The sequence below is a fragment of the Girardinichthys multiradiatus genome, chromosome 21 (genome assembly GCF_021462225.1).
Source record: "Girardinichthys multiradiatus isolate DD_20200921_A chromosome 21, DD_fGirMul_XY1, whole genome shotgun sequence".
Lineage (NCBI taxonomy): Eukaryota > Metazoa > Chordata > Actinopteri > Cyprinodontiformes > Goodeidae > Girardinichthys > Girardinichthys multiradiatus.
The window spans coordinates 35,010,999-35,083,087 of NC_061813.1; the positions used below are offsets into that span (position 1 = coordinate 35,010,999).

A 72,089-nucleotide genomic window follows, 5' to 3' on the forward strand; every position below is an offset into this window, starting at 1 on the left:
TATTCAGACGACTTCAGTTATCACCCTGAATAGCATATGAGAAAAAAAACAAGCTTCATTCAGATCTGCTGTGAAAATCAGTCTGTAATCAGGAACTATGCACCTGGTTAAGGCCCACCATGCACACTGCGAGGTGGGCCAGCTGACCCACTGACGAGTGATGAGACTGAAACAGGCAGGGAGCGCTGCAGAGGGATGAAATGAAAGGGATGAAAGTGAAAAAGTTGAAGCAATTACTGCCGATAGTGCTGAGCATCAGCAGGGAGCTTGATCTGTTTCATGCATCTTCCTTCACTCCCGCAGAATTAACCAGGATGTTTGGAAGCTAAACTTTAAAAATGGACTTTTATTGAATACTGGAGCCGCCAAAGGCAAGATAAATACAGAAATGTATTCTACAAAATAGTCACAGATACTTTCATAGATTCTGTCTAACAATGTAGTAAGTGTAGAAACACACTGGCCTTTAAATTAATTCTTAATTTTTTAAGACAATATTGATGTAGATTTGCTATTTGGTGTACTGGTTCTGTTATACGGCCCAGTCTGGTTCAAGTTTCAGCTGTTTGAGCATTTGACAAGTTTATGATTGACTTCAGGTTCGGATTCTCTGACAGCAAAATAGACCCATGTACACATTTTTGTTCATGTGTGTTAAATGCTACAGCACTCCACACCAAGGCATTGCAGGAATGAATGCTAAGGATGGTACAAAATAGTTTGAAGTACCACCTGCTGGTTTTTAACCGGCACAGTGAAATAATTTCCTTTCCAGATTATTGAGCAGCTACTTGAAACCTAACAGCATAATGGTAAATAAAGTCGGCAAACTTCAAACCATTCTTCTTGTTCAAAGTTTCAAAAGGCAGATACAAACCTTTTTTCTTTGTAGCACTGAAGCCAAGCGAATTGTCCTGAACTTGCTGCGAGGTGCATTCCTTTTAAATCCTTCTAAAACTAAAGCAATTGTGATTGCTGAGGTTTTTCTTCCAGAAATTTGAATATTTGTTAAAAACCTTACTTTTTCAAATTATTACCGATATGTCAAATACAGCATCTCTATAAATGATTGTATTTTGGCCTGTTTTTGTGTTAAACTAGTTTGAGTGCTGTCGACAGCACATTTAGAGAAGCTATTAACACAGCCACACTTTTTCCAGGAAGGAATCAGAAATGATGTGCTAAGACATCTCTACAAGGAACAGTTGGCCACAGTGGCAGAAAAGACTCAAGTCAGTGCAGTTTATCTCAAAAACTTGATTGTAGCTGCTAGCCTAACCCTCATTACATTCAGGGGGAAATTACTTTTTAAAACAAGTTGATTTATATATTTTTCCCCTCAAACAAAAATCTCAAAAATGCTTTTTGCATGTTTTTTGATCTGAAAGAAGTTCTTCCGGAACCTCTGGAGATGATTGGGCCAAGAAGAATTCTCCATAAAATGAAGAACATTACAGACAACCCTGAGGATCCTCTTCATCAGGCTGTCGTACTCCTTCAGATCTGCCGTAAAACAGACCGCTACAGCAGATCGTTCCTGCCCACAGCCGTCAGAATAAACGTGTACATCTACTTTCCCCTTTCGGATTAATAAAAGTGTGTTTAAAGTAAATGTGACCTAAGAAAAACAATCAGAACAAATCTGTTTGGGAGGGACACAATTTTCCACAACACCAGAGAAGAGGCACAAAACAGGAGTCCAAACAGTTCACATTTAATGCCCTGGGCTTTATTTTCTTATTTTAGTGAGAGTTCTGTCACATTTTTTAAAGTCTTTTCAGCCTCCAGGTGGGACAAGTAAACCTCAAAGATATATTTTGCCATTGGATTGGGCATTCAGGTTCTGACAAAGACAAGAAGCACTACTAAGTAATGCTGCCTTTGTGCCTCTAACTCTTCATGGAAGAGACAACATACATTTCCCCAAAAAAGGAAGGCACCAAATACTTGTGGTTTTTGGCCTCGCAGCCATCTGGAGATTCTTTTTACCAAGAAGAGATAAAAACAAAAGAGGAAGTGAGAAAAGAAATTCTCTCAGCACCCCTCATTGGGAATTTTTTATCTTTCCGATATTAACTGAAATGACGAAACAGCGATTACTGCCCGTTCAAATCCCTTTTCACCTATGCATGAACAAGTAACAAATGAACAAAAGAATGAAGTCTTAAAAAAAAAAAAAAACCTTACAATCAATTTAACCACAAGGAGAAACACAAAATACAAAAATAGCTTTTTTTGTTTGTTTTGTAAAAAAAAAAGTCCGATAAAACAAGTGAAGGAGACCCCGCTTGCATGAAAATGATGGATGACTCCTTTAAAAACCAAAAAATACAAAAGCAGCATTGATATTTATATAAAACAAGAAAAAAAAAATCACAAAACAATAGTGCTTAAATCAGAAGCAGAGGCTTCTGGGAAGAGACTTCATCCCTGTTTTGTTACTTGTGTTTGGGACATTATCTGAAGAGGCGCTGAACTCCTCAACTCCATCTCCTGATCTGCATCAATATCACAGCTCACTTTAACGTGATCCACACAGAAACGAAATAAAAAAATAAATGATATGAGGGTGGGGGGTGGGGTAGGCCTGCTTTGTGTTCACAAAATACAAAAATACCCAGGAGTCCGTAGCTATCAAACATATACTACAGCACAGGAACCAACGAAGGTACAGTGTACAAATAAAAACAAAATAAACTGAAAGCAAACAAACAAAAAAAAAAAAAATTGTAAACACGGCACAATAAATAGATAAAAACAGCAGGCTCCGCACCATGCACATGTGATAAAACTCTTCTCTGTACATCTCTCACTCGCCACAACTCAACTTGGCTTATTCTTTTTTCCTTTAAAGTTTGACTCCCAAGTGCAAAACATCACAAATGGACAGTTCTGTATTCAAGTAATATATATACAGGGGGATATTACAAATATGTAGTTGCTGTACAGATACTAATTTATGTCATATTTATAGTTTACATGAGTTAATATTTTCATTAACAAAAAAAAAAAAAAGTGTAAAAAGAGATGAGAATGGCCGTTCCGCCTGTTTTGAGTCCTGCTGTCCCCGATGCTACGATGCACAGCACCTACAGAGTGGACCCGCCGCCGCGCCGCGTCACGCCGCTACTACGTAACCTCCATGGCCACCGTTTTGTCTGCTATACTGTTCAGCGCTGGCTTGTCTTCGTCGTGATTGTCCCTGTGAGAGAGGAGGACAGACGACGGTTGGCAGGCGTTAGTCAGCGGATCAACCTGAGGAGTTCAGGCATAATTTCTGCTCACTGAAAAACATGCAGTCAGCTTGAGTTGTCGATCTCTGCAGCACCTCCAGAGTTATGATTCTGAATATAAATCAAGGTGGAAGTCAAATCGGATGGCCTATTTGGAAAATGAAAAACTAAGAATGAAAACTAAACCATCATCTTCCTAAACACATCATCTCCATCATGAAAAATGGTGGTGGCAGTGTCATAACGTGGGGATGCTTTTTGTCATTAGTGACAGCAAGGTTGTCACTTCTGACTGGTGCGGCGGTCCACCTCCCAGCAGGACGACGACCAGAAGGGGGAGAACATGAACACCTGCCACTCCACTTTGGTTTGTTTAATTTTGCACAAAAAAAAGAAAATCATTAAAATACTTTGTGTTGGTCCATCACCAGGGCTCTGATCACCATAGAAGATCTACAACCTGCAGGCAACACCAGCTTGGCCCCTGGTTTGCTGCATAAAAATCTGGAAAAAGTTCTGATCTGAATTTTGTTTATTCAAGGATGAGTAGAAAGCTACGCCTGCAGCTTCAAATCAGAGGCGTGAGAACCAAGTCTGAGCTACAGATCCCTGGCTCCATCGGGGGATGTTCATTTGTGCTGCAGTCGCAGTAGATCTGGAGGCGTGGCTTCTTAGGACTGATTTGTGCTGACGAGAGCGATTTCACTAGTTCAGAAAATATGACTTCTGAAAAACCTCCCCAGAACATCCACATCTTTTTCTCTTGTTTTCAAAGTACCGTGAAAGTTTCTGCTAAAGAAACTTTATTTCAGGTTAATAAAGAACAAAACAAGCCCTATGACAGTTTTTTATCAATATTAATAATAATAATACAGATGATGCATGCTATTCTGTGACAGCAGCCAGCCAGCAGCTAGGAAAGAATGTCAAACAAAAGATGGTGTGAAAAAGAATTCCCAAGACAATGATCAATCTGTTGAAGGACAGATGCTCAGCCTCACCTGGAGCTCATGTCCATAGACGAAGCTCCAGAGACTTTGGGCATCTGCAGACTGGTGGACAGCTTTAAGGCAGAGGGCGGCACGTTGCCGAGGGTCCGGGGGATGTGACGTCCGGCGAGGCTGGCGGCCGACTGCATGCTCAGACAGATGTTGTTCCCGATGAGGACCTGAGTGGTTGTGGGGGCGGCCCCGGCAGCGCCGCATCCCAGCAGCCCCAGAGCCGCTGCGGTGGAGGCCGTGTGGGTGCCTGGGGTGGCGTTGATGGAGGCAGGGACGACGTTGGTAGGCGCTGGGATGGGCGCGTTAATAGAGGGCTGCAGGAAGGTGGGGGCTGCGACCGTGGTAGTGTGTGTTGACTGGTTGGTCGTGTGAAGGGTGGAGGCGGCGCTGCTGAGGTGCAGGTTTTTGTAAACGCCTGGTGAACAAAACGCAGAAGAAAATGGTTGAATGGTTACTGAACTGAACCTAACAGAATTGGAGGCAACCATACATAATCTAATGCAACTCAACTCCAACAGTGCTGCAATACTTCCAGAGTTTATCAGGCTGATTATTCAGTCTGGTTGACAGGAAATGCTGATGTAACTTCTTTAACTGATGGCAGGCGGCATGGTAGAGCCAGAAGGTATTAACACACATTTCTGGTGTAAATTCATCTCCTCAAACATTCCTCATTTTCCATTTAAATACATTTACCGTATTTTCCGCACTATAAGGCGCACCGGATTATAAGGCGCATAGAATAGAAGCTACTGCAGTCAAACCTTTGACTGGGGTTGCGTTATGCATCCACTAGATGGAGCTGTGCTAAAGAGAATGTCAACAAAACAGTCAAACTTTATTAATACACTACAAACCAGCGTTCTGATAACTCCATTCACTCTCATGTTAAGGTCTCCTCTACATAGAATTCTATTGAATAGAACCAACCGCACGTTAGGAATGCATTGGAGTCTATGAAGTTGAAGTTGAAATCAAACGTTAGTTAAAACGTGAAAGGGAACTTTTCCCTGATTCAGTAAACACGTAAAAGAAACAGTTTGATGAACTAAATCAAACGTTAGTACATTCACAATATAGTAGTGTTAACTGTTAAATTCTCTCGCTGCTGCTCTATTCCCATGTTCGACTGACAGCCTTGAGTTTGAACTCAGCATCGTAAGCGTGTCTCTTGAAAGGTGCAATTTTGGGGTCGTTATACACACACAAGTGGTGTTGGACTAGGATTAAGCACAGTACAGGTGTTTACCGCTATTACTTCGGCGACGCCCCTGACTACGGTAGCCGTAATGCCGCAAGCGGTGCGGCTTTGTAGTTTACCAGTCGTACTGAAACATTTTGACAGAGCGCCGTGTACAACCAGTATGGATCAACCAATTAACCAATTGATCCATATATAAGGTGCTCCGGATTACAAGGCGCACTGTCATTTTTTGAGAAAATTAATGGTTTTTAAGTGCGCCTTATAGTGCGGAAAATACGGTATTTCAGGTTTCACTTATATTCCCAGAGTTCTTTGTCCTTTTAAAGCATGAAGTTTATTATAAATATACTGCAATGGATTGGTTGAGTGGATGAACCGATGGTCCGTTCGGTGGCTGCAGTGATGCATAAATTCTTGGTTTAATGGATCCTTTAATGGTCGGGTGGCTGGTTCTGTGGTTAAATGGATGAGTTGGTGGATAAATATGTGGATGGATCATTGGTTGGATGGCTGGATGGTTGCTTTGATGGATGGATTAATTAATAAATGGATGGTTGGCTGGATCAGTGTCGTATACGCTACCAGCCAAAGGTTTTAGATACACTTTCTCATTTAGTGGTTTTCTTTATGTTTTATGAGTATTTACATTGTATGTAGATTCTTACTGAAGGCATCAAAACTGTGAATGAACACAAATGGAGTTATGTAGTAAACAAAAATGTAACAGAACTTTAAATATGTTTTATATTTTAGATTCCTTAAAGTAGTCACCCTTTACTGTGATGACTGAAATATACACTGCTCAAAAAAAATAAACACTTAAACACAATATAACTCAAAGTAAATCAAACTTCTGTGAAATCAAACAGTCCACTTAGGAAGCATTCTTTCAAGACTCTTTGGAAAACCATTTCAGGCGCACACTTCACGAAGATCATGGAGAGCAAAGCAGTAATCAGAGCAAAGGGTGGCTATTTTGAACAATCTTAAATAAACTTATTTCACACTTTGTTTACGACATAACTGCACTTGTTTGCATTCACAGCTTCATTGCCTCTGGTGAGAATCTACAATGTGAATAGTCATGAAAATAAAGAGACCCAGTAAGTGAAAACTTTTGACCAGTAGTGTACATGGATAGACTGGATAAAGAGATTCTGGAAATACGAGAACGTTTTCCAGACTGAAGGAACCTTGAGAACCATATTAAACAGACGGAAAACTCACCAGCACCTGTCAGGACCCCGTTGACTCCGTGCACCAACTCCTCTTTGGATTTGAAGCCGAGCAGTTGATCGGTGGTGATGAGGGCCGAGGCGGCAAACTGGGCGCTTGCCTGGTCCAGCGTTTTAGATACGAGTGTCTAAGTGGAAACCAGTGACATGCAGAGAGGAAACATGTGGTTGATCTGTTAAACTGAATCAAACTACAGAAACAGGTGAGCTCAGCACCTCTGCTGCCAAACAGGAACTGAGCCTGGAGGAAATGAATGTTTACTACTTCCTAAGAACAGCTAGAAGTGATTCCCACTCCACGCACCAGTTTAATTCAGTTTGCTCTGATGAGCCCATGGCGGCAGAATTGGACTCCCGCACCAGTACGGGTGTGGTGAAAGACTTCATACTGACCTGTGTGTTTGTGGTGGTGGTTGTAGGATTGTTGACATGTTGTTGCCGTTTCTGCTGCTGTTGGCTCTGCTCCAGCTGCTGTTTCTGCATCAGAGCCAGCTGCTCCTGGTGCTTCTGGTACTGCTCGGCAGTGAACGCTGCAGACAGGTCAGAGACGGTGGTTAGCACCAGAGGCTGCCAAAACAATGGCTTTGTGGCACGTTTCGACAATGTTTTTATCTCCAGAACCCAGCTTTCCAGAACCTTTAATCTACCCAGGCTGGTTCTATGCGTGTTTCCATTGTGGGGATCTCATAGCCAAACCTATGTAGATTACATTGCCTGATGCTGAGCAGGTCCAAACGCTGCTGCAATCTGGGAACACAGATCCCACCGCCACAGAACGTGATTAAAAATGTTTAGACTACTCGTACTCGTCGTCTTCCTCTTATCGACCGGGTCGCGGGGGCAGCAGACTCAGCAGAGACACCCAGACGTCCCTCTCTCCAGACACCTCCTCCAGCTCCTCCGGGGGGAGCCCAAGGCGTTCCCAGGCCAGCCGAGAGACATAGTCCCTCCAGCGTGTCCTGGGCCGTCCCCTGGGCCTCCTCCTGGTGGGACGTGCCTGGAACACCTCCCGAGGAAGGCGTCCAGGAGGCATCTGGTATAGATGCCCGAGCCACCTCAACTGGCTCCTCTCGATGTGGAGGAGCAGCGGCTCTACTCCGAGCTCCTCACCCTATCTCTAAGGGAGTGCTCAGCCACCCTACGGAGGAAGCTCATTTCAGCTGCTTGTATCCGGGATCTCGTTCTTTCGGTCATGACCCAAAGTTCATGGCCATAGGTGAGGGTAGGAACGTAGACCGACCGGTAAATCGAGAGCTTCGCTTTATGGCTCAGCTCTCTCTTCACCACAATGGACCGGCACAGCGCCCCCATTACTGCGGCAGCCGCACCGATCCGTCTGTCGATCTCCCGCTCCATTTTTCCCCCACTTGTGAACAAGACCCCGAGATGCTTAAGCTCCTCCACTTGAGGCAGGAACTCCCCTCCAACCTGAACCTGTTTAGACTAAAGCATTAATGTTTGATTGCTTCACATCGTTGTGGTTTCACTTCCACAGCCTGCCGCTCCAAACTGATGCAAATGCGTAAGTAGAATAGATTTTAAAATAAACAGCAACTATTCTTACTCTCAGACAGAAAAGAAAAATAGCTGCTCCATCCAAACAAACTCAGTGAATGATCAACAATCCTGGGCAGCTCTGATCACTCATCTGTAGCTCAGAACAGAAATGCTGAAAAATATTCTAACTTTCTGGGTTAAAGTGTCATAAAAAAAGGTCAGAGTGCTACTCTCGCCTTGATACTGAAAACCAAGGTTCGCCCTTCCTTTAATCAAACATGTCCACCGAAGGAGGGTGGGTTTCATCAATGTGTCTGAGTGCAAACTGTAAAACAACGATGTCAACAGAGTTGCGTGTTTGACAGCAGCTGCACAGAGTCCTGGCCTCAACCTTCTTGAACACCATCAGGATGAATTAGAGCGGAGGCTGCAACTATGAACACACTCCTAGACTTTTTGGAAGATGTTTACAGTAGTTAACGTTGCTATTGCTGGGAACGGTGTGTCCATCGACAAATTGGACCTTATAGATCGAGAATAGGATGTCTAAGTTCATGTACATGTAAAAGTAGATAGATATTTGGGAATATAGTGTAGTTGGCTGAACAGAAGCAACTTTTAGGCAAAGAGGAAGAGAATCAGAACAGGAAAGTATGGATTTTTATATCACATTCAACAATATCAAATTTCAGTATTTCTATCAAGTTCTTTTCAACTTGCGAGAATTGTGCTTCTGTATAAGCTGGCAAGCAGATGACAAGTTATTCAGCTATTCTATTATGTTGAGCCCTAGCTGAGCCATGTCTGAAGAGAGAGAGCCACCTGAACAAGCAGACTGCTTTGAAGACGTGTGTTTTTCAGAGCTGGTGGCAGACTGCTGGTCTGTCTCACAGATGGTTTGGATTCCAGAGGGAGAATGTCAGGCAAACTATGTGGAAAAGGGTTTACTGTAAAAGCTGCCGCCACAACAAAGCGGTTTCACCTGCAGACACCCTCATGTCTGGACAGAAACAGGTGAGGTTAATGCGCTGGGTCTGAAAGACGAAGTGCTGATCAGATGGTCGCTGCAGAAAGACAGCATGGTTTCCATGACAACAGACAGCGGTGCCAATATCTGTGCACTCGGGAATAACTGTCAATAGGTATGATGCAGGGCTGGGCAATAAATCGGTTTTATCGATATAATTCAAATTTGCCATTTATGAAGAATTTTATTTTAGGAAAATATGGATTTTTATTTCACCAACAGACTCCTTGGGCTTCCGTAGTTTAGAGCGTCAGTCTGCCTGTCTCCCATAGAAAGACATAAAATGGCAACTAGCAAAGAGCCTTCCGAAAAACAGCAGTTTCATCGATTATATGCAACCGGTTGGGTTTCCCGACCACAGACTTGGAGCAACAAACGGTACATCGCACAATCTGTTAAAAGGTTGTTGCTACCAAAGGTGGGAATTTATTTCCACACCGGAAGCAGAAGCACTCCGTGGAGTGGGAGAAATGCTGCCTTCTACGACTTGCTCAAGTCAGCAACAGATCCTGAATCCCAGCTGGAAGACAAGCCACCTTAGCGAAATCATTTTCACACTGCTTCTCCTACGATAAGACGGAGGCCCGGTTGAAAATGATCACAGATGTTAACGAAACAGTGGAAAAGCCAGACTTTATTCACCCGCTGAAAACACCAGGCATGTGCCACCTAGCCGGAAGTACTTGTTTAAAGAGGAGGCAGTAGAAGTTAGTTTGAAGTTAAATCTGTTCTTAGATGTATACTCGAAACGGAGAAACTAGCTGACTGCGTAACACCATTAGCTGTAAACAGTGTGTGTGTGTTGCATCTTCATCGTTTACAAAGGCATGGCCTGCCATCTTGTTTGACCAGCATGTTTCTCAGCTTAGTATTTAGTTGCACTTCGAATGCAGGTGAACTTCACTGGAGGGATGACTGAAATAAAAGCAAGTTCTCAAAAACAATTTCCGTCATTTGTCTTTATGAAATAAAAAAGGGAGAAAAAAAAAAAAAACCAGGTTAATTGAATTTGATATAAAAAACAAATCAGCGATTTTATTTATAACCCACAGCGCCCAGTACTTGTATGCGACTGTGTGAGCTCCAATCTCTGCATTACTGATTACGCTCCTGGGAAAAGCAGCTTTATGGTTTCGGTTGTAGTTTGCCGTTGCCTGAAGGTCAGTGGCCTTTTGGCTGAATAAAAGGAATGTTACAAGCCAACGAACAGGCATTTATTCTAATTACTGGAAAAAACAGCTTTAAAAGATCATTTGTTTATGGCAATATTTACAGAAGCCTCTGAAACTGAGCCTTTTTCTGATTTGGGGTCTCAATAAAAATATCGACAAGCTATCATCGGAACAATGTTCTGTGATATTTTATTTGCTGGCTATATTAAAATACCTGAAAGAGAAATGCAAATAATTTGGCATAGTCCATTTCCTTTTAACATACTTTTTGTGATCTGGAAACCATGTGGTTGGTAAAACACTGTTTACTAGATACACTTTTGTAAAGAAGAATACTCTTACTCTGCTCCCAAAAACAAGTAGCAAACAAACAGACACTTTTTAAAGGGTTTGGACGTGTACCCCTAAAGTCAGTAGTCAATGATAGCATTAATACGTTCTAAGCCCTTTAAACTGTTTTCTACAGCTATGTTAGGCCTTTGCATTTCGCCAAATACGTCACTAATGGTCCTTTCAGCTCAATTGAAACAGCTGTAAAAATGACAAACCAAACCAAGGTCCTGTTATTATTAAGAACGAATAAATGCCTGTTCTTGATAATTAGTAGCTCCATTATTTGATAGTGTCTTATGGTATTAATACTTCTAAATACACGCATTAAAACAACCTCACCAGCTGCTGCCTTTTGTGCTCATCTGTTTATCCAACTCCAGCAGATCAGAGCTGTGCTCCTTGGAAAATATTATTTATGTGCTGAAGGGCTGAATGCAATAACTCAGCCATAACACTACACATAACAATATAAACACTATTTGTGAGAACTTAAGATGTGATTTTACTGCTACCTCTGCCATTAGGACCACCTTAGATAGAGTAGAACCTGAATGATTCTACACAGAAACCAGATAACAGGTTGTGATCTAGGACGCATTGGCTCTGGTTATAACAAAAATATTGTTCAAATCTCTTGTATTCATGAACATGGGATTGCAAGAGTTGAAAGCATCGTTACATCTAGGGATGGGAACCTTTCACATTTGAACCGATGCGGTACCGATACTTGATATAAATTAAGTATCTTACATACTTATACACACACGTATACATTTACTTCAATGAATGTATCAAAGCGACATCCAGCTGCTTCAAACATTTCTTCTCCCATGTTGCTGGCTGCAGATGACGAGTCGCTAGCAGATGCAGGTGTGCTAACAGTGCCGAATGCAGGAGTTGTAGCCGTAGGTCTGAGGCTGATTAAACGGTGCACTCTTTAGCCTTGAGAAAAATCTTGTGCTTAATCAGGTGCTTTTCATATCAGAAGTATTCCCACCACTGGTCACAAATACTGCAGTGAGCGTAAACTGCACCGGATTCTGAGAAGTGGAGCCATACTTTCGAGTCCTTTCTATTAACCATGCTTGCTTTGCTGACGGAACCAGCGGCTACTGACGTCAGAACGCTCTAGTGTGTGCAATGCTGTGTTCATGGAACATTGACCACTCCTCCACTCCCTCAGTCTCACAATGATGCGTTTAAGTACCAAAATACGATACCGTTTGATTTTACGTGAATCTGTACTCTGATGAAAAGATGAAATTTGGTCGGTACCTATAACAAATTCAGTACGCACCCATCCCTAGTTACAGCCCTAATATGCATGATATCAGGGATCTCGCTAGTGTTCATCACATCAGACATGGCGGATGAAAGTGCCCTGCAGGAAGCCCAGTTTGGCTACAATTCCCCACAGTGGTGAATTATTGTTAGGGAAATAATTTCATTTGAGAATATTGGCAGGTTTCATGTGTGATGAACCGCTGCCGGGCCAGTAACATCCATTACAGAAACTGTTAGAGGTGTGGGTTGGAGTTCTAACAAACTGAGCTACATCGTCGAATTTTCCTACTGTGGTGCATCTCTCCATCGGTCCGGTGGAATGTTTCAGTAGAACACCTGTAACCTATGCAGGTACAATACAATACAATTTAAAATTTCAATTCATCTTTCCTGGTCAAAAAAGTATGAAAAAAGCATACTTACACCCTGATCTAAAGAGAAGTCATGGACATCCATCAGAGTGGAGAAAGTTACAAGGCCATTTTTAATCCTTGGAGACTCCAGTGAACCACAGTGAGATATAATCCACAAGTGGAGAAACATGGAACAGTGATAAACCTTCCCAGGAGTGGCTGGCCTAACAAAATTACCCCCAGAGAGCATCAACAACTCATCCAGGAGGTCTCAAAGGAACCCAGAAGAACATCCAACACTTGCCTCAGTTTAGGTCTTTGTTCATGACTCGACAATAAGAGAGAGAGAGAGAGAGGCTGAGCATAAAATCATATGTGAAAGAGTTCTGAAGCCAAAATCACTTCTGAGCAAAAATAAAGTCCTGTCTCACATTTCCTCGAAAAAAAAACCGGATGATTCAAGACTGTTGGGAAAATATTTGGCAGGCTGATGGGAGAAAAGTTGAACTTTTAGGAAGGTGTGCATCCTGCTACATATGGTTCAAAAGAGCACTTCAAAAAAAGAGCATCATACATGGAGCTGCTTTGTTGCCTCTGGACCTGGACAACAATCAGTAACTGATAGAACTACACAACCCTTTCTGGTCCAGAAAAGAGGATCTACACAAATAAAGAAATGAACTGCAATATGAAGGCAGAATGTTATCATAAGACTAAATTAAAGAAGCAGGAGACCAAATTATGTTCAATGCATCATCACATAAAGAGGTAGCAGAACAGCAGCGAATCTCAAATCAATCCACAACAAAACATGCTCCCACAACACATCCAGAAAAAAGAACAGAACTTCTTGACATGTATCTGATACGTACAGCAACAATGGTTGAAATATGTACCAACAAAATTCAAAGTATAAATAAACAAAAGATTCTCTAATGTCTTCAGGCTGCAGAAATAACAATGAACGTCCAAATAAAGCTGACCCCAGATAAACCAAGTGGTAAATTATCTCTTAATGATCCTGAGACTAAACTCAGTCTTTAATTATCCCAGAAGGCACAAAAGCATTCACACACCATCAGCAGCCTGTCAGGAATGACATGTTTCCTGAATCAGATTAAAAGCTTCTTGTGAGGCCAAGAAAACTTTCTCTCCAAAACTAACATCATAAAGCAACACAATGAACAGCTGCAGTCCGATAAAACAAACTAAGCAGCACAGAGGGGAAAAGAACGACTCACCATTAACAGGAGTGGTGGTAGGTCCGGTGCGGTTCTGGGAGATTGAACCTCCAGACAGGGTCCGAGTTAATCCCGAAACAGTTCGGCCAAAATCCCTAAATCCACTATGAGAAATATCTCCTCCCCCCGCAGGGTGCTGGGATAGCGTCCGTGGTCTGAAATGCCTCCAGCGGCACGCTTTAATGTTCAAAAGGATCCGGCTGAGGTTCAAAGGTGTTGATGACGAGGGGGGCGATGACGAAGGCTGGGGAAAGCTGAAGGAGCCATCGGGGTCCGAGGTATTGGTTTCTGAGGTACTGGTGTTGGAGCTGCGAAGCGGAGAGCTTAGAAGTGTTGAGGCGAGCGGTTCAGGCTCCGGGTCGGAGTCCATACTCTGGATGATGGCCAGATCTGTGTGTGCTCTGTCCATCAAAGCCCTAAAACAAAACCAAGAAAAATCACTGGGTCAAGTCCAAAAATGCTGGATTAGAACCACTGGTTGAGTCCAAAAAACTGGAAACCTTTTTAAGTAGCACTGTTTTCATTTACAGTTATATGTTAACCTCACGAGACCAAAATAAAAAATAAAAAATCCCCAGAAAACGTTGTCTCTCATTAATAGTGGGGACAAAACGTTATTCTAAACCACCGCTATTTTCACATGAAGTGCTACAGTGCCTTTAAAAAGTATTCACACCTGCCAACTATGGCAAAAGGGAGCCATAGTCCATTTAAAAAGGTCACCACTAGGCATGTGGGGGGAGCTAACAGTGAAATAGTTTTTTGGACGATGAAACCAAAAATGAACTTAACATAAACCCACAGGGTAAAACATGGTGGTGGCAGCATCCTGCTGTAAGAAACGTTTCACTAAATGATTAATTAGTTAAGTTTTCAGTTTGCACAGGTGGATCTACAACCTGCACTGAATGCTTAGGACTACTTAGATTTTAATTAGTAAAACAAATCTGTAAAAAAACATGCAGAATTTTCCTTCTGCAGTTAAGCTTTTCTTTTCTTTGTCTAACATAAAATTCAAATTCTACACATTATAATTAAAAGATTGAATGTGACAAAATGTGGGACAGCCAAGGGAAGGAACTTTGTTTCTATCACCAGTTACAGTATAAAAATATGCGCCATAAATGTCCGGTTAAAATATTCTAAACCTTGATTGAGACATTAGGCAGCGAAACAAAGAAAAGCTATAATTTAATTTTAACTGGACGTAAATACCACCCACGTGAAGATGATGGTTTTTCAAATAAATCAAGTTAAAATATCTAATTTTTAAATAGAACATTTTAATTCAGAGACGGATCATTCAGACCCCCCTGGGGGACGTCCAATAAGGTCGCTGTAAACACAAACAGAACCCTGCCTGTGAACAAGATGATAAATAACCCAGATGCTCTCATTTACAACACCTGGCACTGAGAAGCATCTCGCTAAAGCCTTCTAGTTTCTGTGGTTTACTAGATGGGAGAGCTATCAGACAAAGCTGCAGGACATGTCTCAGCTGCAGCTACGTTTTGGGATCAGCCTATTAGCTACAGAGATGGGCGATCCTCACATTAGGATTGTCACCTTCATTATATAAACAGCCAGCTGGGTATTTATAGTCAAATATGGCTGCCAAATGGGTGCTGGGAGGCAGCTAAAGAGCTGGTGTGCTAAAACACCTCAGCACATCCAGGCTAGTTCTGGCAGAAGACAACAGAAACTGACTGCATCGGGTCATAGTTTACATTTTATCAGAATACTGCCAGTGCACCGTCTGAACCTTTTCACATGATGTCCTTTTACAAACAATCTTCAGTGTATTTTATTGGGTCTCTATGAGATGACACAAAGCAGTGCATTAATTATGAAATGGTACAATAATCATAAATTTAAACAAACTGAAGAAGCGTGCTGTGGATTTGCATTAAGTCTCCCTGGGACAATACTTTGTAGAACCACCTTTTTCACCGCAATTACAGCTGTGAGTATTTTTCTCTACCAACTTATATATAAAAGGTTGAAACAGCTGAAACTCAGACAGGATAGGGAATGTTTGTGAGCACCAGCGTTTCCACAGATTCAAGCCATTCTGACACTTATATGTGTACAGCAAGGGTTTGCCTCCAATAAGTTTTCTTCCAGTCTTGCCTTGTTTTTAAGCTCCTTCAACTCTGAGCAGCTTCCTTGTCCATGCCAAAAAAAGCATCCCCACAGCATGATTTCACCACCACCATGCTCACCAAGGGAGAGGTGTATTCAGTGTGAGGTGCAGTGTTAGTTTTAACTGGGCAGCATTTTGTATGTTGAACGTTAGTACCAGAGCAACTTTTCAAGAGGTATGAAAACATTTTCATGGCAATGAAGGTTCTACATATAACAGCCGCAGGTTAGAACACTAAAATTAGCCACAAAAAAACCAAACGCTAATCCTACTTGCATATTTCTTTAAAACCATTCCGTGACGGAGCAGTAAACAGCGAGGACAGACTCACCTGCCCCCTCTGCCCACGCGGCGTCGTGCCAAACCGATGCATCGCCATGGCATGTTGAGTGAGGTCAGACAGTAGCGGTAGCGCGGGTCACCGAGCCCGCCCTCTGACGGGCTTACCCAGGGCCAGTTGCCAGTCTTGTCTGGACGACACTGTAAAATGAAGACTATTGTTACCAGGGTCCGTTGATATGACCGGTACTGATAGGTGACCGGTTATTTGGTAGCTAAAAAGCAAATCTTTTTATACAGTTATGCTGAAGAACAGCAACATGACTTTTTTGGAATCATTTTATCTTTGAAAAGTTTGAAAATAGAAGCTAAACTTCTGATTTAAATCAAGACTTTTTACGACTTTACAGAAACCCTGATTCTCAACTGTAGAGGACTAAAATAGATGGGGAATCATCTGTAACCTGGTCTTGTTTTGAGAAAAATCTTTTTCATTTTACTATAAAACCTTTGGAAAGATGGTATAAATTTCTATTTATCTGGAAAGCAGAAAAAACAGATCTTCCTCCTTAAATAGATCAGTACCAGAAGATCAGAGCTTTACAAAAATCAGAAACTGGCTACAAACTCTCAGTTTGTGCATCTCGAGGCGTTCATTTCTGCATTGTTTTATTCCGTCAGAGCGAGGAAGACTTGCAAGCAGGCAGCCCGGCCGAGCAGCCTTGTTGTTGGAGCTATAAATAGAAAACGCAGGAGTCACAGGAGGTCACTTACAGCGTAATACTGACAGCCAGCCTTTCTCCTGAACGCGTAGCAGCCATCTGGGTCATTCTCCTCCTCTGCTTCAGAGGAACCTGAATGGATCTATAAAAAACAACAACAATGAAGTCAGAAGAGAGCAGAAAACCACATGGAAAGAAAGGGATCTGATAAAGCACAGCTAATTTTAAGCAATCCCAGCTTTCATGTTTTAATGTTTACATCTTCAAGATTGATCATTAATGAGAATTCACCTGAACCGGAACCAGAATACCTGTGAGAATGGCTCTTCGTCTGAGCTGGGGAAATCATACTGGTTGAGGTCCTTAGGATTGAACACAGAGGGCCCTGAATGTTGAGGCACCAACATCGGAGCCATTTTGGGTTTCTTCTCATATTTCCTCTTGGTTCGTACTGCCTCTGTCTTCTCCGGCTACGAAAACAAAGCGAAAATAACATGTTTATACTCTAGTCTGGTCAAACGTAATGACATATTTAAATCCAAATCAATAATAATCTAGCTGGTAACTCAGAGGTGACAGTCTATCCACGGCCTATTAATAGTCAGTAGGAACAACAGTGAGCCAAGCATTGATATGCAGATGGAGGCACGTGGCAGATGGCGCCGCCGAGCCAGATGGCAGCTATTCGCCCCGTGCCACCTTTCACCCAGACTTCCCCAGCGGGACGACACTTCCCTGTCTGAACAGACTCTACGAGGATTAGTCGGATTCCTTTCAGCCTTCGGAGTTCGGGGGAAAAAGCAAACAGAGAGGGGAAACGTTCTGTGATGGAGAATAAAAGTGCCGAATAAATGGGAAAAAAGAAAGGCCGTAAGGAAGAACGGTTTGTAGATTTCACCTGAAATGAAACGTCAGCAGGTTGGCAGAGGGAAATATGGAGAGGAAAAGATTTGGGATAGACGTTTCCCTGCAGGGCTGTAGAGAGTCCTGGTCACTGAAGCTGATGGGGTTATAATGAGCTCACAGCAGTGGTGTGTGACGACATGCTGAGTAAATCAAGCGTTTGTCAGAAACGTTTCACGTTAAAACATCTAGAGTACAGTAAGGTTCAACTATTTGCTGCTGTTTGAAAATCAGTTGAGGAAACGTGCGCTTGTGGCAATTTATGCGATCAACTCCCTCCAGTCAACCAAGCTAATAAGATCTTTTATTTGCATCCCCAAGAACCTCGGAGTAGAAAAGTCTTCAAATCACAAATCATTTCTTCACACTTTGCTTCAAACGGACCACAGGTTTCCAGTTAAAGTGGCCTTTAACAACAGTTAAAGGTTGAACCAACTATGTGCACAAACTATTTTACCAGTTAATTTTGGCACTTTGTGAAAAGACGGCTGTTAGAAATATTGGCCCTGAGCTGTTTAGTTGCATCCATGTAAACAGAAGTAATTAACACTAACTAGCATTATAAAGCACATATGAGTTTTTTATTGAAAGCCCTTCAAACAGCATGAAGAGCTCTGGTCAAATACAAAGAGATACGTCACCTTCTTCAGGAATAAAATATACTGAAACAAGGTGGTTGGAAACTGTTTCCACTGAATTTTGTAATCCCATATTTTTCCCAGAGGAACATGTTTTAGACAAGGCAAACATCATATTAGAAGCTTTTAATATCTGATGGGAGATATAATCTCAAATAGTGTTTGTTGAGGTCAGAGGGCAATTTCTGAATTATAATCTTGAAGATTTAAATCTACAGACTCAGTCAGATCATCATTTTAAGATAGTCACAAAGCCCTCTTTATGGATCAATAATGACCCTACCATAGAAGCTGAGCAAAGGGAGGTTTTAAAGCATGCATGCATGAGAAGAAGCATAAAATTGGTTTGTCTTTTTTCTTAAAAGAAACAATATCTGGCTGAGCTCTGTGTGGCGACCATAAAGATTGCTCTTCCCATGCATTTCATCAAATGTTGTGAGCTACATTCCCCACGTCATCTGTCTCAGATCCTGCTGATCAATGTGTTTTTGGGATTAGATGGAGGACAATAAGTGGCTCTGTTCTGTTTGCATCCACAGACCCAAATGATGCGGCAGGGTTTTGCATCGCATCTCTGTCACCCACAATCCACAACCCCAGCGCCTCCTTTCACCTTACAGCCCTTATGGTTCTGTGACAACCTCCTGAGGTGGAACAGTGTGGTGGGCCAACATCACCCAATCTGTGCTGATACTTCTCATCTGATCGCAGTAAATAGGCTGAATTTATACGGCGCTTTTTCTAGTCATACTGACCACTCAAAGTGTTTTACACTAGATCCACGTTCACCCAATGACACTCCCAACATTCCCACATTCATATCGGTAGGCAAACTGGGGTTAAGTGCTTGCCCAGGGGCACATCGACATTCGACAGGAGGAAGCCAGAATCAAACCCACAACCTGAGGCAAATAGCTGTTAGCCATCAGACAATCTGTGCCCCCTTATTAAACACAAGTGGTACTGCTCCACTCTGCAGTCTGGAATAGAAAAGATGAAACTTGAGAGATTTGCGTAAAAATATACAGAAACTCAAATGTTCGCTCGTTCTAAAATAAAAGTGTTAATTAAATGTGGATGAGTTGTACTTGGCTGCCATTTAGAAATGGCAAAGCGTGGGTTGAGTCAGCACAAACCAACTGGCCAGCCATCACTGTTGTGTGAGAGGTTGAGTAAAAAACAAAAAGTTAACATTTGTTATGAGGTCATCGCCATCTACAAAATGCTGGAAACTACTAGAATATAACAGCCAGCTTAGTTGACTTGTCCTCCAGGAACACTGAGCTATCTTCCCTACGATCGTGTAGCCCAGAGGTGGCCAAGTCTAGCCTTCAGAAGCTATTAGTCTGAAACTTTTAGATACATCCTCCATCCAACAAACTTGAATCAAATAAGTGGCTCATTACCAGGCCTCTTCAGAGCTAAATGATGATGATTGGAGACTTCGTCCATTTGATTCAGACTTTCTAGAGCAGGCATGGATCTAAAAGCTGCAGGATGGTAGCACTCCAGGACTGGACTTGAGCACCTCAGGTGTAGATAACAGCACATTTCTGTGCTCAAAAATGCCCTTTTTTTTTAAACAATGGGTCTTATGAAATATTCTTCATTTCTCGGACACAAAAATGTGTTTATTAGCTGTGAGCACTAATCATCAAAATGAGCAGAAATATAGTGAAATAAATGGACTTTATTCAAATCAAATTCACGGAAATGCGCCTGTATTTCTGTAAGTGTATCAACTTCAGACCTGGATATGCAGAAGGGGGACACAATGAAGCTGTGCATGGCCTTACTTTCTTGTAGTCCTTCATGTCCAAGTGGTGGTCCTGGTGTCTGTACTGGTTGCTGTTTGACAGAGGAATGATGGGGATGGTGTAAACGGGTTTCACCAGAGCCCGCTGCTGAGCTTCAGCCATCACCTCGGTGCCAAAGTCAGGCATCACATTCCTGAAGGAAAAGTGAAACGAAGGGCGTTAGACGGATAAATGAGGCAACTTCACCTACTTCACATAAAGACAAGCCGGTCTGATTGCATGTGTGGTAAAACTTTAGGTTTCTAATAATGTACACATACTGTCAATAACAGAGGAGCATTTGATGTAAAAAAAAAAAAACACCATGCCAATGCACAGGAAGAGCCCAAAACACACTGCCTACGAGCCGTTCGAAGCTCACAGCACAGCCAGGTTGCTCTACACAAACATCCCATAATGAAGTGGTCCATATAGCAGCCAGCTAATGGGCAGAGTGCTCCAGTCTGGGAGGGAACACTAGCTGTGATACGCAGACAGGGACCAGGATGGGATAACAGGAGGAAATTGAAATGTCAGTACAAATCAAAACCACTTCAAGGAGAAGGGTCCAATTTAGCCTCCGTCTGACAGCTCCTTTCAGAGGACTTCCATTCTGCTTGGATTTCATGTCCGGATGGATTGCAACGGGCTTCATTGAGAGGAGGGGGGGAAAAATATAATTTAAACTGCAGCCTAGCAAAGAATATTGTTTCTATATAAACAAGAAAACATTTTATGATACAACCATATAGTAGACCGAGAAGAACCGTCTTCCCCAGGAAGTAAACAAGCGAATATACTCCTGAACACAAAGCTCAACTCTAAACTGATTACACAAAAATAAGACTAACTCTGCCACCAATTAACAGGAGCAGTGAAGCATGAGTTTACAGAGTCACCAGTGATTCCCAAAGTTTTCAGCTTTTCTGAACAACAAACTTACAACAGCAGAAACTATACAAACACTGTTAATGAACCAATTAAAAAGGCCATTCTGGTAACGATCAATGACCTAATCAACCAGTAACAGACCGCTCTTCTCTCCAGGACTAGGAATAAGAAATCCTTTGAATTGAATCTGATATAAGAGCTCATGTCCAGCCAGACACGCTTCGAACACAGTGTCATCCATTTTGGAAGGATAGACCGGCTGGGCTGCGCAGTTCAACATGCGGAGCTCAAGAAACGTTGCATCTCTGACTTCAACCAGGATTATAAAACCCACGGCAACCAAACTTTCGTTGCCATTTCCAGCGTGTCTCTGGGGACGACGTAATGGAGCCACATATCTGGAGAGACAAAAGCTCGCAGGCGAACTTTTCCTCCACACGACCATTCCTGGAAGAGCTTGAAAGAAGGAAATCTGTCTGATACGAGAAAATCAGAGGATTTATAACCAATCGAAGACCCCGCCGACACTCCGGCGCAGGTAAAAACCCAGAGGTTTGTTTCCAAGGAGATGAGTTTCCTCCTTGTTGATTCAGTCGACTGCAACGGTTCATGTTTTCCCCGTTTGGACGGATGAGAAGTTTACCGTTTTTGAGTTGATCGCGGATTGGTGTTCCCCCGTTTTTTTCCCCCTTCCGATTTCCTACCCATCCTCAACCGGTGAGGAGAAGAAATCAACGTCAAAGTAATTTCATTCTTTTTTTTATATTAAATTTGATAGGTGTATTTAGAGGTCTAGGCAGGGTGGGACATAGTTAAGGTGATGTAGAATCACCAGTAGTTAAATCCAAGGTATCAACTTGTTGCATGCAGTACTGATTAAAGCGTTTTATGCTGTGTTGCTTGATCGCGGATGTGATCAGAAATGTACCTGTTTATCTTTTTGTCCGGCTGATCCCAAATCAGCCAAGGGTTAGAAGTTGGACTTTTAAAAGTTTTTCATTCAAAGCAGCTGTGGTCTGGGCCTTGTGGCCTGACTATTCCTTTGTCCCAGTTGTATTACTGGAAGTTTCCCACTGAGTTCCCTCCTCAGAGTTTTATGACCCCTTGTTTGAGATTTGGGGCAATCAGCTGCTAGAGGCTAAGGGAGCAACTCGCCGTTTACCAGCTGATCGCCGAAAATTGAGACATCAGCACACCAGGAGGGCTTCTCTTTCCAAGTTGACCCTAATTGCACATTTTGTCCATAAAACTGCTGGTTTGATCTTCATAGACACTCAATGCGCAGATATTTTCTTTTATTATTATTGTTAGGTAGTCATTTTTATCCCTTTGTGCAGAATAGTGCTCGTTAGTTAGGTGAAGGTTTTTGGACCAGAGTAGCAATTATGTCAGGGCTATATGGTTTCAATACATTTTCTCACACACAGAGAGAGAGATTTACAACCTGGCTTCATCCTCTTACCTCTTCTCTACTACTTCCAGAGTGAGGTGCAGCAGTTCCCTCTTGACCTTCTCTCTTTTCTTGATCATCTCCAAGATGGTGACGGTGCGGCTCAGGTCCCTGCGTAGCTTCAGCATCTTCTCATACGATGCCTCGTCATTCTTTCGATTCTAACAGAACAGAGGATTTGTCAAAGATTACCCATCCTGGTACTGGTAGCTTCCATGCCAGCATATATCTACTCTGAAGAAAATGATTCACCCAAACTAGCAACTTGGATGACAGTCTTGTACTACCTTTCTGGTTTGCATCTTCTCCGTCCGTCGGCGGAAGGCCACGTAAGGGTCGCTGGTGCTCGAACCATCCCGCTTCTCCTGCTTGACGGTGGGGATGAGCGAGCCGCCCTTGCAGGTTTTCCTCTTGCGGCTCCAGTAATCAAACACCTCCTTGATCAGATCGTCGTCCTCCTTCAGCAGCAGTTTGGCTTCCTGCAGGCTGACGAGCTGCAGACAAACAGTAACGATGAGAAACATGGAGAATCCGGTGAGAAAATGACTCAGATTACAGTCAAACTGCCACACCATCCAATCCAGAACAGCTACTTATAAACTGTTTTAAAGTACTCCCGTAAACTGCTCAGTGTACACGGTAAACTAATTCAAGACTTTCTAACTTTAATATGCTGCATTGCACCAAAATATGTGAACTGAGTCATTCAGATACATACGTAGATGTTTAATGGTGGACTCAGTACATCATAATGTGAAAAAACTCCTAAACCAGAAATAAGCTGTGCTCAGCAACCTCAATTTAAAATGAAATATTAAAAAAAACCTAACTGACTGCATCATGTCATCCCTTCATCGTACCTCAAACTGCTCTCTTAATTGGCCATTACCTAATTAAACACAACAAGGGATTCTAATATTGCCTTTACTATGATAAATAATCTAATCAGCTCCGGCCAAGAACAGACCAGGTTGTTAACAGCTGAGGAATCGCGGTCTCATTTACCACACTGACAAGTGTTGAATGCATGCAAACCTGAGCTGCCCTCTACTGGGAGACAAATACCTGCTGTCCGCTGCCTTTCTCCAGCCGATCAATCATTTCCTCAAACTGCAGTGGGGTGATTTCCATTTTCTTCTTCAGCTTATTCACAAACGTCTCGTCCTCCGTGTCCAGGTCGTAGTCTGGCAGCTCCGTATCCAAACTGAAAGCTGGAGGATGGAGAAGGCGAGACAAACACAGGGAATAATATCCTGTTAAAAATGGTCAAAAGTGTCTATAAGATTAAAATGTATGACTGACCTTAAAAAAACCCGTAAACATTCAGAACAGAAGGATGTGTGAAACTTGAGTCATGAGTCCTCCTGGACCCCCTGCAGTTTGCCTAAAGAACCAACAGGTCTGTAGATGATGCAGTCAACCTAGCCCTTCACTTCATCCTCCGGCACCTGGACTCCACAGGAACCTACGCCAGGATCCTGTTTGTGGATTTCAGCTCTGCCTTCAACACCATCGTCCCAGCTCTGCTCCAGGAGAAACTCTCCCAGCTGAGTGTGCCCGACTCCACCTGTAGGTGGATCACTGACTTCCTGTCTGACAGGAAGCAGCGCGTGAGGCTGGGGAAGCACGTCTCTGACTCCCTGACCATCAGCACCGGTTCCCCCCAAGGCTGTGTTCAACAGCTGCACCTCCAGTCACCAGTCTGTCAAGCTTCTGAAGTTTGCGGATGACACCACCCTGATCGGACTCATCTGTGATGGCGACGAGTCTGCGTACAGATGGGAGGTGGACCATCTGTTGGACTGAATCTGTTGCAGCCAGAACAACCTTGAGCTCAACGCTCTAAAGACAGTGGAGATGGTTGTGGACTTCAGGCAGAACCCAGCCCCACCTGCCCCCATCACCCTCTGTGACTCCACAATTGACACTGTGGAATCTTTCCGCTTCCTGGGAACCATCATCTCCCAGGATCTCAAGTGGGAGCCAAACATCAGCTCCCTCATCAAGAAAGCCCAGCAGAGGATGTTCTTCCTGCGGCAGCTGAAGAAATTCAACCTGCCAAAGACTATGATGGTGCACTTCTACACAGCCATCATTGAGTCCATCCTCACCTCCTCCATCACCATCTGGTACGCCGCTGCTACAGCCAAGGATAAGGGCAGGCTGCAGCGTGTCATTCGGTCTGCTGAGAAGGTGATTGGCTGCAGTCTACTGTCGCTCCAGGAACTGTACACCTCCAGGACCCTGAAGCGGGCCGGGAAGATTCTGGCTGATCCCTCCCACCCTGGTCACAGACTCTTTGAGACTCTCCCCTCTGGCAGGAGGCTGCGGTCCATCCGGACCAAAACCTCACGCCACAAGAACAGTTTTTTCCCATCTGCCACCAGCCTTGTTAACAAAGCCCGGAAACCACACTGACACTCTCCCTTTCACCCACCCCCCTGTTTTTGCTGACAGGACACCTGTAACCTGCAACATTATGCGTTACATTAACGTTCAGCATGGACTCCTGCTTACTTGCACTGCTTTACTTGCACAATGATCATCTGCACTGTTGTATTGCTCTTGCATCTTATACTGCTCTATATTTACTCTCACTCACTTAAAACTGTGCACATATATTTATATTATATTGTAGATATGTTTATACTGTTTAATTTGTATTGTATTGCACTGACTACGCCAAAACAAATTCCTTGTATGTCCAAAAACGTACTTGGCAATAAAGCTTTTCTGATTCTGATCTGATTCAACACGTCTGTACGTTCACCTCTCAAAATGTCAAGCTTCCTACACATTTTTTCTGTTAATATTCTCAACCAAGTTCCAGAGTTTCCAGCCCTTTTTTAATTTACTGTTAAGTATAAAAACACATTTTACTGTCAATTTATGGCAGCTATTTTTACTATTCTGACTTAGAATCTGAAAAAAACTAACAAAAAAAAAAAAAAAACCAGACAGACAGATAGAGGACAGAGACAGGCAAGGTATAGACAAATGGACAAGAGACAAACTGATGACTAAAATGGATGGTCAGGGGGAAAAAGGACAGATGGATGGACGTGGGGCAAACTGACTGAAGCAAGGAAAAATGGAAGCCTGAACTGAGGGATGAGAAACATGTAAGGACAAAGAGAAGCGCTGATGAGAAACGGGTGGATAATGGAGACATGGATGGATGCACAGATAAGTCAAAGACAGAGTTGGTTGAGGGAAAGACAGACAAGGGAAAATCTGATGGATGACAAACTGATTGACAGACGGACAAATGGATGGTAGAACCCAGGAACGAGGAACACATGTATGGACGGAAAGATGGATGAGGGCCAGGCAGGCAAGAGACGCATTGATGGGCGCATATAGGCGAGGGACAGCAAAATGACTGAGGCACAGACAGTCGGAAGGACCAAAGGATGAAAAACAGACTGATGGACAAAGAACCGATGAGTAGATGGACTACGGAGAGACGGATGGACGGACTAGGAACAAATAGATGGGAATGGGACAAGCGGATTGACAGACAGATACGGGACAGTCGGCCAAGGGATAAACAGATGGACAAATGGATTAATGTATGAATGCTGAGGGACCAATGAATGGATAGACTGAGGAGGAACCAATGGATGAGGGAAGGTGTAACTTCTGAACAATGAGACCTGGAATACAAATATTTTTCCACATTTCCGTTCCTGGAGGTAGACTGTAAAACAAATCTACCTACGGGTATCGATGAAGCAACCTTTAACCTAAAACCGACCTGGAAATGCTTTACCTGACTGTGTAGGAACCCCAAAACACACATCTGCATACTGACTTGATGCATACAGGCCTTAATAGGTTTTAACCAAACCTTGTACAGAGCACTGTGAGCTGAACCCAATTCAAACAGCAGCATCAGCACGTGCCCCAAATGTCAGCTGAGCTCTAAACACAACCCCGCTGCAGGCGGCCTGCTACTCACGCTGTATGTGAATAAGCTGCTTTGGCATTTTGAAGTCCCCGGGGTAGAGCAACTCGTAGTGCGGGATGTTGCGCTCCGCCTCAGGGACCGGGATAACCATGCTGTCCCGCTTCTCTCCGTAGACCTGCTGTGCCGAGATGGCTCGCTGGAGATGGTGCTCCTGGAGGAGAGACACAGGAGAACTTACTGGAAAATTCTTGGTTTGTTTTCATACAAGCATAACAGAGGTGAAGGGTGTAATTAACCAATTTCCATAAATAACTCCATCCATGGATAATCATGAAGGAATCTGCACATCACCTTAGAGAAATAAAAATCAACAACATCAGATAAATCTGTATGTGATAGTTTATACATTACAGACCAACACTGTGATGGAAAATTCTGTCGGCTGCTGCAGCTTATTAAAGCCTTTGTGTGCTTGATGCAACAGATGGCCAATGTAGTCTCAGGGATTTCAGGCCCATCTTGCACCAACAAGTCTTCCTACTCATTTTACACATCGCACGCTGTTCACAACTTGTTGCTTGGCTTGATTATTAAATGTGGGTCAGCATTAAGTAAGATATCCTTATAAAAGTCTCATTTTCCATCTCTTGCAAAGTGCTTCAATTTGTTAGTAGTTTTGAGATTAATAAGGTTAAAGGAGATTAAAAAAAGCATTGGTTCTGTTTCCAGGTCAAAACCGCTACCCTGAAAATGGTTTTCTATCAGCATGTTGTGCCGCTTCCTGGGTCGAGTAGGAGTAAGATTATACCAGCACCAGCAGGCCCAATTATGGTTCTGGGTTAGGGCTCCATGATATCAGGAAACCAACATTATTGCTGAGTATTCTGGTAAATGATACAGGTTGAGATTCAGACATTCTTCTCACCGTTTTCTCTGTAATGTCATCAGAATGTCTCCAAAGCCCTCCTTTAGCTTCAGTTTGTAAACCACAAAACATCAACCTTGGACATCAAGGATCGTGACCAAGCCTATCCATGTGACCAGATAGACACTCAATGGCCACTTTAAGTACAACTATTCAATTTGTTTTTAACACAAACAGAAAAATCTGCCAATCACGCAGAGGATTCTCAATGCATTTATGCATTGTCGGCTTATTGAAGCTCAACCAGGCATCAGAATAGAGAAGGATGGGGGTTTAAGGGACTTTGAACATGAAAGGGGTGTTTGTGTCAGATGGGGTGCTCTGAGGATTTCATAAAAACAGCTGATCTAAAAGATTTGTCCACAAACCATCGCTCAGGTTTACAGAGAACATGCTCTAGTGAGCGGCACTTGTGTGGATGAAAATGCCTCGTTTTTGACAGAAAGAAAAACGAAGACTGGTTTAAAATGATCGATAAGGCAACAGTAGCTCAAATAACCAGTGGTTACTGGTGCACATGGGCTACAGCAGCAGAAGACCATACCAGGAAACTGAGGCTACGATTGGAACAAATACACAATGGAAAAACATTTCTTGGTCTGGTGAGTCTCGATTTCAGCTGAGACCTTCAGAGGGTAGACTCAGAACAAGGATCTATCCTACCTTGCATCAATGGTTCGGGTGACGTTGGTATAATGATGTGGGGGTTATTTTCTCTTGCACTGGAAATATAATTGCCTAGTGCGTTAAAATAGTCCTTCGCTGATACAATATTAAACACCATGATACTGAAATGTTTGTGGTTCAATATATTCAGAAAAAGGAAATATGCCTCTACTACTAAAACTTTAAAGCTATGGTAGACTTATAAGTTAAGACAAATGAATGTGTTTTACCCTGATGAATTATGGGAAACAAAACTCCCAACTTCCAGATGTAGACCAGATAGTTCAGAACACAGTCAAACTAAAATCTTCTTCCGACTCGTTTGAAAAACTTCTCAGCAGATCAAGACAGACATTCGTCCTGCAGTCAGCCAAATGGTCTGGATGTGACCGAGAATTTTGATTTCTCATCCAATGTATGCAGTCAGTTCTTCTGTGACAGAGTTGAATCAAAGTAGTGATGCAACAATCCGTGAGTGAATGAAATTCACCAAAGTTGCTTTGATCGGGTGGGTCTGCCAGCTGATCATCAAATCGCCACTAAAGAATCTTATTTCCTTTATGTTCATTCAATGCAACAACACTAAAACGTTCCCATTTCTATAGGCTGTAAACACATCAACCAACAGTGCATTCTTCGATGCATCTTTTGTTTAACAAACTCTGAAAGGTTAGGAACAAATGATTTAATGCACATGTGAGGATAATCTGACAAAGCCCTCATTTTCTGTAAAACCACTACCTCTCAGGGCCCAAAGCATATCGGACACACTGTCGTATTTAACTGCTGAATTAAAACAAAATGATAAATGTATTTGATGTGTCAATAGTAGAAAATTAGAACTCAACAGAGCAGGCCTGAAAAAGATAAAGACGCCATCAAATATGGAGATTGTAACCAATGTTGATTCAACTAGCTCTCCTACAGACAATCTCAGTCTGTGTCACTGCTTCGCCTCACTGCTAATGTATGGCAGCACTACGGATCCCGTACAGCAGAGCACATAAAGGGCGTGAAGACAAAAGAAATGTAATATAAATAATCAACCAGCATATCTGCATTATTCTTCGAGTCAAGACGAGACGACAAGGAAGGTGATTGGAAAGCGCACATATATTAAGAAAAGTAGTTTTCTGCTAACCTGACATTTTGCATAGCCTTTAAACTAACATGACAGATTACACATTTTTGTTTCTGACTTTATGCCGACCTCAGAGTTCGACATGCAGTTAAACTGTATGCCTCTTGAGCTGAGCAACCAGCATAAATTGTTCATTTGAAGCAATGAAACTTAAAGCAACCCGGAGCCTAACTTTGCAGTTCTCTGCGGTCCAAATCACCCAGCCTGCAGCAGACTGCCCCAACCTTCCTCTGACCTGAAACATATCCTGATCTTTCCCAGCTTTGATCCTCACCACCACGCTTCACAGCCAAGGGATTTCCTCTGTCAAGTGTAGATTCGGGGCTTTTGTGAATGGGGAAACTGAAGTGGGTTATTTTGGAGACTACAGCTACAGTTTCAAAGTTTAGATCTACACCCAAGTGTCACTCAACCATACTCTTATCTGCACTGCAGCCTGAAAACGTGGGACTAAAATGAGTGTGACGTACATTTGGAAAGCAAAAGTCTACATCAGTCAAACCAATGCATTTAACCTAACAGCCTTTACTCTGATAGCCAAATACAACGGCAACTTTCAAAAGAATATCCTTTACATTCTGAAATGCACTGTGCCCTCCATCTCCTGCCGTTCAACAGTATGTAGCTCTGATTTAGAAGCTCTGTCCCGGACAACTAAGTGAGTACAGACATGAAAAAGAAATGCTGCAAAAATCAATCATAGGAACAACTGAAGATAAGCGCCCAACTCTGCAACAATATTACACAGCCATGCCTGTGTGGTTTACTCACATTAGACAACACTGCGACTAGAAGCAAAAAAGAAAAAAACCATAAAATTTAGTTTCTTTGGAAAAACCAACGCCGCTGGCTCCTTCCTGCCTGCGAAGCCGCTTCAGTTGTTAGTCGAGGGAGGCGACAGATTTCTACATCCTCCGTTCCTGCTCTGTTCTGTTCCAACCGACGGAGCAACTCCGTTATGTTAATCAATGAGAACAGTTCCACATTCTCCATTACTACTCCGAACGTCACCGTCGACGGACCCGCTCTCCATCAATTACAGGAACTCCAATTATCTGTTCCATTCCGGTCCGTCTTGCTCCAGCCGGGTCAACCAACGTACCTCTTGCGCACGCCTTCTTTGGGCTCAAAGGAATTTGGAGCGGACATATGTTGCATTTGAATGACAGTAATGTAGTTAGTTAATATAACTTTTACCTTGATGCTTAATGTTTCAGATACGTTTTGAAGAGCACAACGTACCGCCCCCCTCAGCAGCCCACCTCCATGATTAAAAAAAAATCCTAAAGGAAACCCTGTATGACTATTAATAAAAACTATCATATTAAAAAAGAAAGGAGTTAAAAACATTTTACTGCCATGGTGAATATGTGAACAGAACTGATTTCTGAGTGAAAACTCAGCATTACATTCTCCCTTTAAATCTTCAGATTATCTCCAGAAGGAACAACATGTTTCACACAGAAATTAGCCATCAGTCAGGGTGCATGATGTCAGGAAAGCAAATAATTGCAACACCATTGCTGAATATTGCAATGACCACTGTAAGAACGATTAACCAACATTTCCTCAAGTACACTGCCCCGCCTGACTTACTGAGTTTTATCATCTGGGCAGTGAAAGTCTGTCCAAAGTATTGCTTCATGTAAAACCTGCATGCATAGTGCTTGAAATCCTAGATCAAATGTTGCATCCAAGCATTCCTTTCCGACTAGGATTTTGCACACACTGATATTGTGACGATGCAGCTCTACACGATACCCTTAAAAAAGCTAATTAAATCAATGTCAAAAACTGATTATGAACATAGTATTAGAAAGGTTTCGTGGTTTCAAAGAAAATTCTCCTTTAATTCTTGCATCATATAAAAACGTTGCAGCTCAAAAGGCCTGGAGGTTAGTATTGCACAAATGTTTCCACTGGAACACAGCAGGCAGACCACTTCCAGTTATACTAAAAGCAACACTCCACTAGAACTGTATTTGGAATCATATTTCTGAAACAAATATTCTCTGAAGGGGAAAGATAAGTCCTGCGGAACCTTGGTTTATTCCAGAACAGGTAAATACTGTGTATTATCAATTGTCTTTTAACAGATGTACATAAAAAGTACTCAAGAAATGTTATTTTCAGTTTTTAAACGCTCAAACAGGTTAAACATCCTGGAACAGCAGCATTTACATTTTTTCCCCTGCAGTCATATAGATGCAGATAGGCTGAAAAAAAATGATCCCATATTTTTCACATCACATGGTCCTGGTAATAAATATATCCAAGAAAAATAGAGTAGACTGGTAAAGGGTACCATGGCAACAGAAATTGGGCCTCCTGCAGGTGTTTCCAACTCATTCCAGTCAGAATAAGGAGAGGAAGTCTTCAGGACGGGAATCTTTGGCCAATCAATGCAAAAATTGATAAACATAACAGCATTTTCGAAAAACCTGGAATAAATTCAGAGAACAAGTCCTATTTATGATTCAAGAAGATGCATGTTGCTTCCTGACTGCCACAAAGCAGCATGCAGCACATTACTGACTGCAGATGAGAACAACCCAACTGATACCAGGCTACTACTTCAGGCTGAAGCTGGATTTCTCTCTGCTACTTCACAGAAAAACCCCGTTACATAATCCACCCTGAAGGCACACTTCATCACTAACTTGACTGAGTAGTTTTTTTTTTTTACACTAAAGACTTTCCCTGATCACGTTAACATGTATTTATCATACAACCCAACATACATGGGAAGATTTTCCATTTCATGTATGTCAGGAAATGTATTTTAATGACCAGTTTTACCCAACATCGTTACAGTTCTACGTCTTTTTCCTTCATCTGATGTTAGCACCCATTTCCAGATGTAGCATGGTCAGCTCTGGTCTTTAACCACTGAGGCATAATGACGAAGCAACAAGTATTTACGGTGCTTCCTGCATCGTGAACAAAACATTAAGTATCCCATTTCGCCAGAATTACTGATGGCACAGATAACACAGCGTGGAAGTTAATTACATTTTCCAGGTGTAATGCCATGAATGCTGATGAGGCGCCGCAGGGATCCCACTTGGTTAAAGCCAATTTTAAAGTATTAATGAATAAGAGATAAAGAAGGATGGACAAATAGATACATGGAAAAACAGATGAAATGATGTATGAGTGATAGACAAGATGTAGGGACAGATTGCTGGATGACCGATAAACTGATGACGACTGGATGGACAAACGAACGGACAGAAGGATGATGGGATGGACGGAAACTGATGAATGGATGAACAGACTTATAAATGGATGGTGCGGGGACAGATGGATAAATGGACAAACGGATGGATGATAAAATGATGTGCTGATACACTGATGATGGATGGATAGCAGGAAGAAAAAAAAAAAAAAACTGTCTAAAGAGAAGCAACGTAAATCAGTCTCACGTGGTCATTTAGCTGGCTGGGAATAAAAAAAGACGCTGCTGGAGGAGAGGATGTGGGTCAGGGAGCCAAGCCATGCACTGCCTTGTAGTAAAACTGTCCTCTTTATCTCTTCTGTCACACTGTTACATAATGACATTGTGTGGATGTGTACAGTAGGTGGTAGAGGGCCAGCATGGGGTGAGACGGGGTTTCTGCTGACTTTGCACTGTCAGTGTTTTCTGTCTGCTGTTGCATCTCAGAGAAGCAATCGAGCTCCGAGTGTAAACGCAACTGAAGAAAGAAATATTTTCCACCTATTAAGAATGTAATGGCACGGTTCATACAAATGTACTTCATCTTTTCAGGGCTAAAATTTCCACATATCCTTTAACGCTTTATTTTTTTTTACCATTCTGGATATCAGAGCAGAAAACATTTACCTGTTTTTCTACGATGCTGCTGAATCTGGCTTATGATTCAACTGTGTGATAAAAGCATTTTGACTAATTCAGATCAGGCGTTTTTATTATTGATAAAACTTAAGTCCTATAAGACGTGGATAGGATTATATAACAAAAATACAAATTATTTAAAGCACTTTTTAAATCTGCTATTATTTTGTTGTAATAACCATAAGAAATATATTTTTTGTCTGGCATTTAATCTTTGCCAAGTTAAACAACATCAAGTTTAAAACCTAGATTTCAAGTTGTTCTGAGGTCAAAAAGGAAGTACCGTTACCATTTTTATCTTTGAATGAGGATTTATCTTTGGATGTACGTCAGTAAGTAAGTTACATAAAAACTGAGGTGTGATGTGACAAAAAAACAACAAGAAACAGTGGATAGAGGTATATAGGATAAAGATATAAATTAGTGTAGACATAACTGTTTCTCATTTAGTTTTCTGGTTTACATACTTATCCTGACTGGAAAAATTATAAAATTAGGTTTCATACTTACATACACCTAATAATGAGATTATGTGAAACTGTTCAAAAACCTTATGTAAAAATTCCGTTATTACGACAGCATTTACACAAACAAAAACACAATGTGATTAAGTGGCTTTCATTTAAAACTAAATCTCAGTAATTAATGTCGGTGCTTAAAAAACGTATTTTTGATGCATAGACATAGGCCAACATATATAACATATATAAGACACTTGCTATTTTTTGTGGTCGCTTTAGTACTCATTTCCAAAAGGACTTTCTTGTGAAAGGAAGGAATTGCTTTTTTCATCCAGCAGACCAGCAGTGTGCAGCAAGTATGTGTGATGGGGGCATCGCTGTGTTACTCTGGCTTCCAAATGACTGGAGTGTGTGCATTAAAAATATTGTAAAGTACTGATGGGTTGTCATGACTACACATGTTTGACCAGTTGGATGAGCTCTGACTGCTCTTGATTCCCATACCAGGCATATATTTTTAGTGGCGGAGATGCTAAAACCCAGGAAAATGGGAAGAACACAAATGATTGTAAAGAAAGAAAAAAAGTCAGAAAAATATCGGTTAATAGCAACTGCCACGATAATATTCTGCAATATTTTTGCAGTTGCTTCTTGTCCTGATATACAACCCTAGAAGCAATAACATTACCATCCAATTTCCTAACATCGAGCAGCCTCTACATTTTCTGAAGAATACCAGTACTCCTTTTTTGAAACAATTTTTTTTAAGAGAACTTGTGTATCACAAGTTGAATTTTATTGCTTGGCAATCACATTTAGAGTTTATTATCAATTACAGTTTTTTGGGGGGGAAATGAGTTCCCAAAATTACGTGGCCCATACAAAACAAAGTTCAACTAAAATAATATTATGCACACTCTGTTCTGAGTTTAAATATTAAAAGTAAACCCAACTTTTGAAACTTTAAAATGCTCAATTACTACAGATATAAAGATTTAGTAAAACCATCAAGCCCAGGGGAAATATTTTACTTGCAGTTGAAAATAGGTACCAAGTAACAATTAATTTCAATCAGATATCCAACAACCACCTTAAAATTTTATATCCATCTCAAGCTCATATACATGCCGAATCCATCATACAGAGGAATTATATCCAATTATCAAGACGTCATTCAAAAGAAGGGGAAATAGTCAATATTAAACCACCATGCTTGCCATGGAGAAAGCATGTTAGTTTTACGCCACCCTTAATATTAAAGATTAGATTTCTACGAGTTTCTCCCTGTAGTATTCACCCAGCACGCATGGCACGGCTGCAACTGTCAACACACCAATTCCTAGCTGTCAAACCGAGCCGGAGGCTCACCGTCTCCCCCTGCTGTTCACGCAGCGGAATCACAAATCATCCAAGGCCCATGGCCGCCTTTAGCAACGAGAAAGTCAACAAAATGGTGGCGCCGACAAAGATCACGTGACTTCTTTGTGCGTTTGAGCGCTGTTAGCAACTGAGCCGACGGGTAAAACACGACTTTTCAGTAACCCATCCCAACACAGGGATATAATGATCCCCCCGGTATAGGTAGAGTTTAGTAAAATAAAGTGTTCGTCGAGATCTGTCGTGCGAACAAAAAAGCAGCAATGGCGGCCATTTTGCACCAGCTTGCGCAGGTAACATTGTGGCGCCGAAAAACACTGTCAAAGAAATCCAGCAGCGGCCGAGCGCAAAATAAAATAACATACCGATTCCTCCTCTTTTTCCATTCCAGTAGGCATCTGCGGCACCGCCCGGTTGATGGAGGCATATTCGTGCAGATCGGGCAAATCCTCGCAGTGGAAGACGGGCAGAGGCTTACAAGCATCCAACGCCCGCGCCCGAAACGACAGTTTACTCATTTCTTATAATAAAAGATGCAGCATAAATCTCTGGGAACCGCCTGGAGTAACAGCACGTCTGCTTCGAGTTCTCATTGAGGAATCTGTCACGGTCTCTTTAGAGTCGGTCTGAGGGCAGACTTCAGGTCCGGTTAGCAGCGCGAACAGAGCCGGGCAGGCCCGGGTCTCAGTCGCTGTCTGTCGGTCTCTCTCACTCCTGCGCTCCGCTGTTCCTGCCCGGTTCAATACGCCATGGCCAACATGGCGGACATTACAAACTCATGCAGCTCAGTGCTCGCTCCGAGCGGCCCAGCCCCCTCGGTCACACAGCCAGCCATTCCCACGCAGCTTCGCACGCGTGCGCGCTCGCGAAACGCTTGGGGTGAGAGGGAAAGAGGAGGAGGAAGAGGGAGGGAAATGATGCTAGATGCTGATGATGGGCTCGGATCTTCCAGCTTCCAGACTAGGGATGTAATGCTGTTATATACCAGGGTCCTGCTGGCGTTTCATTTAAAAATAATAAAATACAACAAAACCGGGATAAATCTCCACAGTATTATTTTGCAAAAACTAAAAAGAACCATTGATTAAAACTGTCTCTACTGTAGATAAAAATCAATGTAAACACATACAAATCTGGCATCATAACAAGCTTGTAATAACTATATTGTTTATACATTATGACGATTAGACAGCATCTATGAGTTACCCAACCGATACAAACGATTTAGCAAATATCGCCACCATGTGGAGAAACACATCTTCACTGCAATGAGGTCCAACTGCTCCAAAAGTAATTAATATGATTTTGTTCAAATGCAACAAGACACAGAAAGATCACAAGAAAAATGCCAGTGGAAAAAAGAAATTTACGATTCATGGTACTCTAGGAGAAATGTAAAGAGACATTTCCAAGATTCAAATTTCCAGGGTTTGTTGGTTTCTGTCCCTTTTTTAAACCTATAAACAAAAAACTTCACTATTAATGTATGGCCAATATTTCTGTAGTGGCTTTAAATATGGAAATATAGCACATCTGACTAACAAATGTAAGCGGTTCCAGTGCAATAAGCTTATCTAAAGTAATAAAATTAGCCAATAATGTACCTGGATTTCTCAGTGCACACTTGCAATAAAAGTTACCACCTTAAGCACAAACTTTAAAAAAAAAAGGTATTTAAAATCACAAAGGAAAAACTTGATCTAACTGATCTAATGAAATTTTAGCCCTACTTCACAGGAACAGCAATATGATTTTAAGTGTAAAATGCCAAAATTCACATGACTTATCATCCTGCAAGCAAATGGGATGCAGCCTGACCTATATGGAACAAAGAACATTGGTTTAACATAAGATTCAACGTATGTATTCCAAAAAAATCAAACACAAAATATCTACAGTTTGCATCCTATTCCTTTACCTGCAACAAAAACATTTCATTTGTAATTTTTTGTTATTAGAGAATATATCTTTAATCACAAACATGTGGCTTTGCATCAGAAATGATTCTTCAATTTATGTTGCAGCACCTGAACCATTCAATAAGGAGCACTGGTACTGCTGAAAGAACTATTAGTCTGGAACCAGAATGAAAATCACTCCTAACTTGTTTATATTGTAAACCTTCAGACATTTCTCTAATCTGGCTGCAACTACACATTATTGTGGTAGTCAACTACTCAGGCAATATTTTTCCAATTAGTAGATTATTTGAGTTAATCTAACTCTGCTTTTGTGGCTGCAGCTTTTGCTCAGGCCTGGTACAGGTTTTACCGTTCCTTCTGGACTCTGATTATTTCTTAATCTCCACTGATGGCAGAACATTATCATACTTTCCCACAGCAGATAAAAACAATGAACTCCTGAACCATATTTGAAAGTACTTTTTTTTTTCTTTTATTAGCTTTTTATTTGCTGAGGAAGGTTAAACCTGAATTGAATTATTCTTCAAAGATTGCAGATTCTTTAAAACCTCTATTCTTTTAGTCACAAAAAAAAAAAAAAGTCTCTTTCCGTGCTTTATTTGGCATGGAGGCTACCTTCGATCTGTTTGAGCATGAAAGAGACAGTCCTTGGCGGTGTCCCCTTATGTTCTCCACCTGTTTCCTAAGGACTCAAAAAAGTGCTTTTTCTTAGGATGCAGTCACACCAGCCCTGTTGAATCAAACTCCAGCTCACTTGCATAGAAAGTCCAGTGCCGGTGTGAATGTGTAGTTGAACTCCAGTGCAGATCAAACAAGCGACCTGGTCCACCTAAATCCACAGGTCAGGGTCCACTTCAAGTGAACTAAATGCAGGAGGCGGACTACATCGCAGGGCATTGTGGGTCAGCATAACTAAAACAAAGGTGAGTGTAGCAAGATTACAAGGAAAAACAGACTATGGTTATATAGGGAGGGGAGAGGAGTAAAAAACCCTCACTAAAATATGTTTGCAAGGTTTATTTTAACTCTTGGTAAGTTCTCACGAGAACAATTAAGTTTTGAAGCCAATTAGCAGGAAAATGGAGGTTGTGGTGTAGAATGTGGCAACCCCACCTAATGATTTTCTTAAGTAGATAGATGATCATAATTGGCAAACTTTAGATCATTTTTCTGTGTAATATGGTACAGTCTTTCTGGAATGAAATTAGGAGCTGGCTGCAGGCCAGAGCAACCAACTTGCCCCCAATAACAGTGATTCAATTTGAATTTTTATCCCATGAAATAAAAAGTAGAATATTTAGATCATTTAATTTTACCTCGGCCTTTTCTTGTTTACAGATGCAGATTTTCCAAAGCAAGATCTGATTGATTATAAAAGAGCCAAGAAAAACAATGCACAAACTGAGAAGGTAACCAGTAACTGACTTTTGAAGTTCTGCTCAAACACATGTACTTTATGTCATATCACAGAACACTGATTAAAAATGCAAATAACCTGCAGGAGTGGTTGAAGATTCCTATGGAGATGTGAATGATCCAGATGTAGAAAGAAGACATAATCATCATCATCTGTTTGGAAGCAATATGCTTTCTTTTGAAGTCCATACTAAAAGCCTGTAAAAAAACCAAAACAAAACAACAACAAAAAAACAGAATAGAGGGTGCAGAAATAAACAAATTATATACAAGAAAACGTACATAAAATGAACAATCAAATTAAATTACAAATATATTTTATAGATCAGAATTTTTTTTCTTCTAAAATCCTATTCCAGCCGTATACATATATTTCTCCAGGCACGAACAGAAACATTTGAACTGTGCTTTAATACGTGCAATAAGTTTTGTTGCAACAACAATACTCGGAACAAACCAACAAAACGCCATATATAGCGAGGTGATGTTAATTAGAGGACATTGCAGCAAAAAGTGAACCAACTGTCATCTTATCAAACGTGGATGTGTGATATTTATCACTAGGAGGTTGATTGTGAGACACTTATAATGGAATCCGCGACAGTTGAGACCAGCAAAGATTCGCTACAGCTGTGTTTGCACAACGAACAGCGACACCGCAGTTAGCTGACACACTGCTGCTAGCTGCCCTAGCTCACTTACCCTGACCCTGAACTCTAAAACTATTACATCCAATGTTAAAATACACCACAAAAGACGAGACACGGATAGAACTACACCGAGGTTGACTTTCAACTTACCCGCTGCAATGAAAATGAAAAGGAACCATACTGACGATGGCAGTTCCACTGGTTGTCATGCTAGCCCAAATGCTAACGCTGATTAGCTCCCCCTGGGACGCCTAAATAGAAACACTTTCAGCTTTTTTATCTTTGAAAGTCTCGTTAACTTAGCCTGGCAAGTCCCTGAAAAAGAAACATTTTGGTAAATTAAAAGTATATCGTGTTCCTGTAGGTAAATTACGATAGTTATTGATATTTTCTTCGAGGAGGAGGAAAAAAAGATCCAAACTGACCAAGAAGCCACTTTCAAGACGAATTGTCATTGGACGACAGCTTCCACCAATCAGCTGTGAAGAACTGTGGTGGAACATGACCTTATTGGTTGTCCTCTTTCTCTTAATTTTATTATTGTTATTATCAATAATAATAATAATAACAATAATTGGGAGAACAATTATTTTAATGATGATAGTGATTTAATGATGAATATTATTATTAATATTGTAATTATTATCAAAACTACAACATAATAATAATAATAATAATAATTATTATTATTATTATTATTAGTAGTAGTAGTAGTAGTAGTATTATAACAATAGTAATAATATTAGGGCTATGCATTTATATGAAAATACAAAATAACTATAATAACTAAGACAAATCCAGCCATACATTTTTATTTTAGCAACATGGGGCTTAACAAGCTACATCGTTTTAGTAAAACATGGCTGCAGCTTTTGTTCTGTAACCCTCACTACCCTTCATGCCTCATTCCTGCCTCTTCAAATGAGTCCTGTTGCAGGGCAGTGTTGCCCCTGATGCTTCATCTGATGCTGTTCTGACTGCACCACGCTTTTTTATTTTTTCATACTCCAGCACAGTTGATAGAGAATGCTGCATAGTGGGAGCATACAGAGTCTGCAAAGATTTACCGTCTTTTCCCACCAGCCCCTTGATGTTAAAGCTGCATGCATGCCTCACCAAAGACAGACTCCAGGATCAGATATATTAAAGAGGGAGGTTTGCTCAGCCCTCCCAGCAAGGTCATCAGCAACCATCTCTAGACTGAAGAAAAGCTTAATACAGCCTTTATGTTTTCACAGTTAAGCACATTGTACTGTGTTTTCCATGCACTCCCTGGTAGGCTATGTTTGGATTCTGCAATGTGTTAGTATAGGAATGAGCAAATCTACCTTACAGGTTTATATAAATGTGTCTGTTTTTTGTAGTGGTGTCAAAATTAGCTGTTTCTCTGGCTGCAGTGAACTGTAAAGGAATAGCAAGCTGTTTCATCCTTCTAGGTGGGACAATTCCTTCTCTAATCATCCAGAGGGCAGTGGAGACCCATGGAAAAACTTGTGCTTCCACTTGAATTACAATGCATAAAACAGACTGTTCACCTCACTATCTCTCACCTTCTGAGACTGAAGTTACACAGCTGAGCCAGCCACCAGCGTTCATGCGAGATTCTTTCTTGCAACATATCAAACAATATTTAATTAGCCTTTGTGGATCTTTTTTTAATGTCAGGACGTTAACATTGAATGTGTCCTGCAGATTAGTAGCCTTTTATCAGAAGGCAGCTTATGACGGGGTTGAGTCTGTGTGCGTGAGGTGAATGCACTGAGGGGACAAGTTCAAGACTGCCAGTCTGGGCTGAGATCAAAGTAGAGCAAGACAGACATCAACATGCGTTTGCCCCTTGCGAAACAATTTGGATCCATCTGCTGACAGTGGTTAAGATGAAGGATGCTGCTTCAATGTTCTTCACAACAGGGGTCCCGATTGAAAAGCAGGCCTTGTTTCAAGGATGCTACCATCGTTCTTTACATTGGGTTGACTTCTGTCAAGATTTATTTCTTCTACAGTAGATGGAATTGTCGCTCTGCAAGAAGAAACAAGTGCTATCCTTTAATGCATTTTGGACCAACCCTACTTCAGTGCTACACTCTTTATTTTTTGAGAGAAAGAAGTCATCATTTACTAATACATCATGCCCTTCCTTGCTTTCACTTTGCTTTTATATTGCCTCTGTGCCAGCTTGCTTTAATGTCTTGGGTGTCAGTATGTCCATGTAGCAGTGTCACTGAGACAAATTCCTACATTTATTGCACAGTCTCCTCTGACAGACAGCTCCTGACAAATGGGTTTGTGTGGGCTCACCCCATTCTTGAGTCTCTGCTCCAGCTTTTCCTGGAATCAGAGAGACTCCCGCCAGTCATATTTGCTGTTGAGTAGTTTCCATAGCAGCAATATAAGCCAAACCCAGCATCACAACAGAGCCCGAGACCTATGCGGTAATCAGGATTACATCTGGACCTGTGAGCATTCTCAACAGACAAAAGAACTCACGGCTCTTCATCAGACGGTTCTTGTCTTTTCAATGCAGGAATGATGTTCTTATTCTGGCGAGTGGCATTGTACGTAACTTTTAAACACAAACAGGTTTCAGGAAAGAAGTAGGTTACGGAATAAACAGACCACTTGGCAGTGATTATATTTTGAGTACACTTTACAGCTGTTTTAAACGAGCATAGCTCATAACCTGTTTCCAGTTTGGGTTGGACTCTGCCAGGGCTGCCCTTTGTATCCAATTCTGTTACTGGGGTTTGTGGACAGGATCTCAAGGTAGTCATTGAAAGGAGGATGTCTGGTTGGGAATCTCAGGATTTTGATAATCTACACCAAGATTTATTCTTCTACAGTAGATAGAATTCTCGCTCTTCATTTGGCCAGAGGATGTGGTTCTGTTAGATGTCCTGGCAACATCTCCAAGGAGTACCCATTGGCAAGAAAGATACTGAACGTACAAGAACAGTTGGCAAAATTCTAAGTAATAAAAATTGTCTAAATTCAGGATGTTTTCGAACAGGACTATAAAAATGAGAAGCCTTTGAAGACGTTTCAGGCTTTAAGGTTTATTTATGGTTAATTTAAGGTTCTGCTGGAGATTCTTTATTTCAAAAGTAAGTAATTTCTCCATCTGTTCCACTGTGCTTGCTGAAGATGGGAGAGCCCTTTTAAGTGAAAATTCAGTCCAATCTACTGGTTTCCTTAGATAGACAGTTTCTTAGTAATTTGCCTAAATGTAATTATATGTACCTGGATTTTAAATGGGTCAAATTGAAGCCCATGTTATTTTAATGAAAAATTGGCTGTACATACATACTGTACCTTTATCTTATTCTATTTCTTCTGATTTTTATGTATTGCTAATATTAACTTTGTGTTCTTTCTCTGCTTTACGTTCTGTAGAAGGTGTGCCTTTCCCACTGCTCCTGTGTAAGAATGCATCTCATTAATGGGTGAAGATACTGATGGAGCTGTTGCTGGCATTAACTTTTTGTAATCCTTTTGGGGGATTTTTTTCCCATGAAAGAAATCCTGTTTCAGTGTTTCTGTGTTTAGCTGTGTCTATTTACAGTATGGGTTCCAATCCACTGATGGAGCTACAGCTGCCATTGCTGTTGTGCACTCCCTGTTTGTGTATGTGTTTTTTCCCCCATAGAAAGTATTCCTATCTCCCCCTCTTTCCGACAGAGTTAATACTGCCAATTAGTTTGTGTTCTTAATTAGTTTTTCTTTTTACAAGAAAGCACTTCTGAACCATTGCTTTTGTGTTTTTCTTCCAGCCCTTTTAACCTTCAGCCACAAGTCATAGTAAGCCTGGTTTGGTTGAAGGTTTTCTTCAAAGCTGTTCAGGAAGAGGGATTGCTGCAAAGTCAATTGCTTATTGTAAGTGGCTTTCTTCGATGGAAACCGTTTTAACCAACTAGCATCTATGATTAAATTGATCTGATTTAGTTCTATTATAATTGTAATAAACTTGACTGTATTGAACTTGGACCAAACTGTATTTAGCATATTTGAATGTGAATTGGACCTGTCTTTAGTGCCAGAGATGACATTTTATTGGGAATTGGTGTTGGGATGGGAATCAGTCAGTCATTTTCTACCACTTATTCCATAGTGGGTCGCAGGGGAGCTGGTGCCTATCTCCAGCAGTCAATGGGCGAGAGGCAGGGTACACCCTGGACAGGTCGCCAGTACATCACAGGGCAACACACAAACACTCATTCATACACCTAAGGGCAATTTAGAGTTACCAATTAACCTAACAGGCATGTCTTTGGACTGTGGGAGGAAGCCAGAGTACCCGGTGAGAACCCACGCATGCATGGGGAGAACATGCAAACTCCATGCAGAAAGACCCCAGGCTGGGAATTGAACCAAGGACCTTCTTGCTGCAAGGCAACAGTGCTACCAACTGCACCACCGTGCAGCCCAGGAATGGGAATCATCTTTGCTAAATTTTACTGAAGTGGAAAAATTCTAGTGTTTCAAAAAGTTGACATGTTGAGACAGGAAGGGTGCAGATTCCAATAAGAGCCCATAAAGCACATGCCATTACAGGTAGAGGTGCTACAGTCACACCTGTTTGTCCTCCACGCTGTGAGGGCACATACATCTATTCAGCCAAAAAACTCTGAGTCTTAGACACATCACACACCCTGTCATCACACACAGCAGTCCTTGTGTTTAGCTATAGCTCCACAGCCCCAGCCCCCTTAGGAGGCTTGGCTTTTATGCAGCTTGTTTGACACAGATACCCTTCACAAACATTCCGTGTCACCTCCAAGCGTTTTGTACGTTATCACAGCAGCATATGAGCAAATTAACCTTCCCGCCCACCTCCCCCTGATGGTATTCACAAAATGTTAAACCCTGCCTTCTTTGCATTTGCAATACAGAAACAAACATCTGCTGCCTGCTTCCTCTATTTAATAACCAGAAATTGGGAGTTGTTAGACAAAACTGGAGCTACTTCACCTGCCTGCACGTGCCCCACTTCCGAGTGGCTGTTTCCATAGCTACATGACGGTCTATGTGGGACCATGTCCTTTTGACACAATCTCTTACATATAAGGGGGCTCAGTGAGTCCTCAGCCTCCTCTCTGCTGCCTTGGAGCCTAATAAGAAACTGGGATTGTCTTTGTGAAGCGGGACCCATACTGAGGTTGTATTGCTTACATAAAAGCTCACCTTGAGGGGAGGTGAGAATTCCTTCGGCACAATTAGAATGCTCCACTAATGGGCTAATCATAATTAGCATTACCACCGCCTCAGCTGCAAATGGCCACATGCTAACAGCAGCAGATACACAATTTGCCACACACAGTGCCTTCCATGCCAATGCACAATTTGTCACCCGACAAGACACAGGAGCACCTGCGTTCCCACCCTCCTCCTTTATTCTGTTCTCTGTGCTTGGCCTTTGGACCCTGCAATGTGAAATATAGTAAATGCGACAACCCAGCAGCGGGTTTTTGCTCATCATAACTATCTCAGGGGTCAGTGCCCACAGTCAATAAAGCAGTTAACCTCCTAAATTCAAGGAATGTCAGCAGGCCACATGTTTGTGACTAATGATGTTTTGTGGGAAGGGAGTTTGGCCCTGCTTACAACTAAGCTGCAACGATTACCTGCAGGGTGTTGTGGAAATTACAAAAAAACTGTCTAATTGGACATTTAGGGAACCCTTTTCTATTTACCTATGGAAGAATCAACAGTACCTTCAGCCTGCATTAACTCTGCCTGTTCTAATGACTATTGTCTGCAACAGGCCCTCCATCAGAGCAGCAGCAGAAACTAATCATAGTTTTAAAGCATTGGTACTGGTGAATGCATATATATGTATGATGCTGCATCTGATTGCATTTTAAAAAGTGAGGCCAGTGCACTAATGGCTTAAACCTCTATAACACAACACTGTTTGTTAATGTGCAGAGTTACATTATTGCGTAACCCTAAACGTTTGGCCCAAGAAGTTCAGAACAACCTGTGAAGTCATCATTGCCCAAACTTTTGGTTTACCCCTCATGGTTCAGGGCTGTTGATGAGGGCTTCATCAAGAGAAAAACTACCCCATACCTTGACAATTTCAGCATCTCTTATGATGGTGCCCTAGTCTGACCAAAAATCTCCCCCAGAGAGATGTTAAATTTAACCAACTTAAGCTGTCTTTTCTCCAGATCACCCAAAATGGCCTTGGAGGGCCACCAATCTAATGACAGCAAATTTGTGATTACACAGGTGGCTCATACGTAAAACAAACCAAGGCAGCTCAAAAGGTTTGTCTGGCACAAGTTTTTATCTTAGGATGTTTAAACACTGATTACTCTATGAACATTAAAATATTAAAAAGTCATTTTCCTCTTACAGATTTCTTCAGTTTAATTTCTCTTTTTAATTTTAATATCATAAATATTAATCTACAAAGAAAATACAGAATGCAGTTTTCAAATTATGGTTTTATTTAACAGAAAAAACACTTTCCAAAGCAAAGCAAAACAATCTGGCACTATGCAAAACACCTGTTATCTATAATATATGTTTCCTTAAGAAATGTCATGTCAAAAAAGTTTTATATCCTTATTAATAATCAGTTTATACTTAAATAGTGACTAAAATTTTGTCTGTTTCCACTGGTATTTTGATGATTTTTCTGTTTTGATGAGCTCCAAATTGGAAGACCTTTTTGCCATCCCCCTAATCTTTAGCTGCCTCCATACATTCTCTATCATATTCAAGTTGGGACTCTAGATGGGACACTCTAAAAAAATTATTTTACTTCCAGTCAGAAGAGAAGTGACTTTTCTTGTTGAAACTTCCCGTAACCAGATACCCAAACCCATAAGCGGCACTTTTCCAACCTTTTCCAGTGTAGCTGTGCTCCTCACCCGGCCACCATTCAAAAGAAGCTCAGATCAACCCTTTGAACTCATCATCCCAAACCTTTGGTGACCACCCATGGTTCAGGTCCATTGGTGAGGGCTGGAACAAAGGCCAACAGGTCATGGTTTTAGGTACAAATCTGACCCACATGCAGAATCACACTCAGGAGAACCCACAGAGATTCAAGATGTTTATTTTTACACAGGGGAATAGTTCTAAGATCCGGAACCTGCCAACTGCACAGAGAAGAGGGAAACAGGCGAGTTTAGAATAATGAGGTAATTGATTACTGTTTGAAATCCAGAGGACACAGCCAGAAAGGACCAGAGAATACTTCGATCCAGAGGTCAGGAGTATGCTTAATTTAGAAGTAACCGAGAACTGGAGGCTGGATCAAAACTGGTCAGGAACCTGAGGAGGAGGACACGAGAAGGCAAGTCAAACCACTCGAGAAACAAGCTTAGGTCTGGACTAGAGTCTGTTACCACTGTTGGTTAACACTCAGCCGATGAGGTGTCGGCAGCTTCAGGCTTAAGTACACCCAGTCAGCAATCAGAAGATGGACAACACCTGTTCACTCACACCAGGAACAGTAGTGCCCTCTACGGACAGAGCACAGTTAATAACAGGCAAAAAGAGCACAAACAGAAAACTCCCAATCCCCGACAAACAGGTAGAGCCTCATCCAGACTTTGAGAATTGTTTAAAGAAACAGTAAACAGTGTCTTCTGTATGGTGTCCGTATAAACGACTGACAGGCAGGTCTGACAGAGGCAAGTCAAACCAGCTGCAAAATGCGGGGCGTAACATTAAGCCATGAATATATATAAGTAATCAGCACTTAAACAGGCCCTTCCTCTTTCCTCTACTGCTGCCTTCACCTTTCCCTCCCATCTAACAACTATTTCTGATGCTCATTTGATTGAATCTCTCTGACAGACCTTCTATTCCTTCCAAATAGATAAATAAGTACCGTTGAGAGAGGAGCAGCACCTGCATTTTACGCATCAATGATCAGTCTTGGGTGGCAGTTTGTCTGGACAGAAATAGATTAATAGTACATCCATATTCACTTCATCTGTCAACAGCCCGGACCGAAACAAGGTCAAGAAACTCTGTTGAGCGTAATGAGAGGGCGACGTGGATGTCCAACGCTTAGGGTTAAAGAGATACACTCACAAGCAGGAGAATAGGCTTGTTGCTCTTTAAGCAACTACCACACACCCAGTAAAGTGCACCTGCACAAAACCATGATGATGTTAAGAGATGAAAGCTTTGGTTTGAATCACTTCATAAACACTCCAGCTGTTTCCCACAAGGGTATGCCGGTCAACGTCTTCTTCACTCAGAGAAGCTGACCTTTAAATCTCTGTTTTTTTTTACCGCTTTCCGCAGCAGAATGGACCTCTATTACACTGGCTGGACTGCAGACAGGAATCAATTTAACACACACCTCAATATCTGGTTTATAAACACTGTGTGCTCCATGCTCCATGACACCACCAAACCATGAGTAAAAACACTGATAGCTTGTTCATTTAGCCCAAGCTTCTGTCCTTTGTTTGTGCCCAAACAGTGCCTTGAAAAAATGTTCACTCCCTGAAATGTTTTTACGTTTTGTCACATTACAATCATAAACTTTGTTGTATTGTCTAAAGATTTTATGTGACTGACAAACACAAACTAGTGCATAACTGAGAAAACAAAAGGATGGGTAGTGTAGGGATTTTATCATTTATTATTTTTATCCAGCCGCCCTGAGTCAAAATTTGTAGAAACACCTTTTGCTGCAATCACAGCTGGAAGTCTTTTAAAGTATGTCTCTACCAGCTTTCATTTTTGCCCATCTTTCCTTTTAAAATATCTCAGTCTCCGAGTCAGTTGCAGCAACATTTGCTTGTCTAAGGTCATTTCTGCTATCGTTCCATCTTGGCATTGTGTTAACGCACACCTGCATGCTCTAGAGCAGCAAACTGCGAAGACCCCTGCTTTTATAGAGGTGCTCACACTGATTTAGACCAGTTAATGACATCCGTCCGATGCACAGGTGGTAAAAATCGTTGAACCCTACAACTGAAAGAGGGTGTACTTTCTTTTTACCAAGACTGACACAGTAAGGTTTACATTATTAAGTGTGTCTAACCTAAAGGAAGGAAGAGAAATCCTGTGCTGAGGTGTGATGTTGGGAGAGCTGCTGCGGTAAAAGTACACGTGAGCAGGAGCAGAGGGAGCTCTGTCAGAGTGGAGTGACATTTGAGTTACAGCATAAAATGTACCTCTATCAAAGGAAGCCTAAGGTTTCTGTTTGTGCTTTTGCAACTGTAGCAATAAAATGAGTGGACACAGTGAACCTGTAGTTGGGCTTCAGAAGGATGCTGATATCCTCATATGTGCACTGGGACCTGTAAACCATCTAGCTTCTGGAGAATATTTTGATTTTGTTAAGGATACAACCAGTGAAGCAGAAGGAAAAAAATCCCACATTAAAGTAATGTTGCCGGAAGAAAAATAATGTCTAAAAGCAAAGAGACCTGATGCAGACTCAGAGAAGCAATTTTATTTGTTAAAGTTCATCCCCCTTGACTCTTTGCCAATTCTTTCTCTCCCACTCCTCTCCTTATTTCTCTGAGCTCTGCTTCTGTAAACCTTAGCTGAAACAAAACTGCCTTTAAAACTCAGAGGTTCTGTCCAAATAGTCGAAAATCAGCTAAACAATTCAGCCCCTTTTACTTGGAAATAAATTAATACCAGCAGTTTCATAAGGCTGAGATAATTGAAATGGTCAGATCTGACTGTATGTAAATTTAGCTTTTCTGAAGATCACAAGTTGTATAAAAAGACACTTCACCAGAACAGCTTATTTCTCATCATTAATAGAAGAGAACAAGAATAATCCTAGGTTTCTCATTAGTACAGTTGCTAAACTTACACTGAGCCATCCATTCCCTTATCTCTCAGCAGTCATGACTTTATGGGATTCTTCTTAAATAAAATTGATTCTATTGAAAATAAAATCTTTGACATACTCCTGAAGATGATTACTTCATCCTCAGAAAGTGAGACAACATTGGAAATAACTGCAGAACCTGATTTGTGTTTGAACTGTTTTGATCCTGTGGAGCTTCCTGAGTTATCAGGAATATTAGCTTCATCTAAACCTTCAACTTGTATGTTTGACCCAATCCCAACCAAATTATTTAAGGAAGTGTTCCCTCTGATTACCAGCCCCATTTTAGATATGATTAATCTATCTTTAGTAAATGAATATGTACCACAAGCTTTTAAGGTAGCTGTAATTAAACCTTTACTTAAGAAACCTTCGCTTGATTGAGATGACTTGAAAAATTACAGACCTATATCCAGTGCCTTGAGACGACATGTTTTGTGAATTGGCGCTATATAAATAAACTGAATTGAATCACATCACAGATTTGTAGATTTCTCTTGTTTTTGCTCTTTTGTGTCAAAACCTAAATGTTTCAGATCATTAAAACACATTTTAATGCCAGACAGTGATAACCTGAGTAAATACAGTATGTATTTTTCAGACTATGATTTTATTTGTTAATAAAATAACCTGAAGCATACTAGCAAGTCCACCTCTGCATGGCTCAAACAAGCAAAGTGAAGGTTTTCGAGTGGCCTAGTCCAAGTTTAGACTAAATCTGATTGAGATGCTGTTGCATGACCTTAACCTAACCTAACCTAAGCCCTCTAAACCCTAAGGGGTTTTAGAGCAATTTCCGCCTGAAATTACATACCTTAAATAAATCAAGTATAGCTCCACAACTACAAGGACTACTTGCAAACGTTTGGGGCCTGTGTGAAGGTAAGACATAAATGAATGTATTTCCAGTGGAACCACTGTTGCAACTATTAGTATGTCTGATTTATTCATGATTAAACACAAAACAAATTCTATTATTTGGCCCTCACCTACATTTCTTTCTAAATAAACATTGTAAAACACCATGAAAATCCTTTGGAAATCCTAGGAGAACCCCCAGGTTGTATTCATCAACATCTTAACTATAACGGCAGCATATCTGGACTGAATCAGTTGAAGCATTTATGTTCCACAAAGGTTTTAGTGGGCAATGTGGCAGGCGGAGCTGGGATTTCGGCACAATTTAGCCAAATGTGCCAAAACTGTGCCAAATGAGTTTTTCACCTCATAAAAGGGAATCTGGTCAAATAAAAGTACTGATTACCATTGTAGGAGTCATTCCGCATATGACATAGCCTTTGGTCATAACATTTACCTTGTGTATCATCAAAATGTATCATTGTGCACAGTATAATATCAATATAATGAACAAAAAACAAGTTGAATTGTATAGCTTTATCTCCAAACAATGGGATTTTATTGAAAACAAGAATTTTCAATTGTTCTTTGTGCATTTTTATTTGTGTTCTGGATTATGGTCTGGATGGTCCTTGCACTAATAAACAGTTTGAAAAAGCTCAGCGGTGACCAGGATTTTGTGGTATCAATTTGAGGTCCTGGAGGATGGCTCGGTGTAAATGTAGGTGCTTGGGGCTCAGTATCGGGCTCACCTGGAGAGTGCCACATGTCCGTGTTGACATCAACAGGTGGAGGGGTATCCTGACTCGTCCGCCTCAAGCCTTGTTTCCCTATCTTTGCTGGCCTGGATGAGCAGCTCCTTTGTCTTGGGGCAGAAGCTCCCTTGTGTTTCACAGGTCTTGAGGCACTACATTGATGATGGGCAGGTGGCTTATACTCATCTTCTTCTTCTGCACCATAGTCACTGCAGAAACAAAGAGAAATATGCTCAAGACTACATTTGATTCAGCTTTTCTAAATGGCACGTTAAAAAAGGATGTTGCATTTGATGCTGACTTACAATAAGCTTAGGAATACAATGCTAATACTGTAATGACACATCAGGCTTATTTTGTAACTACAATGGTGTGCAGAATGGACGTCTCACCTCAAAGAAGAAGATAAAGACTCAAGCGAAGTGGTGGGAGGCTGGGTCCTTTGTGTTTCAAACGGTCCTGCTTGCTCCTGGCTGTAAAGATACAGAAATAACGTTGTTCTTTTTCTGATTACAAGATAATAAATTATTTATTATTGTACTGCAAAAATAACTAAACAACGTAAAAAAAAAACAAACAAAAAAAACAAGTCTGTAATGCTGTAACAGTAAAGTGGTATTGGTAAAGTATCAATGACGTAACAGCTTCATAGCATTCCTTGAACCAATTTCACATACAGGTAAATGTTTTCCCTTTGTTCTGCACGTGGGGATGGGGATGTAGCTTTTTGCAAAGTTTTGCGATTACAGGATAATAAATTGCCTCAGAATTTATTATTTTGTAATAAATTATTATTTATTATAAAGTAACAGTATAACTTACTCGTGAACTAGGTCCATAAGAAAAGATTACTCTTCTTCCTCCGCTTCAGAAATCTCGCGGCTGTCCGATGATTCTTCTATTTCAACATCACTGTTGTTCCAAAGTTGTTCTACGGCTTCAAAAACGGTCATTTTCCTCTTATGTGCCATTATAAATATTGGTGTTCAAGGGAAAAAAACCACCACCGAAAGATATGTCAAAAACAACTTGTCAAGCGTTGTCTGGAGCAATGCGTAAAACACACTGCGTAAAGCAACTGTGAATCCGGATTTTACTACCTGCGTTACGCACGGAAATTGCGTCATCGGACAATGTCACATGATACCCCGTTGGAAAGGGGAGAGTCTGTAGTTTTCAATTATACCAGCTGTGGGGTGTGTAGCAATAACATGTGTGTTTACTATAGCGTTTTTCCGGTTTAGTCAGCAACTTCCGGTGGATCTTTAAATGGCATCTTGTGTTTTTAAATTGCTGCAAAACTGAACATATTTGTCAAAAACTAAGTTGGCAACTTGTTTTAGAAACATTAAAGACTCATCTTGCAAGGGGTTTAGAAAAAAAAAATTCAACATTTACCTACTTTTAGAGACGCGTGAAAGATGAACGTCGTTGCTTTCGGGCCGCCGGCAGGTCGGCCAGGCTTAACAGGCACAGAGTCTTGCTTTAAAATCCTTCAATATTCTTCAATTAAAACAATTCTGCAAAGAAGAGTGGGACAAAATTCCTCCACAAAAGACTCATTGCCAGTTATTGAACTTGATGACAGTTCAGCGTGGCAAAACCAGTTGGTTGGTTGGTTTAAGGGGCAATTGCATTTTCACATAGAGCCATGGTGCTTTGGATATGTATTGATGTGGTGCTTTTGGAGATCTTTTTCGCCCACCATTCACTCAATGGTTTTTAATGCAATAAATTAGGGAACTAATGGTGGACGTGATGGGCAAGTTTTCATCTGCACACATGCTGAAACCAGAGCTTCTGTAGACTTCATAAACACAACCTTTTTTCTCAACGTCTGACATTAAATCATACTTAACTATTCCTGTTTGAGGTCAATCACAATAATCCAAATACTTTTTATTTTCCAATCACCAGTGGGAATTTGTTATTATTTTCTTCAAATTTAGGAGTTGATAAACATAGTATTTGGTAGAATGTGGTAGAACTGAATGACTTGGCTCTAATGTTCTGGCTTTTTTTCCACAAGCTTCCCACAACAGTTTGCTTGAATTTTGTCCATTCCTCTTAACAGAACTGGTGGAACTGTGCCTGGTGTGTAGACTAACATAATAGCAAAACCCTGTTCAGGTCTGATCACAAATCTTCTTTAGGGCTGAGATCAGGGCTTTGTGATACCCACTCCAAAATATTGACTTTGTTGTCCTAGGGTCACTCTGTAACTAATTTGGCAATATACTTAGGGCCTTTCTCATTATGAAAGTGCCAACTAACTTCACAGGTATCCTTCACAGGTATGCTGCCATCATTTGCTTTTAGATTATTTTGATTGCATATTGCAACACTTTCACATTCATCCTCCACTCATGCACATCATACACCACTGATTTCACTGACTCTCACACTTCATATTAGAAACTTTGACTTAAACCTAAGTTTGTGTTGAAAACATTTATATTTTAGAACACTTATATATGGCTTGTCTCCCTTTTTGTTGTGGCCTTTGAGCCTGTCCTTCTTGCAACAAAAACCCTCCAGAACATGATACTACCATTATGATACTTCACAATTGAGATGGTGCTCTAAGGCTTAAAATCTTCCCTGTTTTCATCAAAATGTGTGCTTATTATTCTGACATTTAGCAAAAAGAAATAATCTTGGTAATCCCAACTGACCTAACACAGGAAATCTTTCTTTTTATATAGAGTATGTAAGCATGTGGTTCTAACTGTATTCAATCCAATCCGCATCATGAAACCTACATATTGCGCTTGCAAAATGGTACAAAAAAGGGGAAAACTGCATTGCTTTGTGAATTCCACCTTTAAAAGAGCAGCATAGCTGGATATTATATGCAAAATAACAAATGAGATCCACAGTATTTGTTTAGAATTTATTCAAGAGGGAATATATTGGGCCTAAAACAAAACCTTGAGGAATCCCATATTTTAGGTTAGTTGTGGTTAGTTGTATTTCAAAGGGAATTGATGAAACAATCTAGAATTAATACCCCTAAATTATAAATCCCACTTCTTAATGTGCTGGGATCATACATGCCAAAGGCGGAAGTAAAGGAACAGTGAGTCTAATATAGTTTTAATATTATTTTTTTAAAATGTAATCAAATTTATTACCAACGTTTCTTCCCAGTTCTACCCAGTGTGGAGTCTCCAGCAAATGCACCTGTTGACAAGCAACTACTATACAAACAAATTAATATCATTTCACCAGTCACCTTTTTGACTACACATAAATAATTCTAAATGTGCTTTGGGGTTTTTCTAAAATCCTTTTATGTTAAATAATTACAGGCAAATTTTCATATTCAAAAAACGCAGAACGATTTGAAAATACTCCCCAAATCTGGAGCAGCATTCTGAGAGGAAGCTTAACGTTCTGAAAAGCCCTCACATCTATTGTCTGCAGTCTTTCCACTTCCTCCACACAACGCCCACTTGAATGAAAGCAACAATCTCGGTATTGCAGAGCCGCTCCCCACTGAGCTTCCTTACAGTACCTCACATATGCCTGGTTGCATCGGAGCATCCTGCCCACCGCTCTGCTGAATCCAGGTTACTGGATGTCCGCCGCCCCCCTCCTGCCAGCTCTGTGAAAAGGTTTCTGTTAAGGCTCAGGATGGGGTGGTAGGTGACGGGAGGGGTGCAGGGACAGGTCTTGGCCCTCTTACAGAGACGTCTGAGCATTTTCTTTAGCAGGGATGATGTATGGCATCACTTTCATCCTTCATGGGATGCGGCAAAGTCTCTTGAAGTGGAAATAAAAGCAGGGGAGTGTAAAGCAGCATAAAGTTTTAATAAGTGATTTTGCTGCTGATAGCAAAGTGAATATCTAATGCCCTCACTTATTTTATTGGCTAACAGTTGTCCTTGACTGAAACACATAATCCCTGGTTTGCTCCATTTGTGCCGGTAGTAATGGTAAAAATTATGATTGTGCTGGGCTGCTGCTCCCAGGTCTGTAACTATAAATGGGACTCAAGGGTTTTCGTTGAGAGCATGAGACGTTGTGAGAAAATAAGGGACAACCAAGCTGGAATTTTATTTCAAAAGAGAGAAGGAATTTTCATCTCACTGGTACACTCTGAAAGAGTTGAGTGGGTATTTTTTAAGTTCCCTCTAATTCTGATACCCGAACATAAAATCCAAGGCAGTTTTTTGCCACCAGAAGACATCTAGTTAGTAAACAGTAAACCTGTGTATAATTTAATCTCAGTATATCTGTTTTGTGAGGACCTTAGAGGTTTGTTAGAGAACATTAGTGAACACAGCAGACAGGTCAGGATGAAGTTTACCTAAATTACCAGGCCAGGCAAGGAGAGCATTTATCTCAAAGCATCCAAGAGGCAAACGCTGACGTTTGAGGAGCTGCAGAGATCCACAGGTAGGAGAATCTGAGTGGAAAAAAGAAGGTCTGGAGAACCATTGGTCCAGAGAACCAAAACATGTCACTTGCTCGTTAGTAGAAATAAATATGAGAAAAAGAGGGTCGATTTTGAATATTTGCACAACAGTGCTTTTGGATGTTTGAAGGAGCATTTTAAACCCAAGTAAAAAATATCTCTGCACTGGAATATTTTTGATTTAAAACTTACTATCTACTTTTTGGTCTTTGGTAAAAAGAAATGCAAAAAGGGACTTGAGTAACCTCACATATTCTTTTTTTTTTCCATTAATATTTTACCATACTGTACTTCTAGCAATGTTGTTAGAAAGGAATATTGCCTCTATTGTTACAATGACTTGTCTAAAGGGTGTTGGAACATATTATTTGAAGTCCCTTCATTAAACCACATCTGACTGAAATGAATTTGTGTTCAGAGGGTTGATTTGGACAGTTACACAAGTACCTCTGGAGTCTTTTGGGACAACTTCTCCTTGGCCTCAGTCACATCACTCCCACATGTCCTGGCCCACTTCTAGAAATTTCTTTCAACACACAGAGGTTCAATTTGTCGCTTTAACAAACATCCTCCTGAAAGTGGGCAAAAATAATTAAAACTAGTCATTTTCTATTAGACAGCTTCGTTTAAAGTATGACTTTACTTTCTGCAAAACAGTAATTTCTAACAAGAAGCGGCAGCAAAACAGCTACTGACAGAGATGGAGAGAGGATGTGAACGTCATAATGAAAAGCAGCTGGTCTGTGTGTTGGTTCTCACACAACACAGCTGTATGTGTAAATATGCAAACTTGATGAATTGAAAATGCCTCGTATATCCAGCACTGACAGACGACTAAATTCTGTGCTTCCTTTAGTGCAGTTTATGTTGTGTTTACATGACTGTTGAACATAAAGCATGCAAATGACAGCAGAAGATGTGCCATGTAATTCAAATCTTTGTCAATAGTTTGTGGATTATATTGTGTTGATTGCTTTTCAGTGTTGCCACTGCCCAGAAAACCCAAATTAGGATTCAAGTCAAATGCATATTTGCAAAAACTAATGAGAATTTCTTTTGTATATTTAACAAAAATGTGTTCGTTTTTGTAATACAACAAACAGCAATTAGCAATATAGCATCTTTCCTGGTTTAGATTATATGGAGTAAAGGACACTCACCTCCTCAGTTTACTGGGCACAGCAGTTGCCAGACATTTCCACAGCTCCTAACCCCCTGACTTCAGCAGTCCTGGTCTCAATTGTCTTTAGGATGACTAAAAAACTGAAAGGTTAAATGTTCCTCTGATTAAAAGTGTCAAGTCTGAGCAATGGCGGTTCTGACATAAATGCCACCCTGAGCAGAACGAGCTTGAACGTTTTCAAAAAAGATAAAAAGTTTTCATGAATCTCAACTTGTTTTCACAGCATCTCTGTTTAGCATATAATAGTCCAGATAAGATTTGACCACCCTTAGTATATTAGATCTTGAACTAAAGATAATTAAATGAAGATTATAATCCCCTAAAAAACAATAAAATTGCCCTTTAGTTTAGTTTGGATCAGATACCAACTTGATTAAAGTTAACCGGCCGTGGTGCTTGACCATATTTTCTTACTGTGCTTAAATGCACAACACAAGATTAACCAAGTTTTTTTGTTTTTTTTTATATTTTCACTTGTTCCACTCCCTAAAAGCAGGTTGCCCTGGATGATGAGCCATAGCGATATATCAAAAACCACTACTGTAGCTGAGTAACAGAATATCTCCTGTCACCCTCATCCAACACAGTGTAACATGAACCATCTTTGGGAATCATGAAATTCTGATCACTGATGGTCTCTTACTTCTGTTTTATGTATGAGAAAAACAAAGCTAAAAACCATTAGAATCCATTTTTCATGTTAGTCAACCATATGTTTTCCTTACATTTTTAATATTCCTAAATGTCTTATAAAAAAGCATTACCACCACACCTAAAAATATTCCATTCAATTAAAGTATGTGAATTTCACCAATCATATTGGATTTAACTAATAAGGGTAGCTTTTTAATTATTTTTTTGTGTTTATTCATATTACATGGATTGGTTGTGAACAATTATTATCGTACATAACTCTCTAGTGCTTCCCTTTAGTTTGATGGAAGAGATGTAAGCTCTGATTAGCTAGCTCAGTTCCAGATCATGGATGTCCTTCATGAAGCCATCTTTACCACACGGAGCAACGGTTCCCCCCAGTCAGCTGGAAACACTCACATCAAGCATGTCTAAATACATTTTTGGTTGTCAACAGGAGTGGTGATCAGGAGTTGATGCTGGTGAGTCTACTTAGTCTATTATACTCTGAGACCCCCCCAACAAATTATATTTGTCAAAATATTTTAAAACCATGTATTATTTTTCTTACACTTAAGCATTCGTCTATCTCATAAAATCCCACTATAATACATTACGGTTTGTGGTTGTAACATTAAAAATTAGAAAAATTTCAGGTGTTGTGAATACTATTGTGAAACACTGTATTCACTTACTCTAATTTTTACAGGACTGAAAACTATGGCCATTTATATGCATCTAAGGGCAATTTGAATCACCAAATTAAGCTGGCATACATGCTTTTTGGAGGAAATCCAAACAATTAGGGAGAAAACATTGAATTTCCACTCAGGGTACAGCTAAAATTTAAACGTGTGACCTTCTAGCTTTGAGGCTCCAGTGCTAATGCTGGCATTGCTCAATACACAAAAAATCAATAAAGAAACTTCAAAGATTTTGATGAGAATAATTTCACTACATAACATTAGGATTTGAAGTCACATTTGTTGCTTCTTCTCAATTACAACAACAGTGTACTACTTATTTTATGATCCTGTGAAGGAAAAACTGATCATTATTTATTAGCAAGATTAGTATTTTAACAGCTAATTAACTAGAATTTTTTCTTGTTTAGGAACAATTAAGGGAAAAAACCCAAGTAATTTATACCTAAACAAGCAGCAGCATAAGATATAGGTAACAAAAACCCAGAGGAATAAGGCAGGGAAGGGATTCTGTAAGAAGGTTTTTGTATTAAAAGATCAGCTTCTGTTTTGTGTGGATAAGTACCAAACATAAGCATGGTGGGAAAAGGAAGAAATTTCTTTGAGTGACAGTTTCAGTCACGCCCGTCACACTATATACTGTCTATTAATGGTGACCATAAACACCTCAAATCTTACCTTTCACACACATCTGTCTTTCTCCTCTAGGACGCCCTTTCCGGACTCTTAGAGTTAGGGATAAAAATCTCTTGTCCCATGCAGATGGCGGCCTTGAACGGCCCATGTTCGAAGACAAGTTGTCTGAATGTTTGTAAATTTGTGTCATAGTATATTTTATATGAATATTTTTATGTAGCTGATTTAAAAATAAGAAAAGGTTTTGTTAACTTTAAACAGTGATTAATGAAATGTAATGGGCCCCGGGGTTGGAGTGGGTGGTTGGGGTCTGGGCCGAGGTCGTTTGAGTTCCAGTGGTGCTGGAACTGCTCTGAACTGATGTTTAGGCTGTCTGCCTGTTTCCACCCCGGAATGAAGAGGACCACCTCCTGGGTACGGGGACTGGTTGCCCCTCTGAGGTATTGGTACCTGGACCTGGGAGTACAGAGTATGTATGGGGAATGCGAGTGAGTGTACGGCATCTATTTTTTGGGGCTTTAAGTTGGGTGTGCGGTTGTGAGTGTTTTTATGTGTACACATGAGGTGGGAATGAGTGATTGTGAGTGTGTGCACCTGTTTTTGTGTCAGATTGGGTCACGGACTGCTCCCTCTCCTGGATCAGCTTAGACTCCCCATCAAATGTGGAGCCTATTTCCTCCCCACCACACTCCCTGCCGGTGGCTGGTGTCTCTGCCCGCTGGTGTGTTGGTGGTTCTTGGTGTCCAGGGCTGGGTGCTTTGGTGGTGAAATGTAATTGCATATCAAACCTTTCAATGGGAACAACAGCTGCTGCAGGAGCTATTCGTCTACAATCATTGTTTCCATTTCATTCTGCTTGCTCTGAGTTTAGACAAATAATTTCAATAAAAGCGGTGATCCAGCAAGATCCGGACCACAGTAAGGCGTTCTGTTTTCTTCTGATAAATTGAACTTTATTTCATAGCTGAGATGTACATGTGTCTTGAAAACAATCCTTGTTTCGTTTTATCAGCTAATATTTTTAATGTTTATTTTTTTATTCATAAACATCCTCCCCTAACATTTATAGCAGCTGTAGAGAATTACATTTTTGTTTTAACTTTGTTAAATCATTAGTAAATGGGCCTTAGTTTGATTAATAGTAAATATAATCTTTGATTACATTTAGTTTAATTCTGGATAAACACCCAGATTCTGGTTGCTTCTTAAAACTTTTAGCAGAAATCACTCAATTGGTAGGAAAATATTCATCTATCAGAGCTGAGTTTTGATAAATTGATTGAGATTAATTATTTTTAAACATTATTTTGTTTTAAAATAGCCAATCAAATCCTACATACACATAACACAAAGCACCAAAGCTGTGTCCTCCGTCTGTCCAACTGCGTCTGCACCATGCTGTATTTTAGAGCAGCGGTGCTCGGCCACTGATGAGCGGAGCCGTGCAAATCCTCACCGGCAAACACAACTGGTAGGATCCTGGCTACAATCTAAATAAGAATTTCTGAAAAGGAAGAATAATGAGACAGTTTGCTTTCATTGCATCCACAATGAGAAAAGTATTGACCCACCTTGTGTTCCTGTGGCTTTGCATCTGCAGCACAATAACAGGAGAGCAGCAAACAGCGGGTTCGCCAAGAAAGGTGGGGGGGTTGAGGGGAAAAAAAGCACGAAAGCAATTTACCTCCTAAAATGTGGACCGCTCTTCCCGCTCCAATCATTAAGGTGGAGTGGAGTTGTAATTGATGTTTAAGGAAAATAATCTCTACACTGAGAAGCACACAAAAGAGTGCAGGTTTGAGCCACTAGATGTTTAGTTTATACAACAGACTTGAGAAGCACTTGCCTTGACTGATTCAATTGTGCAAAGAAAAACATGTTGCAAAATAGGCCTGTCCTCCCCATTTAGCTCTCCAATCTTTTGTTATCGTCTTTTATATGGAAGCCACAAGTGGATCTGCTGGCTTATGTTTCTGGGTTCTGAGCAGCAAATGATCTTTTCAAGCAAGGCCAAAGATAAAGAGAATAAGTCCCTGGCTTCCTGCTGAGAGAAGCTGAAAGAACAGAAAGCCACTTTCAGCCAAACGTTGGGCGGGTGGTTTTAGAAAATGCAATCAGCTATCTTCGTTTTGCTTTACTTTTTTAAATGTTTGGCCCTGCTGCATGAGACTAAAACGGAGTTAGTGACCCAGATGGACCAAGGCTAACCTTGTTTATTTTCCACATCAAAGTGAAAGCAATAAAGAAACATTATAAATCCTTTTTTGATGAAAACTTTTTGCAAGTGATTACATATTATGAAAAAAATATTGAGATAATCTGTTAAAGAACAGAAGTAAGCATGTGCAGAATTTATACAAGCTCAAGTACCTTTCAGTCATTGCTCCTACTGCAACTGAAATAAACAGCATGCAAAAATAATAAATAAAAATTAATGAATTAAAATGTTATTTCAGCAGAGAGGGCCACCCATAAACCACGTGAGTTCACTGGTATAGTCAAAGAGGAACTGGATGCATCAGAGGGTTCAGCTTCACTTAGGATGTCTCTTGATTTGGCCAACTGTGGACCCTCCCAGATGGTAAAAACAATAAATGGAACAAATATTGGTTTAAATGGGGAAACACTGCTTAATGTGATAAATTTAACTTATTTTTATAGCTAAGAGCTGCTTCGGATACCTTTTAGTAGAGTTTTCAAGTACTTCAGTTGAGAATAAACACATTTTTTGTTGTTGAAATGGAATAAAATGCACAAAAATGACTACAAAGAAGGATGAGGAGGATGGATAAAATAAAAAGGGGCCATAAAAGAGATGAGAAGGGTTTTGATAAAGAAGTATAGGTGAGATGAAAATCAGTCATGAAGAAGGGGTGTGGGACCAGCTCGTGAAGGGGGACGAGGGATAAAACAGGTTGTAAAAAGGGATCAGTAGGATGAATGGGTTGATGATCGCTCCTAAAAGAGGGATAAGGAAGATGGGTGAGATGGAAAGAGCTTGGATGGGAAGCATGAAAAGATTATTCCTCTCTTTAAAAGATAAATCAGAGCAAGAGACAAATAGAAAAAAGACCAGACTTCATTATCCCCGAGTTCCTTTTGGTTTAATTTAATTCCAATTTACTCTTAGTAACTTGAATTTTGCAGCAGGAGTTTGGAAAACAAACACAGAACAAATCACATCTTCCCCCAGCCTTGCAGTCAAACAACATTTGATAACTCTCGATATTGAGTCAGTTGCGCCACAGGAAAAACAAAAAAAACAACTTTCAGGCTGTATGGTTCAGCTTGAACAAAACAGTACTGACTCATTTTAAAGCAGTTTATTGGCCTATTTATCAAAGCACAGAAGACCACACAGTGTTAGCTCAAGCCTTTAAGAAGATTTTCATTGCCTACACCATCATCCTACTTGTATACAGCTCCATTTGCTGACACATTGCTTTTAACAGACACCATCAGCTCTGGCGTTCTTCCTAGAGGGAAGGAGGTCTTGGGTCACTGATTATGGGCCCCGACGGGAGGGATTAACTTTTCAACTGCACATGGTGCTGAAAACTTTGAGAATGGAGAATGTATTTCTGTGAGTTACTGTAGAAGTTGCGATTGTACAACTTCTAATACTATGTTATGTATGTCAAGAGAGCAAAAAAACTTAAATGAAAAACGTTTTTACATTTTTGATGTTCAGTTGAGCCAATTCTTAAATCTGAGGCCAAGGACTGCTCCCTATATGTTTGGGGTCAGCCTCTGCCTCATGGGTAGGAGTTCATGTTACTCTTCACGAGCCCGGAGACGTGTCCACAGTAATGCCAGCTCTGCTCTGGTTTGTGGTGGTGAAGAAAAAGTCCAAAAACATAACTCAATATACCAGTCTTTCTATATTTCAACGCTCAGCTGTGGTCATAAATTATGCACCATGACGGAAATGATGACATCCCAGACACAAGCAGCTGACAATAGTTTCTTCCTAAAAGTGCATTCACACCAAACGCAAATTCTGTGATAGGAGCGACCAATTTACATGTTATCCCTATGTAGAGGCACGTTCAGGAGCGGAGCGGCGCGAGGCGGTGCGAAGGACACGAAGGAGGCAACGCGAAAGGCGTGATTAGCAAGAACCGAGCGAAGTGAGAGCGAAGTGAAACCCGCGATGGACACCACGCAGGAGTTGAAAAATCTGAACTTTTCTCTAAATTCGCGTCACATCAACCAATCAGGGACTGGATGTGGCTGTGACGTAGGGTGAATGACCGCAGCGGAGAAGAAGCTGTTTTCAGTGAAGATGGAGGACCAAATCATAGTGGTGGTGTGCGGCAAGCCTGAGTTGTATGACTCAACGAACTAGCTGAAATTTATGTACTCACCGAAGAGAGATGGACAGGCGTCCAGCAGGGGGGATACAGCGCCGGTAGTTGGTGTCCCGGAGGCCGATCCGTCTCCCAACGCAGGACTGCAGATCTTCGAACTGGGTCCTGGATAGACGGAAGTACCGCTGAAATCGACCGTCATGCCAACGCAGCTCCTGGAGTAGGTGATGGTAATCTTCGAACTGTTCCCGTCCTTGAAGAATCTGGTGAACCCAGGGACGTTGACGTCGGCAGCGTTTTTCGGTTCTCCACAAGTAAAACACTGTAATTATCCATGAAATCCATGTCCGCCATGTTCAGTTGAAACCAGCAAGCAGCAGATAGAAGCTCCTATTTGATGACGCGGCGAAGCATTGCCATTTGTTGACATTTGGCCACGCGGATTGCATGTGAAATGTCAAGCGAGCAACAGCACACAAATTACGTGAAGAATTTGCAGAATCCGCGTTAGGTGTGAATGCACCATAAGGGTGGCTTGGCTCAGCCTTTAAAAAAAGGTGAGAAAACTTATGATCCTTGTGGAGCTGGGAGTAGAACCACTGCTCCTCTACATCAGAGGAGCCAGTTAAGTTAGGTTCTGGCATCTGGTCAGGATGTCTCTCTCCTTCAAGCTTTTCTCCCAGCTCCCCTAGATGACGGAGGTTCAAGTAGGGGTTGCCAGGAAGCTTCCTGGGGCCAGGATGGCTGCTGGGCAGTTTTCTTAGTACATCCCACTGGCAGGAGACTACAGGGGACTCACAATAAGCTGAGGGACTCTTCTGGTCTGGAATGCCTTGGAATCCTGAAATAAGGTGGTAAGTTTTGCCGGGTAAAACTTGCCGGGAGAGACGTCAGGGTTTCTTAACTGTATCAGTTACAACCCCGGAGCCAATCTCAGATAAGTCATGATGTTCAAGCTCTTTTGCATCACCATTATCTGCTATTCTTGCATTGCTTCGGTGTTGACTGCCTAGTTTAGTATTACCTTTCACTTGTTTTCTGTTGCAAAAAGCAATAAAAAGGTGGCAACAACCTGTGACAGATATATTCTTTGTCTGACTGGATTTACTAGACTGTGAAGTTTCAGTAGCAAACCACTGTTAGACCTCTACAACAACGTCAAATTTGTCAGTTAGCACATGTTGCTAATAACTTCTGCCATTAATGAAACTAGTTGCATTACTTGTTTACTTGTTTTTTTGTATTTTCTCTATCTTGAACCTGGTGTCATCTAACAGCAAATAGGTTCTGAACCCGGAAAACAGATGGCACCTCTCTGTTCCAAGTTTTTATGTCCTCTGGAGTGTGTTACCTTCAGGTGTTACCTTCATGTGTTTGTGCGTCCTCACATACCACGAAGACTTAAATTGGCTGGATCAGCTCACGTGTTGAGGTGTATGAGTCTCCCTGATGATTTTTTATCAGTGTGTGACCTGCCTTTCACCCCTCATCAGAGGAACACAAGGATCATTAGAAACAATTAAGCCTTCAGCAAAGAGATAACATCAATATAATTTTTTCTTAATCATTTAATCCAATAACTACTATATTATTATTCAGATTTAGCATGTTTGTGAATGTTTTAAAATAAATTATTTTAATGATTCAAGAAGGAAGCCCTGGAGGCCATTAAATTTCCATACAGTAGACGATGGAACCCATTTGTAATTGCTCTGATTTTTATTGTTGTTCTGTGGTAAAACTCATACTGGTGTTTCATTCCAGGAAGAAATTAGAAGATTTTCCTTGGATCTTTAGTACAATAGCTGAATCGCTGCTAAAATTAAAAAAAATTAACAAATGTTTTGCTGTCATTCACTAACAGAAACACAAGGACCAAGAACTCATAAAAGTAATACAACTTGATTTTTCCATAATCCTTGAATGTTCATTCTTTAGATAGACCAGGTCCCCCTATACTCGTGAGAAATTTATTTTGCGACATGAAAACAATGAAACGCCTTTAAAGAAATATTGTAGAGTTTCGGTCTGAATGGATCCAACTCTTTCAAGCAATTAAGCCCAATAAAGAGCTGATTTTTTATTTTATTTTTAAATGAGAGCTATGTAAGTGCATAGTTCTCAAAACGAGTTGTTCTCAGATACACTACAGAACAGGGGTAAAAGAGCCTGTGGAGCTTTAATAACAAGGAATTCAGACTAAAGCTTTGCAGTTCCACTTTATATAGACCGCAGCTGAATGATTTAAGTGTGAAAAGGAAGGATTAAAAAGCATGATATGTCCCCTTTAAAGGAAATCACAAAAAATAGTTGTTTGTCCCACTGAGCTAAAATTTTCAGGATATATTCCTTGGGTAACCCTGAAGATACACTTGCAATTCCAATTGCCATCTCTATGACGTTTCAGGAGCTGATGTATTACTTTGAGTAGGAGATATGTACACAGGGTTAGACTTACTCAAGGAGGCTTGGACCACTGTAATAGCAATTTTTTAACAATAGTTAACAGGCTCTGGGTGATGGGTCAAACAAAGAACGGTTCAAGGCACCTTTACGAGAACCACACAATCGAGGCATGTTACGGTGGAGCCAGGGTCCCACCCTGGAGCCAGGCCTGGGGTCAAGACTCGTTGGAGAGCGCTTGGTGGCCGGGTTGTTCCTCGCGGGACCCAGCCAGGCCAAGCCCGAACGAGAGATGCGAGGCCATCCCCCAGTGGGCCCACCACCTGCAGGGTAAACCATGAAGGACCGGTGCAAGGAAGGTCGGGCAGCGAATGAAGGTGGAGACCTCGGTGGCCCTATCTCCGGATGCTCTTCACCATTATGGTGAAGAGAGAACTGAGCTGAAAAGCGAAGCTCTCGATTTACCTGTTGGTCTACGTTCCTACCCTCACCTATGGCCATGAACAAGCGGCTGAAATGAGCTTCCTCCATACGGTGGCTGGGCACTCCCTTAGAGATAGGGTGAGGAGCTCGGCCATCCGGGAGGAGCTCAGAGTAGAGCCGCTGCTTCTCCACATCGAGAAGAGCCAGTTGAGGTGGCTCGGGCATCTATACCGGATGCCTGCTGGATGCCTTCCTTGGGAAGTGTTAAAGGCACGTCCCACGGGAAGAAGGCCAAGACACGCTGGAGGGACTATGTCTCTCGGCTGGCCTGGGTACACCTTGGGCTCCCCCCGGAGGAGCTGGAGGAGGTGTCTGGGGAGAGGGACGTCTGGGTGTCTATAATGACTCTGCTGCCCCCGTGATCCGCTCCCGGATGAAACGGAAGACAACGAGAACGAATAAGAGTGCGAGAAAAAAGTTCAGCATTACTGATTTCAGAAAGTTACATGTATATAGACTTATAACACATAGAGTGTAGTGTTTCATGTCTCTATTTCTTGTGAGTTTGATGATTATGGGATGATATTCATATTTGTTGAGAAACGTTTTGTTTCGCCAGCTTTACATCATTTTTACCACCACTGTTAATTGAACGTCCTGATAAATACACTAATTTGGTCCGTCAGAAACACCAGCAGGGTAAGACATTTAATGATGGCTTGGTTTTTTTCTTGCATTTTAAACCACTCATTGAGCTTGTTATGCTCCTGTAACATTTCGTCATAAAAAAAACTTTAATACAAAACATTTAACTGAAAATAAAAAACCAATGAAAACCATGCTAATTCTGTAAATGTTCACAGGTATTATTTACAGCTTACATATAGCTTTGGGGACAGGAGAGAGCTCTTTATAGCTGGAGCTTAGTTATAACTTGATGGTGGCCTGTCACATGATATGTAAATTATACTTTTTCTGGTGATAGAGGACTGTGGGGGCTCCTGTGTGGGAGGAGTAGCAACAATGGGAAAGACAAGAGCTCTGTCATACATGATTCTTTTTAGCAAGATATTTAAAAAAGTCCAATTTTCTTTTTACGAGGTGGGATAGAGAAAAAAACAGAACTAGAATTACCAATTATTTTCCTTTTTTTTCATTATTCTGGCTAAGATTAGTCCCTAATCCTGAAAAGACATGTTTTGTCAGTGTTTCAAGCTCATCTCCAAACAGTCATATACTATTAACTCATAACACCTTTGGTTTGAGCATTCTAAATCACCCGCTGCTGGAAAAGTTGTGGAGGTGGACAGCTTTGTCTGTGTCTTAGTCTAGACCTATAAGTGGAACCACGTTCACTCGCAAAAAATGAATAAAAGACGGAAATACAGTTTAGGGGAAGTTGGGTTATACTGATAAAAAGGCGTAACTCAATAGCACTTAAAACTATTTCTCTTTTTAACATTCCCTCAACTAACAGCTGTCACTCAATATTAGTACCTGTACAAAGTAAACCATGCATGAATAAGTTGAGCACCATTTTTATTCTGTAAGATTAAACCTAGTTTATACTTTACTTTGCATCCCACTAAACTTCTTGGTTGTTTTTCCTACATGACTCCGTGATAGACAGTTATTGACAGAGCGAATGCTGCTACTTTGCTCTACTGCTCTATGTTGGTTTTGCATAGGATGTAGGGCTGGGCGATAAATCGATTTTATCGATTAATTCGAATTTGCAATTAATGAAGATTTAATTTTTGGGAAATCGGAATTTATTTCCGTTGCACCAGTGAACTCCTCGGGCCTCTGTAGCTGAGTGACGTCAGTAGACCTGTCTCTCACAGAAACACCGAAAATGGCATCTAGCAAGGAAGACCTTATTCCCAAAAAAGGCACGACTTCATCAATTATATGGAACTGGTTCGGTTTCGCAACCACGGACTTGGAGCAACACACAGCACGTTGTAAAATCTGTTTAAAGCCTGTTGCTACTAAAGGTGGAAGCACTACGAATTTATTTCAACACTTGAAACAGAAGCACTCAGTGGAGTGGGAGAAATGCTGCTCTCTACGAAAAGCTCAGGACAGCAACAGACCAGAAATCCCTGCCAAGAGACAACCCACCTTAGGGGAATCATTTTCATACAGTGTTCCCTACAAAAAGACTGGGGCCCGATGGAAAGCGATCACGGATGCTGTCGCGTTGTTTATTGCCAAAGATACTGTGCCTATTTATACAGTGGAAAAGTCTGGCTTCATTCACCTGCTGAAAACTTTAGACGCAAGGTATGTACTACCCAGCCGGAAATATTTTGCTGAAGTTGCCTTGCCCCACCTGTACAACTGCACACGTGAAAGGATTGCAACAGAGCTGGCGGCTGTAAGTTTTTACTCTGCCATAACAGACTTGTGGGCCAGTCGGACAATGGAGCCATATATGAGTTTGACTGTGCATTTTGTCGACGATGACTGGGCTCTACGAAGTGTCTGCCTACAAACAGCTTACTTTCCCGATGATCACAAAAGTCAAGTCATTGCCGAGGGGTTAAAAGACGCTCTGAACTCCTGGAACCTTTCAGAAGACCGACTCATCTGTGTGACAACAGACAGCAGCACCAACATTATTAAAGCTCTGAAAGACATCGGGTGGCCAAACCTCCAGTGCTTTGGACATAAACTACATAATGCCTTACGTAAGAATCGAATCTATATATATTTAGTAAATCTTATTTTGTATTTTATATACATGTCATACATAGCGTCTTTTTTGTCATTTGACATGCATTCATGGCCATTTTCCCACAGAAAATACACAGTACACTTAATACATAAGCAATTCATGTATTTTCATCAAATAATACATATTTATACAAAATGTATGTATATACGTATGTACATGTACCATGTGAGTATGTGTGTGTCTGTGTCCCTACATCTGTAAAATAATATCAGAGAAAAAAGTCAAAATTGACCAGTAAGTTAATTGTAGCTTATTATAACAGTAAACCTGATGCATTTGTGTTTTCATTATTATACAGAGAATGGTGTGAAGGACCCACGGATTGAACGTGCCATAGGGGTTTGTAAAAAGGCTACTGCTGCCTTTTCTTACAGTTGGAAAAAACGAAGAGAACTGAGTGAAGTACAGGCTGAGCTTGGTCTTCCCCTGCATCAACTAATAACAGAGTCCCCAACTAGATGGGGTTCGCGTCAAAAAATGATACAGAGATTTCTGGAACAGGAAAAAGCGATAGTTCGTGTCTTGGGTTCAGACAAGAAAAGCCGGCATCTTGTGCCCACTTGGCAAGACATTGATGTTTTGGAATCTGTAAATAAGGCTGTTCGACCCCTCCAAGACTTTACTGATGCCCTGTCTGGTGAGGCATTTGTTTAAAACCAGTCTCCTACAGCCAGCGGAGGAAGACACTGAGCTCACTAAAACAATAAAAAAAACATACAGCAGTACCTTAATGATAAATACAGCAACAATGTGCAGGATGAACTCTTAGACATGGCCTCCCTAATGGATCCCGGGTTCCGGACAACCTACATTGACCCAGGCAGGGTGGAACACATCAAAAAAAGGGCAGTCACTGAACTGATGTCTCTGCCTGCTGAAACAAGTGCATCACACCAGCTAATTGGTGCAACTGTGCATATGTGCAAAGAAGAACAGGTTCCGCCCAATAAGAAAATGACTTTAGGTGCCTTCTTCAAAAAAAATGTGACAGTGCCATGTCCCCATGAATTAGAGACTGTGAAAATAGAAACTGAGCTGGCAACCTACCTGTTGACCTCGGAGGTCGACCCAGACACCGATCCACTTCAGAATCAGAATCAGAATCAGAATCAGAATCAGAAAAGCTTTATTGCCAAGTACGTTTTTGGACATACAAGGAATTTGTTTTGGCGTAGTCGGTGCAATACAGTACAAATTAAACAGTATAAACATATCTACAATATAATATAAATATATGTGCACAGTTTTAAGTGAGTGAGAGTAAATATAGAGCAGTATAAGATGCAAGAGCAATACAACAGTGCAGGTGATCATTGTGCAAGTAAAGCAGGAGTCCAAGCTGAGCGTTAATGTAACTCATAGAGTTACAGGTTACAGGTGTCCTGTCAGCAAAAAAAGGGGGGGTGTGGGGGAAAGGGACAGTGTCAGGGTGGTTTCCGGGCTTTGTTAACCAGGCTGGTGGCAGATGGGAAAAAATCAGTGGAGGAAGCGCCACGAACCAAACTTTCCAAGACTCAGGAAACTGGCCAAGAAATATCTTTCTGTCCCTGCTACTAGTGCCCCATCAGAGAGGGTTTTTAGTGTGGGAGGGGGCATTGTTACATGCTACAGGGCATGCCTGAAGCCAGATGCAGTAGACAGGCTTGTTTTTCTTGCCAAATATTTGTAGAAAAAACCTCAAAAGACAGCAAGTATGTCATATTGATTTTGCTGACTATGCAATGAATATATGTTTGAAAAGTAACTCTTTCATTTTGTTTACATACAGTCATAGAAAAAAAATATTACATAACCCTTGATTTCCTGTTCATTGTTTTCTTCATGTAATATACATTTAGAAAAAGAAATCAAGGATGATGTAATCTTTTCCATGATTGTATCAGGGATTTATTGAAATACTGTTTAGTATACATAAGCTATATTTTCTTAAAACTTTTGTGAAATCTAATGCAATTTTATTTTGCACTGTATTAGTCCCAAAAGGGGAAGATGTTTTGATAATGGCATACAGTGTTGACTTTCTGTTTAAGAAAATATACTGTCAAAATATTCTAAAGGGGAAACGTTTTTTACCCTAAGACAAGGCACTTTTATATATTGTTTTATTTTTTAAGCTAGTTGTTGAAGTTAAACAAGTGAAGTTAGGCTTGTTTTGAGATGTATACTCAAAACTGAGAAACTAGCTAATGTGTAATATCACAGGCATTTTTTGTTGTATTTTCAGGGTTAACGATGGCAGGGCCTTCCATCTTGGTGAATGGCCTGCATCTTGTTCTACAAACACGTTTAACGGCTTGTATTTAGTTGAGATTTGAAGTTGGGTCAACTTCCAGGTGGATGATTGAAATAAAAGCAAGTTTCTGAAAATAATTTCTCAAATTTGTTTTCATGAAATGAAAGAGGAAACTAAATCGATTAATCGGATTTGGTATAAAAAAATCGGATATTTTATTTTTAAGCCATATTGCCCAGCCCTAATAGGATGTACTACTGACTCAGTGCTTTGGTGTTTAGTTGTGTCCCTTTAATAGATAAAGTCTTATGTAAAGACAGCACAACCTCTTTCTTTCCATTCTCATAGAAAGTACTACTTGCCTGGTGTTTCTATATTTTTTCTGTGTCTCTTTGCAGATCCTACTGGGACTGGTTCTACTAAATGTTGTTGATAAAGGGACTACTTTTTCTATGTATGTTCTTTTGTAACTCTGTGCAATAATTTTTTATTGCATAGATTCAGGAAGGTGTCAAAAACTTTCCTTACACACTTTGGACCACATTTGGACTTGCATGCAGCTGCCATACATCCAGATTACATCTGAAATGTGCACTGTTTGACTGGGGACTGAAGATGTCACCAAAACAGAGAAATTATTTTCATGTTTAAGAAACTAGTTTAAAATGGTTTAATCTTTATGATGTCCTTTATCCTGCTGTAGGTAGGCCATCAGAGGATGTGGTCATAATGGGATAGACATGGTCAGGAACATACTAATGTAGGCTCTGGCATTTAAACAGTGCTCAATTCATAGCAAGGTGTCCAAAGAGTGCAATGAAAATATCCTCCACAGCATTACACCACCGTAACCAGCCTGAACTCGTGATGCAAGGCAGAATGGATCCATGTATTTATGTTGGTTGCACCACAGTCTGACTCTACCATAATAATGCTGCAGCTGAAATCGAGACTCCTGGTCAAGGCAGCATTTTTCTAATACTTTTTTTTCTGATTTTGGTTAGCCTGAGCTTACTGTTCCTTCAGTGCAGTCTTCCGTTGCTGTAGTCCATCTGCTTGGTTGCAGAGCGTGGTTATTTGAGCTACTGTTACCTTTTTTATCATCTCAAACCAGCCTGCCAATTTACCTCTGACATCAACAAAACATTTCATCTATGCAACTGGTGCTCACTGGTTATCTCTTTTTTGGACCATTCTCTGTAAACATGAGAGAAGGTCGTGCATGAAATCCAAAGTAGATACGCAGTTTCTAAAATACTCAAACCAGCCAATCTGTCACCAACAACCATTCCCTATTCAAAGTCACTTAAATCCCCTTTTCTGCCACATTGCTCATGTTTGCTCAGTTTAAACTTCAGCAAGTTGTCTTCATCACATTTGCTGATTTGCTATGTTTGTTACCAAGCAATTTAACAGGCCTACCTAGTAAAGTGACTGCTGAGTAAATCACATGTAAGAATTTGGATCGAATTGGACTATACTTAATAGGATTAGGATCTGCCAGTATGATTTCACTGGATTGTAATAGAATGATTTAAATGGAATTTGGATTCTATATAACTGGATCTGAATCGGATGTATTTGTCTTGTAAGATGCCTTAAAATTAAAGTGGATGCAAACGGCTGTTGATAAAATTAATTTAAAACTAAGGCTTTGTTATGAAGGAGCTTGATGCTATGACGGCCGCCCACTGGTGGCCGATGGCTTGATCAGGAGTGGGATGGATGGATCCAATACAAACAGGCACTAAATAAAGTCCTTGGCCAAGTTTGACACACCCATGACTGAAGAAACGCAGGCCAGGGATGGCTGTTAGTTTGTATATAAAAGCACTCACACTAAAAGATATCAATTCAGCCATGATAAAAAAAGGTTCTGGAAACCCTTCTCTAGGGGACCTGCACTGATTCAAGGCTTAAGGATGCAAGATTTCTATTCTAACAAAGCATAAATAAATAAAACTGTGATCCCATGTGCTCTGGTGGACTAACAAGCAGCACTAAACTCAAAAGAAAAGCTAAATGTCACCAAGCAAAGGGAAGCTACAGTTGAAGCTGGGTGGATTAAAGTCTGGGAGGTACTGGCGAGCTCAGCTGTATGTGTGGGATTTGGGCACATGTTTATTATTAGCCTGCTTAGCTTCATAATAAGGGTGCTGAAGAACATATTCATTGGGACCCTTTTGCTCTTTGTTAATTCAAACAGCGAATTCTTCCCACTGTCACGACCCACGCTGACATTCAAGAG

General features: G+C 41.0%; 1 protein-coding gene across 4 annotated transcripts; it reads right to left on the bottom strand.

Annotated features, from left to right (window-relative positions):
- Positions 1-1,707: 1,707 nt before the first annotated feature.
- LOC124858023 (enhancer of polycomb homolog 1-like) lies at positions 1,708-39,156 on the bottom strand. Of its 4 annotated transcripts, none has more exons than XM_047349714.1 (16): positions 38,877-39,156; positions 38,156-38,274; positions 35,104-36,556; positions 26,364-26,523; positions 23,468-23,613; positions 22,690-22,896; positions 22,415-22,563; positions 20,062-20,215; positions 17,036-17,194; positions 16,777-16,866; positions 16,055-16,203; positions 13,581-13,996; positions 7,067-7,203; positions 6,666-6,801; positions 4,235-4,649; positions 1,708-3,202 (listed from the first exon to the last, which is right to left on the bottom strand). In XM_047349714.1, exons 3-16 carry the CDS (start codon positions 35,254-35,256, stop codon positions 3,130-3,132), a joined length of 2,544 nt encoding a protein of 847 aa, XP_047205670.1. In that variant the 5' UTR covers positions 35,257-36,556; positions 38,156-38,274; positions 38,877-39,156; the 3' UTR covers positions 1,708-3,129. The 4 variants fall into 4 exon arrangements, with proteins under 4 accessions (XP_047205670.1, XP_047205669.1, XP_047205668.1 ...); XM_047349713.1 differs by having other exon boundaries at positions 35,104-37,572; XM_047349712.1 differs by having other exon boundaries at positions 35,104-38,021.
- Between the last annotated feature and the right edge of the window lie 32,933 nt (positions 39,157-72,089).

What these genes read in the sequence shown, in the direction of transcription:
- LOC124858023 (XM_047349714.1), bottom strand. Translation starts at nt 35,256, where the DNA reads ATGAGTAAACTGTCGTTTCGGGCGCGGGCGTTGGATGCTTGTAAGCCT. An exon ending in GCAGCTTATTCACATACAGC is followed by an intron (nt 23,614 to 26,363) that starts GTGAGTAGCAGG and finishes TCCATCCTCCAG; the next exon opens with CTTTCAGTTTGGATACGGAG. An exon ending in AGAAAGGCAGCGGACAGCAG is followed by an intron (nt 22,897 to 23,467) that starts GTATTTGTCTCC and finishes GTTTGTCTGCAG; the next exon opens with CTCGTCAGCCTGCAGGAAGC.